This window comes from Mytilus trossulus, chromosome 5, assembly GCF_036588685.1.
Source record: "Mytilus trossulus isolate FHL-02 chromosome 5, PNRI_Mtr1.1.1.hap1, whole genome shotgun sequence".
Lineage (NCBI taxonomy): Eukaryota > Metazoa > Mollusca > Bivalvia > Mytilida > Mytilidae > Mytilus > Mytilus trossulus.
In genome coordinates, this window is record NC_086377.1 from 44589657 (window position 1) to 44661745 (window position 72089).

General features: G+C 31.7%; 1 protein-coding gene and 2 long non-coding RNA genes across 3 annotated transcripts; all 3 read left to right on the plus strand.

The window, feature by feature from the left end:
- Nucleotides 1-11024: 11024 nt before the first annotated feature.
- LOC134719675 (uncharacterized) lies at nucleotides 11025-13716 on the plus strand. The gene is made up of 3 exons (XR_010107653.1): nucleotides 11025-11073; nucleotides 11728-11804; nucleotides 13672-13716. It is a non-coding gene; the product is annotated as an uncharacterized LOC134719675 (long non-coding RNA).
- Nucleotides 13717-13820: 104 nt separating this feature from the next.
- On the plus strand, nucleotides 13821-28033 carry LOC134717984 (uncharacterized). The gene is made up of 8 exons (XM_063580482.1): nucleotides 13821-13988; nucleotides 14395-14518; nucleotides 16175-16257; nucleotides 18114-18182; nucleotides 19994-20108; nucleotides 20757-20897; nucleotides 27044-27064; nucleotides 27921-28033. The coding sequence occupies exons 1-8, from the start codon at nucleotides 13821-13823 to the stop codon at nucleotides 28031-28033; spliced, it is 834 nt and encodes a 277-aa protein (XP_063436552.1).
- Nucleotides 28034-37278: 9245 nt separating this feature from the next.
- Nucleotides 37279-39940, plus strand: LOC134719676 (uncharacterized). The gene is made up of 3 exons (XR_010107654.1): nucleotides 37279-37523; nucleotides 38952-38966; nucleotides 39767-39940. It is a non-coding gene; the product is annotated as an uncharacterized LOC134719676 (long non-coding RNA).
- Nucleotides 39941-72089: the final 32149 nt, after the last annotated feature.

The window sequence follows — 72089 nt, forward strand, 5'->3', positions numbered from 1 at the left end:
CGAGATACATAATCATAGATAATGACTCATTAACGTATTTTGATATGAGGAAAAAGATGTGTGTCACTTCGGAACATAACTGCATTTCTTTCCGGAGCACATGATTTCAACCCTTTCAATTGCACGTCGCTTGATCTTCAATTTTCTCTGTGAAATGTATAGATTGCCTGTTTTCTCATTGGTTGTGTCCTTGTTGATGGTTTTGTTGTTTTCTTTGATTTATAGTTTATGAAGATCAAGTTGATATATTCTTACTTTGAATATAAAAATGTTGTAATGATCATTAAATAAAGATGCTCGTGTGTGAGGAATAATGGCACTTAAACGTAGGAGGCGAGACGTGCTTATCATGCTCTTTATTATTATTTAAAAACCCAAAAATTTTAAATTGATATTGTTAGTTGAAAGACTTTCAGTTAAGGAACATAGTAAGTAAGCTAAATATTGATAGGTTATGGAGCTCCTTTTCGAGATATATGAGTTTAAAACAAAGGAGGGAAAGGATGACTCGAACTGCTACCTTATATTTGCATTATTATTATTTGGGTCTAAAATCGAAACGATCTATTTGGTAACAATTGCAATATTCATGAATTGTTACAGGACTTTTTCGGAAAAGAATGATTAGTTGAACCTGGCATTATGACCAACCAAACCTCCTGCTTATATCAAATGGTTAAAACAAATAGTATATAATGACAACACTACGTGACAGAAACAAGGCACAGACACGCACACAAACACTCATCACAGAGAAACCCACTAACAAATTAAATAAAAGTCGACACACCATAGAAGTTGCAATACAACAATAAACATCTTCCGTCAATGACCAGCTGCACAGGGCATCTCAAACAGTGACGCACTTATGTAACAAAATTTATTCTTGTACTGCTTGTATTTTTACAACACTAGTCCAAACATTTACGACAAGCAAGGTATTAAAAGACTATTTTATAATTATTTGAACTACAAACGATACGACATAACACGTTATCCAACCGAAATAACAACAGAAACATCAACTATAAATTCATGAATGTAGGATGTATAAAATACCGATACATGTCGTATATACTAGTTCAAATTCATACACAGTAAAACCGTCATATTCGGAATTAATGTCACATTCGGCAGACAGACAAAATAGAAGTAAATCGACAATCTAAGACGTGGTAAATATGTCAACGGTAAGTTTAGACACAGACTCATCGTATACATGTAGATCTTACAATTCGTGATGGTGTCCAATTTATGAAGAGTCATTTTGAATTTATTATAATCATGAACTCTGTACGATCAGTTTCTTCGTAAGGAGCACACTCCTGTTCAAGATATCCATATTGTGTGAACATGCATGAGCAAAACGTTTCGATTGAAATATGAAGACACTATACGACGAAGCAGATTGTTTGAAACTGTTAAGAAATGGGGAATTGATTATTGGAAAGTTGAAATCATCCCGTTTCTCGTAGATTTTAGTGAAAGGTCGTCCATCTGTGTCAATATTGAGTTAAAATAAACAAGGTATAAGGGAGTCCTCCTAGTATCAGTAGTATCCTTAATTTCAAGTTCACTGGGGTAAATGAGATGCAAGTACTGACTGAGATGGAAGATTCAGTGGGAGGACATTATCAATAGATCTAAAAGTCTATTTAAGGAATTTTGCTATGACCTTTTTCTTTTGTCTATTAGAAAGCTCTGAATGAATTCTACTTCCTACGAGTACAAAAATAAGTCGTCCATACGTAGTGCACAATTAATACCCATTATAATACCGATTGTTTGTTGAAATATCAATCCTCAAAACTCAACAAATAAAAATTCTAGCATTTTGATAATATCATCTTCACTGTATTTTCTGATAGATTCAGTGTGGTTCTTCAAAATAAGAGTTGTTATACCCATTATATCTACGATTCCCATTTAAATCTATAAAAACTCTGAGAAATAAACTCATCATAAATACCAGGACTAAAACTTTACACTTACGCCAGACGCGCGGTTCGTTTACAAAAGACTCATCCGTGACGCTAAAATAAAAAAATGTTAAAAGACCAATTAAATTACGAAGTTGAAGAGCATTGAGGACCAAACATTCCTAAAAGTTTTGCCAAATACAGCTAAGGTAATCAGAGATGGTGAAGTCGATCTTTCTATATATTGAACACAAGATATAGCAGTGTTAAGCGTAGAAAGATCAAATGCCTCAATGTTGCAGAAAATTACAAGAGATTGATCAAAGATTAAGCAGTTGATTTTGAGAATCCAATCCGCATCTGGGTTAACATTTTTAATTAATTCTCCATAGGCGGTAATGGTAACGTTTTCCTCCATTGCTCAGTCCATATCGTTTACTTGAACATGTATGATGGCTCATATCGAAGCTGATTAATCTATACAAGTCTGGTTTAATTTTCGGGATGGTAAGTGAGATTACTTTTTTCGCAAATTGCTGGACCCCAGAAGATGGTGAAAAATGTCGCTCTCCTCATGAAATAATCCCAAAATTCTGATCATAAAATTCAATAAAAAAATTGTCTAATAATTTATTTCAGGTCAAATCTACATATTTCTTTTCTCATCACATCAGCTCTATAAAACAGTTCTTATTGTTAAATTATGTCCATTTTTAAAATCACAGCATCCACAATTGTATGGCGGACTAATATTGTTTTTAATTACGTCATCTGAGTTCATAATCGCAAGGTCCATTAGGGATATCCTGACCCATATTAGATCAGCAAATGTCAGATTCTACTTGTATTGCAGTATGGATTCCTTCGGTTCACCTTTTCGAACAATTCTGTGAAGTTTTTTTCCGCATCTGAAATAAAATAAGTTAATTTTTAGTATTTTGAAGTAAGCATGCTTATTACTGTTCCTTACATCTTTTAGTAGAAAAAAAAGCACAAAATTCATATGTTATCAATTCACAGTTTAGACATTAATTAAGATTTTTCATACCTTAAAGTGCCTTTCAACAAACCTTCATTACCTTACTGACTTTATAAAAATCATCATGTTTAGATGATAAATCATAAAAATATTGTGTTTTTTACTGTAAATAAGGTAGATTAAAGAATTTTTCAATCAGAAAATAATGTTTTTGTTATTTGTTTCTTTCATTAAAGGAATACAACATTTTTATTTTTATATAACTGTTAAGATTATTCACAGACCATTCTAAAACAGGTTTTTAGTTTTAAAATCCATCAAGTAATAACCATTTTAGAGTTCTTTTTGTGTGAGTGTTCAAATAGGGAAAAATGGTGCGTTTCCTTGGTGAAGATAACATTGTGACGTCATCACTTTTGTGACGTCATGACTTTATGATGTCATTATTTAGAATTGTACAAACCTAACAAAGTGTATACTTATTCAATAATGAAAGGGAAAAGGAAAAGAAACCAATATAAGGTTGGTAACCAAGCCCATCTATTGCGTTTTGTATCCCTAACAACAGATCAAGGTTGTGGTGTTATTAATGTTGTTGCTCCATCTACAGCTCCATCTACACAGGTTTTAAAAAAATTATCTATGCAAGTTTCGCCTGCACCACCTAAACTTAAATTTTCTATTTCCACTATAGATTTGACACATAAAAACACCACAGAATCTGTCTGGTTATCCCGCCTTCCAGAAAATGAGTACAAGCTGTACTCAAAAGAGAGTTCCGATAAAAAATCTTATGTAGCCCCACAAACCGAAAAATGTGCGACTACGGTCAAACTACTAAGACCCCATAAATTGTCAGACGATTATTCAGATGAACATATAGAGGAGAAAAGTACTGAAAATAGAACAGTAGATAGAGATCTTAATATTTTAATGATCAATAGTCTTATAATTTGTCATTTCAATAAAAGTCCAAAGTATGTTGTTCCAGACTCAATGGGGTCTTGGTTGAATTTGGGAAATGAAGTCTACCAAGTTTTTATTTATTTCAGAAAACTATTTAGAGAAATAAACACAGGACGTTCTGGTCGCAAGAGTGCTACAATTAACTATGTGTTTCAGACTGACGTGAAAAACTGTAATATTGGTAATGATAGCGCGCGACTACTTTTGACTAGTTCATGTATTCCTCCTATGTCAAAAGGAACAATGCAGAGAATATCAAATAATGTTTGTGACAAGGTTGTAAAACTTGCTGAAAATGAAACCGAACAACTGGTTGAGCGTTTCAGAAAGAGAAATCAAACCTTAGGGTTAAATAAAAATAGTCCTGTAAAATTACAAATGGATGGCACCTATCAGAGTGTGCATATAAAAAGTAGGCATAAAATGGGACAAAATACATCACAAGTTATTGGTATTGCCTGAAAATGAATCTGACAATCATGATATCATTGGTTTTCACCTTGGTAACAAACTTTGCTGGGTTGGTGCATGGTTACGCGGTAAAGGTTATGACATTGAATGTCCTAATCATGAGTACTGCACATCAAATACAAATAGGTATGATCCTTTGAGTGAGAAGAATCTTAGGTATGAAATAAAAAAATTGCTAAACTTTATTTACTTGTGGACTATTGTACTACTGATGGGGATGAAAAAAGTAAAGAAGCAATGCAAGAAATATTTGACCCTTTATGGTCCGTAAATAAACTGGCAGATACTATACACCGGGGTCAAAGTCAGTTCCGTGAGGTATTGCGAGCACAATTTAGTGTCGGTATGTTCCCTGGAGCTACAAAGACCCAAAGGAATGATATTAAAATAGCTTTTGCCAATGATTTAAAATTACGTTCACATGGTATAATGAAATGTTTATTTGCAAAATATAATGGTGACCGACAACAAATTTCAAAATGTTTGCCCCGCATTGTTAAGTCTGTCGTTAATTGTTATAGTGATAATTGTAGCGATACGTGTAGATGGAGCATAACACTTTGTAATGGTGGTATAAAAACTAGTTGGTGGTACAAATCTATTAACCTTAGCAGTCATGGTTTACAAAATGGGTCTTTGAAATCAAATAAGACTGACAAATTATAAATAGAATTATTGTTAGAAATGAAACTGTCTAAGACCGCATTAAATCAGATGCAATTTTTCAGCAATACTAATAAGTGCGAGTCCGTCAATAGGACAATTTGTACATACCTACCTAAGAATAAGAATTTTTCACGCAATGCCTTAGGCCGTGCATCTGCAGCAGTCTTGAAAGTCAATAATAAAAGGGATGTTGCATTGGCTAAGACCCTAAAAGCTGTAGGTTGTGGTCTAGGTAGAGAGTCTCGTGCTGCAGTGGCTCGGGGAAAATAAGTTAACGTGAAATATATGATTGTGCATATAAAAAAAAGTTGACAAGTCAAATTAAACAGGTTAAAAGCTTGCAAAAAACAGGCTATCGATTTCTTGTTAAACAAGAGAGTGGGAAAAAGGTTGCTTAGTGGATATAAAAAACATCAGTTAGAACCAAAGCTATGTCAGAATTCAAGTCCGAAAGAATTCGTTCCACGGCCAGGTTGTAGTTCTTGGCCAGATTAACAGTTGTATTAAAAGGTTACAAAATATGTTTTTTTTGTCAGCCTTTCTGGAGGCTACTGCAGATTTAGTTATTTATTTATTTATTTATTTTCAGAGAACACTAAATATCTTATCATATATTAAAACAAACACTTTTTTCAGGAATGTATGAGCATGATTTAAGTAAGTTGTGTTTTTTTAAATTAAAAAGTTTGTTTCATTTTAAGTTTGTTATGAAAATGGGATAATGGTCCAAGACACTGAAATAAACTTTGTATCAGACAAAAAGACCACTTCATATCTCCAAATGCATGCATGCATCCAGTACATGCATTTATTTGAAAAGACATGAAATCAAATTATAAACAAAAAAACAACATGTAAAATGAATATTACCACATTAAGTCATTCACAGTTTGTCTTTGTTACTCGATGTCATATTTGGACAAATTTTTCATTCTGTTATTCTTTATTTTGTTTTTTGTTGTCCTATTTAAATAATGACTGTCATACTTTGTTCATTCATTTGTCTCTATGTTTCACTTTCATTTAGTTCTTTAAGCATGTTTACTTCCTTTGATTGAATGACCCAGTTTTCTGACACAGTGAATGAAACCATCAAGAGTTACTCCCCTTGCACTGTAAACATTAGTAAACACTGGTGAAAAAAACACATAAATGTTTGACTGTGAGCTTATAATCTTGCATAAACATGTTTGCCATGTTTGTTTCAGTGTCTTGGAGGTATGAGGGTTGGCTTTTTTCCCATTTTCGTTTTTTACTTGTGTTAAAACTCGTATTTTCAGAAATGATTAATGTAGAGGTAAAATGTGCAAGCTAGGCATGTATACTACAAAATCATAACAAACCACAATTTCAGATTCAGCATGCAGTTAGTATAGTTTGTGCCATGCACAATATGTGTGGTGCATTGGTGTGAAGCTACACATATTTTTCTTTAATTCTTAATCTCCCGAGGTTCTAAAACAATATAGTCTGTATTCACACACAATGCAGTATGACAAAGGTGTGAAGCATCTAAATTTTTGTCTAAATCAGTACATTTCAATTGCAAAATGTTTGCTAAACGTGCAACATTCATTTTATTACGTTTGGCATTTGGGTATGTAACATTGATCATCCCTAGAATATAATTATTTCTCCTCTGAGTGGCCCCAGTCCAAATAATGCATTTCCCATTTTCTGCCCCTTCACTGTTTATAAGTATAAAATTGGTATATTTTTGATAAAAATCAAAATTATTGGAAGCCATTTTGTTTTGTGTTTAATTAAATAGCACTAAAAAAGTGTAACTGTTCTCGATTTCAGCAGCTCCTATCCGAAATTGTGATCATTGAACCATGAAACACTCCGACACCTTTGAAATAATAGTTCACAATTTGGGTCAACATTGATTCTCCATAGGCGGTAATAGTAACGTTTTCCTCCGTTGCTCAGTCCATATCGTTTACTTGAACATATATGATGGCTCATATCAAAGCTGATACATTTATACATGTCTGGTTAAATTTTCGGGGTGGACCCCGGAAGATGGTAAACAAATATCACTCTCCTCATTAAATAATCCCAAAATTCGGATCATAAATTCAATAAAATATTGTCCTTTCTAATAATTTATTTCAGGTCAAATCTACATATTTCTTTTCTCATCACATCAGCTCTATAAAACAGTTCTTATTGTTCATTCATGTCCATTTTTAAAATCACAGCATCCACATTTGTATGGCGGACTAATATTGTTTTTTAATTACGTCATCTGAGGTTCTCGTCGCAAGGTCTATAAGGGATCCTGACCCATCTGATTGACACCACAGGTTGAATATATCTCATCGCAGTAATTATTTAAGACAATATTTTACCATTTATAAAGGCAACAGTAGTATACCGTAGTTCAAAAGTCACAAATCGACTGAGAGAAAACAAATCCGGGCCACAAACCCAAAACCAAGAGAAACACACCAACCATTAGAGGGAACAACCAACCAATAGAAACACTGAAGTGCAACAAAAACAAACACGAACAAACGGCAATAAATCAAACATAGATACGAATTATTAGATAACAACTGCCATACACCCGACCCGGCTAGGTCACCGTAAGAAAATATGGTGGGTAAAAACCGGGCTTGTGGCAAGCCAAACCTCGTGTTAAATAATTCTATTTCTAACTTATTTTGTTCCTTTACTAATGTTATTCTGACTTAAAGTACTTCTAAATATGTTCAATTTCACCTAACTCTATTTTAAAGTACTTGAAGAGGAATAAATGTGACATTCATGAAACATTTGTCAGATTTTGTTTGTATGTATTAGATACAATACAAAGGTAACAAGGACACAGGTCGGTAACAACCGTTGTCAGATAGTTTTTCTGCACGAGTAGTCAGAAGTCAGGTCAAGGTCCGAGGCGATAGCAGGGTGCAGAAAATATATACGGCAGGTTGTTTTCGGTCTGTTTTTTTTTTTGTTACAATTGTTTTGTATCTGACTTGTACAACGTTTCAAGAAAGTAAAAGTACAATTTACAAGACTGAACATTTGAGAAACTTTAATGGTCATAAAGCAGTAACTGTAAGTTGTAGTTTAAACACATTTTTTTTCATTTTCCTTCAGCCGTGAATTTTTTTCTAGAACAAAAATCGAGAAACTCATTATTTGATAAAAAAAACAAAGAACCATTTCAAGTAAAAGATGAATGTTGTACACACTGAAGACTTTTGAAATGCAAAAAAAAGTAATATATCATAGAAGGTTTCAGTGGAAAGTTCAAAGTTTTTGAGGGAAACGGAAAGGTGAGAAAGGGAGGGGGGCTAAATTAATTTTGAATAAACAGGCTTGATCATAATTTTACGTTTGCTGCCAAATACATGAATTCAATATTCAGTGGCGGATCCTGGGAAAGGTGGGGGTTCCGGGGAATTAATACCTTTTTGTCCTAGGTACAAAACCCCCTTTTTTAAATGGCTGGATCAGCCCCTGATATTTATGAATTCAATTTATATAACATAAACAATAACAATATAAATGTATTAAAAAAACGAATTTTCTACTTCATTAGTAAGAAAAGAGATTTTGTCTTGATATTGGATATTGTGATTTTTTTTTAATTCATGTTGGTCTCAACAAGTGTTGATCGGAATTAAACACGTGTTACTATATGATCCAATCGCAGCTTACCGTCCAAAATCGATGACATACGTTGAATGATTTTCTTCTAGATTAGCTGCCCAATTGGACCCAATTATTCCAATGCAAATATAAGGTAAAGGTCCGAGTCATCCTTTTCCCGCCATATTTTAAAAATCAAATATTTCGGAAAGGACCTTCATCGCCTATCAATATTTTTAGCTTATTTTTATCCTTTACTTATAATGTCCCAACCAAAAGTATCAATTTTAAATTCTTGATTTATTTAATTTTACCTTAGATCACCTAAGTACATCATTAATTGTACGACTTTTCCCCAAGCAGAGCTATAGAAAAACAGTACATTAACGGTTGTCACACGGACTCCTTTTAGATGATGCACAAAAACTTTTTATTTTTAGGATCAATCGTGCATTGGTGAGTTGATAGGAATTTTACCTTTTTGATATGAGTTGATTTTCTATTTCATATTTCTTTTTTTTTTAATTGAAATATAAACATCGGTATCATCATTTCTTAACCTCTATAGTGTCCAAAATACTATTCATGTCTTTACATTGAAGTCAAGAAAAAACATTTATTGGCCGATTTTTTTGATTCATAAAGGGGGTAATATATGTTCTTTTCTGAGTATGAAAACTATTTAGCTTTTTAACGCCATCACTGAAATACTTTTTTTTTAACACCATCACTGAAATATTTTTTTTTTTAAATTAACACTATCATATATACGGTATTCGTAAAATCAGGAATCATGCAGAACATTAATTATGTCATTGCTTGACCACAAATTTTGTTTTCTCATAAGATTTTGGATCAAAACATTATCTTTTTAGGAGAAAATCTTTCCCCTTTTTTTTTTTAAGTTAAATGACTAATCCCTTAGTGTACTGAAATGAATAGTATTTTACTGGAATTGTTTTTAAAACAAAATGATGTTAACGTACATATTTAATTTAAAAAAAGACAGAAAATATGTCGGTGAAACAAAAAGCCCAAATCTTATCGAAATTTAAAGTGCCCATGAACTCACTTATCATGCACGAGTGATTCTATTTATAAAAAGTGTCCGTGTATCATCTAAAATGAGTCCGTGTGACAACCGTTAATGTACTGTTTTTTTTATAGCTCTGCTTGGGGCAAAGTCGTACAATTAATGATGTACTCAGGTGATAAATGGTAAAATTAAATAAATCAAGAATTTAAAATTGATACTTTTGGTTGGGACATTATAAGTAAAGGATAAAAATAAGCTAAAAATATTGATAGGTGATGGAGGTCCTTTCCGAAATATTTGATTTTTAAAATATGGCGGGAAAAGGATGACTCGGACCTTTACCTTATATTTTCATTGGAATAATTGGGTCTCAAATCAAAAGAAGGAAAATAAAGAATCTGCTAAAATTTTGTCAAACAACCTTTTATAAGCTATTTAGTCTCATGTTAAAAGATAAATAGGTGTTGGGGCAAAATATTTTACCTTGTATCGTATGGAAAAACACCAAGGAGTCCGAACATTTGATACGTATTCCAAAACCTCACCTGGGTACATTCTTTAGCGTAAAGTATGACATATTAAAACATGCAAAAGAGAAATTTGAGTTACACAGATACAAACACATTCAGCATTATAAAACTAGATGGTTTTTAAGATAATGAATTCATCTCATTATGAAATCGCTCAAAATGATAATTGCATTTCAATTAAACTAACCTATAATGGATAAGGTTTTTTAACAAGATCAATATTGGTGCGTTTATCCATTTTCTTCACTTTGATGTATTATTGCACATTGACATAAAAAGTAATTATCTTCTTATCAAACAAAACGCAGTTTGTCTTTTTCGGTTTATTAGCCTGCTTTTATTAGTAAGCTTCAATTATTTTCAATATGTTTTGGATTTGCAAACATTATTGTTTCGAGCTGCACTAATGAAGCATTCATTGTCAAAATCGAGCATTTGTTAAATTAATATTTATACAAGCGAAAGATATGTTTATATTTTGAATTATGTGTTCTTTAACATAATTATGTAATTCCGAAAACGAGCTGGGCAGTCTATATAGACATATTTTCTAACGTCACATTTTTAAAAATAAGTATTTGGTTTAATCTGCCTATATCGGACCCAGACCTCCTACACCTAGGACATGCACTAATATACATGAAGAAAGAACAAAGATCAAATCTTATCTGTTATTGAGATAAATGGCAGACATTTCACTTACTGTTTTAATATTCGGTAATATAATAATTTTTATACTTTTCCACTTTACTGGTTCAAATGTAAGCTGATTTCAGCCTTATTTTTTAAACGTTTGTATCTAGTTATTTTACAATTAAAGTTCAAACATAACTTTTTAGATTTTTTATTTTCTAGCAGTGGCAGGAATAGTGTCATGTATTTCAAGACTTCACCTTGCTTCAGGTAAGTTTATAATTTGCTGTACTAGTGCAGGTTGTCTTCCTGAAGGTCAGCACTGAGCTTCGTACACTCAAATTTTCACATATAAACTCTGGTCATTACTATAGTGTTATCATTGACAAGTTCAAGTTTTCAAATCAATTCAAAAATAAAAAAGACTTTAAGAGTTTAAAAAAAATGTGATAACTGTACAGGTAAAATATTTATACAAAAAAAATTGGGGGTCAATTGGCAAAATTTTGTAAAGCATTCAAATGGATAACACAAGAAGATTTCGAAAATCGGACAAAAATTCCAAAACATCTGAAGCGAACTTCCTTAAGGCAGAAACATTCTTCCTGTGTTTATAAAACTAAAATACAAAACTTCATCGTCGACGCACATTCGAACATCGAAAAAAATAAAGTTAGTTCAGTCAAAATCACTCAGTTTAATGAGTAAATCCATAATATAATATTAAAATTATGACACTATACTTCAGTGATTTTGCAGTTTAAGTTCATGATAACCTTCGCAAAGTATATTTCAATCTAGATCTTTTATAAAATAAGCAGGATATAAACTATACTTGTACAAAAATCCAAAAACAAATTTTAGTATCTCATGTCTACATATATCTTCCCTACTTTATTCAAAAACTTTTTTTCTTTATGAAAGCCATAATTTGCTATGACTGTGATGCATTGCCCCACCAAAGAGATTGTTCTCGGGTAACTGAGTGTGGTCCTGACGAGGTTAGTATTTAGTTATATATAGTTATCAAAGATACCAGGCATTTAATTTAGTACACCAGACGCGCGTTTCGTCTACACAAGACTCATCAGTGACACTAATATCAAAATATTTATTAAGCCAAACAAGTAAAAAGTTGAAGAGCATTGAGGATAAAAAATTCCAAAAAATACAAAACAAAAAATTTGCAATAAATTTCGTTCTGTGAAGTTGAATAGACAATGCACATTAGAAGCATCTGTTTAACCCGTTCATTAGATGTGCCAAATACGGCTAAGGCAATCTATGCCTGGGATAAGAAAATCCTTAGTTTTTCGAAAAATTCAAAGTTTTGTAAACAGGAAATTTGTATGAAATGACTACATTATTGATATTCATGTCAACACCGAAGTGTTGACTACTAAGCTGGTGATGACCTCTTGGACGAAATGTCCACCAGCAGTGGCATCGACCCAGTGGTGTAAATAGTTATCAAAGGTACCAAGATTATAATTAAGTACGCAAATCGCGAGTTTCGTCTACATAAGACTCATCAGTGACGTTCAGTACATTTAGATGCATTATATCGCAAATATGGATAAAAGATAGGATCATGTAAAATTTTTGATCATTTTTTTAATTTAGCCGAAGCCTAACATATTTCATTACATATATTCTAAAATAATAAGCAGGAGTCTGTTTCACAGGAAAAACTTACGACTAAGATTGGTCTTAAGTCATGAACAAATTAGTATACTTACGATCAATCACAGTTGTTTTTTTGTGAAATCGCCTCCAGTTCTTTAAATGATAACTTGATCTTTATGGCAAACATGCCTTACCAGCATATATTTAAGCAACAGTAGTTCACCTATTTTCAAATCTTATAAATCGATTAAAATGATACAAATCCTGGTGAAAAACAAACATTTAAGGAAATTACATGCTTAAAGAGAGGTGAAAGATACAAAAGAAACAGTAAAACTCATAGATCGAAAATAAACTTACAACGTCATGGCTAAAAAAATAAAAGACAAACACCAATTATATTAAACAAGACACAACATAGGAAACTAAAGACTAAGCAACACGACCCCACCATAGATCAACACACACAATGTGTCAATAACCATTACATTGTTTATAAACAACATCGTATAAATTACTTATGGTATCTCTACCTGTTAAAAGAAATTAACTTATGTTTAATTCCAATGTTTTATCTAAATTTCTAAAGTGTTTAACTGTTCATATTTTTTAATAACGTGTGCCGAACTATATGAGTCAAAGTGAAATTTTAATACAGTCCTAAAATGATATTAAATATTACAGTTAGTAAAATAATATTCCATATTAATAAATAATATTCAATATTAGTAAAATAATATTACATATAAAAAAAATAATATTACATATAAAAAAAAAATCCATATCAGTAAAATAATATTACATATTATTTAAACTGTTCTGATAGTTAATGAATGCTATGAACAACCTGTGCTAACACCTGATTGGTTGATTAAATTTGTGTCAGATTTTTTATATAACTGTATGAACCGATATAAAATCTTTTCTAATTTGAGTATGAATTCACATTATTATAAGACGTGTCACGGTACTTCTTTTCTATCCGAAATTCATGTATTTAGTTTGGATGTTATATTTGTTATTCTCATCGGATTTTGTCTAATGCTTAGTTCGTTTCTGTGTGTGTTACATTTTAATGCTGTGTCTTATATTTAATGCGTTTCCCTAAGTTTTAGTTTTTTAACCCGGGTTTGTTTTTTTCTATCGATTTTAGAGTTTTGAACAGCGGTACTGTTGCCTTCTTAAATTAAAAAAATAATTTTACATATTCATGATATTAATTATGTTATTCTAATAATTAAGGAATGTTATGGTGAACGTGAGCAAACACCTGATGGGTTGATTAAATTCCGGTCAGGATGCATACATTCATCGGTAAGACATATTTTATAGACGATGGTTTGATCAAATTCCGGCCAGTGATGCATACAAACATCGGTAAGGCATATTTAATGGACGATGGGTTGATCAAATATCGGTCAGGATGCATACAGACATTTGACATATTTAATGGACGATGGGTTGATCAAATTCCGGCCATGATGCATAAAGACATCGGAAAGTCATATTTGTTGGACGATGGGTTGATCAAATTCTTGTCAGGAAGCATACATACATCGGTTAGTCATATTTGTTGGACAATGGGTCGTTAAAATTCCAGTCAGGATGCTTATATACATCGGTAAGATATTTTTGTTGGGCAATGGGTTGATCAAATTCCAGTCAGGAAGTTTATAGACATTGGATTGATCGAATTCCGGTCAAGATGCATACAGACATCGGTTGGTCATATTTGTGGGGCAATGGGTTGATAAAATTCCTGTCAGGATGCTTATGTACATCGGTTAGTCATATTTTATGGACGATGGGTTTATAAAATTCCAACTGATAGCCCTACGATGAAACTTAATGATTTCAAATTAATCAAATGTTAAAACATCTTCCTGCTTTACATAAGATTGAACATAATTCATTTAATAGATATTACACACCCAGGACTATACAGGAATAATTGATGTTTTTCAGAAATGTAATATTTCAACAGAAGTGCTTCCTGTGATAGGGAAGCGTTCAAGAGATACCACTGAATGTTCGAAATGTTGTAATTCTTCATACTGCAATTTAGAAACCTGTGATAAGCCGTATGCAAGTATGTATATGTACAATGTCATTAAGATCAAGTGTAGTTTTCGCTACGATACTAGGACTGAGCGTACCACAACATCGGATTTTAATGATGAAAGCGGAGTTTAGCTTTTCACGATTGTGACCTACCGGATAAGACTTTTTACCGGATTTGTAATAACATAAGTAACACGTCGGGTTACACATGTGGAGCAGGATCTGCTAACCCGTCCGGAGCACCTGAGATCACCCCAAGTTTTTGGTAGGGTTCGTGTTGCTAAGTCTTTAGTTTTCTGTTTTGTCTTCTGTGCTATTATTTGTCTGTTGTTCTTTATATTTTAGCCATGGCGTTATCAGTTTATTTTCAATCTATGAGTTTTACTGTCCCTCTGGTATCGTATTACAACATAAAATTTTAGGAAGATTGGTTTATATATACGAGCTTATTTTGAGCAACAACTTCCCAACCTTAATATTCCACTTTTACTTTCTGTATCAATGTATGAATTGTGATAACTTAAATAGTAATGTAATGAATATCTAAGTTACAACTGAAAAAAAACCCGGTAAATTCATAAAATACTGCAATAAAATCTTGAAGTTTAAATAACACGAATCCCAAACAAATATAAGTCTTCGGATTTGTTGTAGTGTGAACACTTCAAAACAGTCAAAGTGCTTGAAAAAAATATTTCTATGGCAAAGGTATTATTAATTTCAAAACTGTTCTGGTGACAATTGTAGCCATTATAAGTTTTGATTCGGTTTTGTTCTAACAAGATGCACAAATTGACCTAGCATACATTTAAGAACGTCATTTTTCTAAAACATTTCATCGAAAGGTACCAATATCTTGTTAATTAATATTCGGTATCAACTTTAAATGTAGTACACGATGGTCTTTATGTTTAGCTTATGGATACTGACGTTGTTTATCATTTCATATAACGTGTTATACTATTCTTTTATTTGTCATTTTGAACATTACTTTTACTGTTAAGTCTGTTGCGTCCATATCAATTTGACGTGGTTCGGTACTTGTACATCCCGTCAATGTTCTAATATAATTCTCGTATTGTTGTATTTTGTGTTTGCTTACGTGCTTTGTATATATGCAGTTCGGTGTAACTTTGATACATATCACGTGGCTCTGTACAAATTTATGTATTCTTGTCTTTAATTTTTTTGCTAATATGCTTGGTCTATATCCCATTTTGTGCTTCTTTGTTTCATAATTGTTTGTTTTATAGTGATTAAGATTATTACAAAATGTTCACTGCTTTATCCCTATTTTTGTCATTTTACCTATTGTGTATGTGTGTTTTGTTTACGTATCTTTGTCAATATAATGGAATTTGACGCAACTGTCATACAAGTAGGAAGTTTAGCTAGCTGTTCAACCAGGCTAAGTTCATCAGGAATATGCCAGTTGTTATCCATTCGTTTGATGTGTTTGAGCTTTTGATGTTGCCATTTGATTAGGAACTTTCCTTTTTGAATTTACCTCGGAGTTCATTATTTTGTGATTTTAATTTGATTCATATGTTGATACTTTTAATAATATACCAATCATCTTGCGCATGAGCCTATTACCTCAAATCCAATTGCAATTCATTATTAAGATAGTATATGTAAAAATGTTAACCAGATGTAAACAAAATCATGTCATGTATTTCAATAGGTCGCATAAAACGATGTTTGTCATGCAAGTATGCTCTTCGACCTGACGAATGTAGTGAGTCTATACAATGCAGTGATGGAGAGGTAAGTGTCTTGTGATTAAACTACATACAAAACAATGTGTTATTTACACATCCAATAATTCGGCGCTGTGTATGAAACAGAAATTGCTCAATGTCTGCATCATCTGAAAATTAGGGCACGAATATTGTCTTTATAGATATAATAAAATGTGATATGAGTGCCAATAAGACAACTCGCCATCGAAGTCATGCACCATTTGTATAAAAAAAAACTTCAGTGTGGTCTTCAACACGGAGCATTGGCTCACATCGAGCAGTCAGTTCACTCAATATGGGGCACAGATTGATCTGTTTAGTACTTGTGAGCTGTAATTGTTGCTACTGTTCTCAATTATCTTACTTTATTTTAACTCGTAACCTTTTTGAATTGAGCATCATTAATGAGTCTTTTATAGACAAATGTTAGTATATGTCGTACATACTTAAAATGTATGTATCTTTGATGTATTTTGTCTTCATAAATCCTGTAAATTTCAATGATTGCATTTCGATAATAATGTTATTCATGTATCTTTTTTCATAAGTGGTTTGATAAGTGGAAGCATGAACGAAAATGAATCACACGTTTTGTTTATACCCATTGAAATAATAAGCTAAATTGGGAAGGTCTTATCACAACTTGATACTACAAGAATGTTTAAGAACACTATGACAATACTTGAATACTATAAACACATGTTTGTTTCTATATTAGTCAAATGTATAATTATTTTCTCCTTTCTTTCTTTCAACATGTGAAAAGTAAAATCACAAAAATACTGAACTCAAGAGGAGAATCCAATCGGAAAGTCCATAATCACATGGCAAAGTCAAATGACAAAACACATAAAAGACGAATGGACAAGAACTGTCATATTCCTGACTTGGTACAGGCATTTTTAAATGTAGAAAATGGTGGATTAAACCTGGTTTTAAAGCGCTAAACCTCTCACTTTGACGACAGTCTCATCAAATTCTGTTATATTTACAATGATGCGTGAACTAAACAGACATAGTAAATAAAATAGTCAAAAAATGGGTACAGCAGTGATCATCGTGTAACAATTTTAAAAGGAACAATTTAACAGAACACAAAAAAAACACCATCTATCTACAAATGCCATGTCATGTATTTCAATAGGTCGTATAAAACGGTGTTTGTCATGCAAGCCCTAAGATATCTTGCTTAGCTTTATTTCTGCATGTGCTTTCTATGCATTAATATGTATAAATATATATGTGCTGTCTGTCTGTATGCTTGTGTTGTGTGTGTATCTGATCGATGTTGTAACATGTCTGTTTTGTTTATTAATATCAGTCGGTTAAAGAGCTCTTAAGAGCTCATGTTCTTTGTTATTATGTATATATATGCAACCCGACTTTAAATCAAAATTACTTTACTACTTTACTTTAAACACATTCATTGATTCGCGTGTCTGACGTCAGAAAATTTATACGTCACACAAATTTGTGGTTCAATGTATATACAAACAATTTAAAAATTTCACATGGGGAATGTTAGCATACAGGGTTAAAAAAATCAAAGTATGTAAGAATTAATTTCAGAAATAGACCGAGATTTAAAATAGTCCAAAAGTTATGTAGAATTTATAAGAATCCATAAATAGTTCATTCCACTACGCGATTGAATAATTTTGACGTTTGTGATTCAACGTAATTTCTAATTCATAATAGAAATATATCATAATTTGACAGATGTTTGAATAAGTGTTCTTAATCATTTGATACTATTAGTCACCTAGTCGCATTATTAACCAACCTGATAAAAAAAAAAAAACTCACTATAATTTCTGAATTTACAGTATTCAACATTGCTTAATGTAAAGTTGTTTGAATAGTATTAATGATTTTTTTAAGGTTTGTTATTCTCAGACTTTAATTCATAACTCGGAAAGACGATTTAGACTTGGATGTATACACAGACAGGTATAGTAAAGTTATTCAGAAGACAACATACGTCTTCATGACCAATGTCCTGTTGATAGTGAGAACTTGTCAAAAGCATTTAAATTGTTCAAATGTTGGCTGAAGATTGAGTATCATTTAAATCACCTTTAAATACTGTAAAACAAGAGATGAACATTTACATATGTTGTATAATGGTTGACAATAAAGTACACTGTTATCGATTTTACAGTGGTCTCATTCTTCTTTCATTGTCGGAAAAATCCCTAGATGCGACTGATCTACGTATTTTGTTCTTTTCATAAAAAAATGACTTATGCAACTCGTCATTGCATCAACACATTTAATTTGTTAACTCTTGATTTTGTTTCACGATACAGTTTACTTTAGTATTTGTTAAGTTTTCGGTTTGGCGAATATAGAAACATTGGTTTTCTATCGACCAGCAGTAAAACCCGTGTTTGGAATTTTTGGTCCTCAATGCGCTTCAACTTTCTACTTGTTTGGCTTCATGACTATTTTGATCTGAGCATCACTGATGAGTCTATGTAGACGAAACGCGCGTCTGGCGTATTTAATTGTAATCCGTGTACCTTGATATCTTTGTATTGTTGTTCAAATCTCTGCACAAACCCTTGAAAGATTTTGATTATGTTTCTTGATGTTTTAACCGTCTTAGATAACTTATAATACAGAATGTGGTTTGCTTATTCATTGCCATTGTTGAAGGATTTGAGGTATTCTACAGTTATTAAAAGTCTACGTCATTTGGTCTCTCATGGAGATTTTTTTTATATGCAATCATACCCCATCTTCTTATGTCTATATCCATGTAACAATATATCTTTTTTGTGCTGATATTATATTTTTAACCGAGCGATCAAAACATGAGGCAATTTTGCAAACACAGGCTGTTTTGTATTTTTTAGCCTTAACGCAAATACAAAAGACAAAAACGATTTTATTTGGTTTATTTTTAAATCTTTTTTCGAATTTGCGTTGATTTAATTTGACTTTGTTCCTTCTTTCAGTATATGCGTCTGGCGTAAATACAAACTTTCAATCACGGAATTTATAATGAGTTAATTGTAAAACACAAAACAAAAAGTAAATTAAATATGTAGATTCGTTAACCATTTCTTAGTTTATGATAATTCATTGTATAAGACATTCTACACATTATACCATCAATTTTTCCATCGCATCATAGACTATTTAAAATACCTTCATTGTAAATTACTATGATATAAAGATTATTAAGAAATGCTGTTAATTATTTGTCATTTAAATGGTCTGGTCATGGCCGTTTTCGTGTCCCTTTCCCCCGAACAGCGCCATGAGTTGACACTTTGACCGTACATTGTGATGCATGTAGACGTCAAAGGGAAACGAATGATACAAACCGAAAAATTCGAACTCGCAAGTCGATAATAAACTGATAACGCCATAGCAAAAAATAATGACAAACAACAGACGACAACACACAACATCGAAAATTTATGTTTATGCAACAAGATCACCACAAGAAACGGTATATTTCTAATGTGCTCCGTAAGCTGACCCATGGCCTGCATGTGCATGTAAAATGATTTACTTAAGTTCTACATTTAAACATCTAAAAGTAATTTTACGATATGCATCCATTGGTGTACTTCGGCGGTTGTCTGCTTTTTTTTCCGGGTTGTTGTCTCTTTGAAACATTCCCCGTTTCCATTCTCAATTTATCCATTATTAATTTAATATTAAAAAAAATTTGGTATATTTTGTTTTTCACTGATTCAAGCCTGATACTTTTGATAACTATTTCATATATTTTTTTTTTTTTAAATTAGCAATGTGGGATTAATGCCATTAATCAGGTTAGTAATGTAGTTCAACAACCAGATGGATACTGCGGACAGTGTTGCGAGGGCAATAATTGTAACAGAGAAATATGTGGACAGAGAAGTAAGTATATTTTACATTTATTTAAGTCTCCCTATAATATTTGAGTACCTTGCTTACTAGTATTTCGAACTAAATGTAGATATATTTTTCTCTCGTTAATATGTGTCTTTATAGCATATCTTTAGAATAAAATTGAGAATGGAAATGGGGAATGTGTCAAAGAGACAGCAACCCGACCAAATAAAAAACAACAGCAGAAGGTCACCAACAGGTCTTCAATGTAGCGAGAAATTCCCGCACCCGGAGGCGTCCTTCAGCTGGCCCCTAAACAAATATATACTAGTTCAGTGATAATGAACGCCATACTAATTTCCAAATTGTACACAAGAAACTTATATAAAAATAATACAAGACTAACAAAGGCCAGAGGCTCCTGACTTGGGACAGGCGCAAAAATGCGGCGGGGTTAAACATGTTTGTGAGATCTCAACCCTCCCCCTATACCTCTAACCAATGTAGAAAAATAAACGCATATAAAATTTCTTTGTTTATACAAACAGTCACCAAATGTGAACCTTTGTGGTTTCTAGCTAAAGACATATTATTTAATATTCAAAACACGCAATTGGTGACGATGGTTATGGTGTTCATTGGTTGTTATTTAAGTTACTTTCATCTCACTTCAATTACAATAACTCTCATTTTCAGAAGTACAACACTATAAGTTAATCAAACCACCGCCATTAAAATTCTGTCGTGACAATTCTACATCGACCTGTGCAGCCAAAACCAGGCAATGTTCTAAGGAATACTACAAGTTTTTCCAGTGTCCTTATTCATGCAACCAATGTAAGTTCAATTTAAGTGTTTGACTAGCAATATTGACTTGTTAAAAAAAAAATATCATTGAAAACAAAACTATTGCATCAAGAATTGTAAATGGAAAAGTTGATAGTTGATTTCTTGTTATTTTCACATTCATTATCATAATGAATGAGGCATTTTGGTTAAAAAAATGACCACGACAATAGTTTTTAGTAACTATACTCGTTTTCAAACATTATATCCTTTCTCGATTTATCTGAACGGATGTTCACGGTTATGCATTCAGCGACTTACTCATTCCACTTGATTAACGTTACTTGAAGATTGGTTATCGTCTTTTACCTCTTATTTGTCAATAAGTCAGCACTTATTTGTTGACAAGTATCGTTATTGATATGGCTATATTTATATCTATGAATCTGTCCTAAGTCAGGCGCCTGTTGTTCAGTGGTTGAGGTTTGTTCATGTGGATTTTAAGAATTTCATGTTTCTCGTTTTTTATACAGATTAAATCTTTTTTTGTGTTTGTTTCGAGTTGCACTAGGACCTTTCTTAACTTACAAATCGAATTTTCACTGATAAATCTTTTAAAGACGGCACGCGGGACGGGCGTAAAAAAATGTAATCCTGGTATATATTTCTTTTTATGATAAAATGCACATGCAAATTATCCTTGGTGTAATCGGACAATTACTTTTCAAAGTAATAATCGTCATATTGATATATAGCATTCGTGTAAAGATATTTAAGTTTATGTACTATTTCAAGCATAAAAACATACCCGTATTTTACACAACCTTTTTCAACTTTTGAGCTTTAGTACTGTACAAATTTGGACTTTTTTTCACTTTTGATATCTTATATCTGGGCGTCCCTGTTGAGTCTTGTGTTGACGAGGCGCGTTTTTGGCGTACTGCATTTTAAACCTGATGCCTTTGTTATCTAATATGTGGAAGGCGCTACCTTAAATGCCAGCTTTATACTAAGACAATGTCCTATGTATTGATGGTTGTTTGTTGTTTAACGTCCAGTGGCAAATATTTGATGCATGTTCAGAACGAATGTCGAAGGCTACATTAACGTATTGTTTATGTCTAAAAGAAAGTTCAGATGAAAAATGTTTAGGGAACAAACATAGAACTTGAAAAGGCATAAGGGGTTATTCTATTTTTCCTGAAAAAATATTCTGATTCCAAAATTGATGAATAAAAAATCTGTTCAAGCATAGGACAAAAAAAATATTTTGAATCTAGATCTTTACCAAAAATCCAGATCTTTACCAAAAATGATTTTATCTATCAGGTATGCAAAATAAATTTAACTTTTATATATCTAAAAACATAAAAACTTCCCAAACCGCACATATGTCAGTTTGTACACAGTATTTTTTTAGGTGATAATTATTATTAAGGTCATATTTGCCAATTTGACTGTTATGATAAACCTCAATACTAGTGTTAAATTTTGACTAAATAATTTTAATTGATATCGCTGAAGGGTTTAGGTAATAAAAATCTGACTCGAATAAAAACCATTTGTATTTCTGATCATCTCAAGTTTGTGAGGTCTACATAAATATCATGTTCTATTAAATTCTGAGTCGGTTTTAGGCCATAGTTATTATATTTTTAGTTTTACGAAATTTTTTGACAAAACCAATGGATAGGAGGACGAAAAAAAAACCCAAAAAAAAATGCTGCTGCTGCTGATTTTTTTTTAATACCAACCGTCAATATCAAAAAAAAAATTTTTTTATTTCACCAGGAGATTTTCTACTAGTGTAACAACTATTTTTTCTTTTCTTGACAAAGTTTGAATTGAAAATCAATGTGCAACAGCTTACTAAATCACCAAGAGCATAAATTTAGATTCTTTCATGCAGTTATGAACTTTTTTTGCATGAAAAACACTGGGTCGGAGGAGAAAAAAAAAATAAAAATCAATATTTTTAATTTTATTTTTGTTCCTATTTGGCAAAAACTAGGGTAGGAGGGTTCGTAAAACTAAAAATAAAAAAACTACGGCCCAAAATGGTTTTAATATATTTCTTGCATATATTTGTTTTTGTTTATACATGTACATGATGTAGCTTACTTTTCAAGTTCTTATATGACAGCAAAATAAAATTGAGAATGGAAATGGGAAATACAAGCATGTCAAAAATTTGCTTTCCAGTAATGCTTAATCATGTCATAGTTGTTTTCAAGAAGACACATTTGGTTTTAGACAATAACTTGAGTATAAGATAATGGATCTCCATGAAATTTCACTAGGAGGTTCAATACACAAAAGGAAGATTAGAATTGATTTTGGGGTTATGGTACATTATTATTGGGGGTATTTATTTTTTTATTTTGGGATTTTCTTCCAAAAATTACCTTATTTACATTGATTATACTTATCTAGTATATATATAGATACAACAAATACTGATTTGGCAGGAGATGCACTTAAAATAGGGTGTTTTTAATATTTTATCTGTAATTTGTGTATTTTTCCTATGATATGTACTTCTTGATAATGTCTCAGTGAGTATCAAGATAAAGAAAATATATTTGGTAAGTATATATTCACAATTGACATGTGCCAGTGCGAGGCAAAAAGGATCTTCTTTCCCTTTAATTCCAAATATTGCACAAGATTTTTTTCTCTCACAAAAACACATGAGTGGTAAATAAAACACTTGTCATTGTTTGACACTTTCAGCAATAAAAATTAAGTTTAGCCTGTTTAAATGTTTCACTGATTGTATGAAAATTATAACAGAAAATGTACAAAACTCTTGATAAAATTGCATTATCTGCAGATTTATTGATAACTTTCCTCAAGATATATTCACAAGGACATAGAACTAACATATTGTATTGAAATTGAAAGGGGGGGTTCCAGGGGTCAGAACCCCCTTTTTTTGGCCAATCAATGCATTTGAATGGGCCCCCCTCCCCCCGTTGTCCTGTGTTGGAAACCCCCCTTTTTAAAAATTGCTGGATCCGCCCCTGTATTGTCCATGCTATTCTGATCTGAGTTTTTATTCATACATACATGTATACTGGCATGGCTGGTGCTGTTTCAAGTTGTCTTCTTTTTCGGTTTCTTCAGAAGTATTTGTTTAACCTGTTCGGTCACTATGAAGTGTTACAATTCCAATTTAGACGCAACACATAAATAGTGACCAAAAAGATACTGCTTTCACATGAGAGAAGCTACAAAAAAAAAATTAAATGTACACATTTTCAATATTTTTGTAGGACTTATTATCATATGAAATTAAGGAGATATGTAGTTAGAGACTTCTGCTGAATAGAAATATTTGGGTCTACCTGCTACCTGTTTTCAAATTAGTCCATATTGAAGTTTAAAGGATCCAAAATTAAAATATGTTTGATTTCAACTGACAAAAAAAATTGTGTTATTTAGGGACAACATCAAAAGTTTAATGTAGGATAAAAAACTTAATTCAGATAGTTTTATTTACTGACCCCCCATCCCCCCTCTTAACTTAATTTGGTAAAAATTGATTGACCCATATTGATATATGTAAAATCAATGTAGGTTAAACAAAACTTGCAGCAAATTTAACCCCCCACCCCCAAACTATTTGAATTCAGTTTTTTATCCTTCGTTGATCTTTTGATGTCGACTCCCTTATATGCTCAATATACATCTGCGGTCGTATCAGGCTGTGCATGGCAAAGCATTTTATTGCCTTTAAGTTTGTACTTTTTTGTTTGTTTTGGTCATGAAAATAAATTTGCAGTTCTGTTGTGAAGTTGCTAACATGAAAGTACACAAATTGCATCTATATTGTGAGTTTTTTTCACCAACTTTTTCTATGAACCAGACACAAGTTTATTTTGTGCTTATTTTTTAGAATATCCTTGTTTACAATATAGTTACACGGTCACCAATTTAATTTTGAGTTCATCCAGAGTCATAGAAAAATGGGTTTCAACTGACCTCCAAACATTCCATGATTCTGTAATGAGGTCAGTACCCAAATTTCATACATCATTACATTTTATTTCAAATCCTTAAAACTGGAATTAAACAAATATTTTGTTTTATTAATTTATTTCTTCAAATATTTCAATAAATTTGACATTATACCATGCTTAAACTTTATGTTTTGAAGAAAAGGATGCTGGTAACAAATTTAATTTACTCATTTTAAGAAGATGATAATTAGATAACTTCACATGGTGAAAGAAAACTTGTAAGATTTCCAGGTTTTTTTTTTGAATAGGTGCAATTTTAGTTACTGAGACAGAGTATAGTTTTGGTACTGTAATGTTATATAACCATAAGTGTGTATTGCTAAATAGGTTCAAATGTGAACCTGATAGTGATATAGTGATAAAGTACTTGGTAGTGTGAAAATGTTTTTTGATCAGGTTTAAACTGATGCATAAAATATACAGGTGACTGTTGCAGCTTGAATGTTTAAGGATGTAGCCCACAAATATGATAACCTCCAAAGTAATGTATGCCCTGTACATGTATATACCTATCACAGTCATGGTATTATCATGGGTTATATTATGAAATTAACTCCCATCTTCCCATAAATCCAATTTTGGACAATATGAGAGCATACAATATATAGTTTGTACTTAAATGTACTACTCAGACTCAAGTCTCCAAGTCTCCTTTTATGATTGAACTTAGAAAGAGAAAACAAAACAGTTTCCATCTCCTGGGACTGTATCTATTAAATATTAAAAGGATCTATGTGACATAATCAGTGAAAAGATTTGTTGAGAGTTTGCCAAAGGAAGTTATGAAAATAAATTTGTAGCTGTGAAGTTGCTAACATGAGAGTACCCAAATTGCACATTTATTGTTATTTTTTTAACCAACTTAAAAAAAAACAGACAGATTGTGAATTATGGGGGGAATGGGGGGGGGGGGGGGAATTATTAGTTTTGAATTAGTCTGTGGGTTTCATGACTTACCGTGATCAACAGTATAACCAACGTCATTATCACTGTTCTTTGGTATGGGGAATTATGTGGCAGGTGAACATAAGTAGTCATGGTCAACCACAACCGGTGCACTGGAGTCTACCCCGCATGCCGCATGGCCATTATAAAAAAAAAATCCGAAATGTATTACTTGCAGAGTTTTTTACTGTGTTCCCATGACTGGACGGAACTTTTACACTAAATATGTTATCGTTTACTATGATTTTGTGACTTTTAAATGAAGTACCTGTTATTATTTAGGTGATTTGTTTTGACCTCACTGATAATGGAATGTTGTAGCAGACGAAACATATGGCGTCAGATGTTTTTGTCCTAACTTCGGTAATTTCCGTGGTACGATAAAATTTAAATAAACTACAAAAGTTACCAAAATTTCTGAATTCTTGTTTTTGCAAACAAATAAAAATTCGTGACGTAATTAACATCGAAATTATTCCGATCTGTCCCGTTTTTTTCAAGATCGCGTTGAAACGAGAATTTTAGGAGCCATTAAAAAAAAATAATCGTACGAGATTTAACGAGAGTGACGAAACTTTTCAGATGAGTCGTCTAGCAAGAGTTATCGTTCTTTGTCCCAAAACGATGCTTCTACCATAAGTGCCAGCATAGCTGGAATATTAATCATGTGTTTATTTGTCTAATACGTTCTCCCATTTATTTGCATTGTAGTCCTGTAGTGTTATGTTGTCATTTCAGTGTTATATTTAACATTGCCATTCCAGTGCGAGGTTTGGCATGCCACAAAACCAGGTTCAACCCACCATTTTTATATTTAAAAATGTCCTGTACCAAGTCACGAAAATGTCCATTGTTATATCATAGTTCGTTTCTGTGTGTGTAACATTTTCACGTTGTGTTTCCGTTGTGTCGTTTTTTTTCTCTTATCTTGAGTGTGAATTCACATTACTATAAGACGTGTCACAGTACTTTTTTTTTTATCCCAAATTAATGTATTTGGTTTTGATGTTATGTTTGTTATTCTCGTCGGATTTTGTTTTATGCTTTGTCCGTTTTTGTGTGTGTTACATTTTAATGTTGTGTCGTTGTTCTCCTCTTATATTTAATGCGTTTCCCTCAGTTTTAGTTTGTTACCCCGGTTTGGTTTTTTGTCCTTAGATTTACGAGTTTTGAACAGCGGTATACTACTGTTGCCTTTATTTAAGCAATGTATGCTTAATTACTTTTCAGGTGGAGTATTTCACTATACGGGTAGGTACTTAACTATTGAGACAAGTTTTTCATAAGCCCATGCAAGTCCAGTAATTAGAAATTAAACTTAGTTCATACATTTTCATTATTTTTGTATATACTAGTATAATTTTTTTTTCTAACTTTCTTTGTATTTATCATTCACTTGTTCTATGTTTATTATTACTTTTAAAATTTTATGGTTTTAACTTCAATCACTAATTGGCTCATCTGTTTCATTGTTACATTGTAATCTAAAGATTATTTAATCATAGATTTGCAAACATTAAAACAAACCAATAAACTCTCAGTTCTCAATCGATTTTGTTTTTGTTTTATGATATCAGTCAAAAAATTACTTAGGTTAAGATATATTAGCTTTATGATCTCCTTCTTCTTGAAACTATAAAAAATACGAGGTAATTTTGACTGTGTTGAATGTATAAGTTGTAAAAACACAACCAATATTTTTCTTTAATCTGCATCGTATTACACAATGATTTACAACTTAAGATCTAAACTTATTGTATTCTGATACATTGTAGTTGTCATTTTAGTGTTAAATTATATATTGACATAAAAGCGCGAGGTTTGACTCGCCACAAAACCAGGTTAAATCGACCATTTTGTAAATGTTCTGTACCAAGTCAGGAAAATGACAGTTGTTATCTTATAGTGGTCTTTGTGTGTTGCAATGCCGTTTGTTTTTGTTGCACTTTAGTGTGTCTGTTGTTTCGTAGTTTTCCTCCAATAGTTAATGTGTTTCCCTCGGTTTAAGTTAGTAACCCGAATTTGTTTTCTCTCAATAGGTTTATGACTCTCCAAGAGCGGCATACTACTGTTGCCTTTGTTTAGTGATTTAAAATTTTATTTGCAGAATCTGTAACATCAACTACAGCCATGCCCATTTCCTCAGAGAAATCAGGTATTTATACAGGGACAAATCAGCATGTCAATCATTATATTCATATAAACATGCAACTGAATTGATCTCAAAAGCAGCATTTTCAATAAGATATTTCTTTAACCATTGTGTGCTAGACATTTATTTTAGTAAATGCATGGAATATGTATACATTTAGTTATTGAAGAAGAAAAAAGGATAATTGAAATACTTATGTTTAAGATATACTTAAACGTGTTAACGCTATGGTGACCATCTACAGTTGTAGAATTTTCACGAAGTGATAATGTCCAAATGGTAGCCTCCGGCTGTTTTTTTATTTCGAATTAAACATTATAATTTTTTACGTTGATCGATTTTATTTGTCAATCATTTGCTAAGGGAATAAAAAAAAAATATGTTCGGTAATACACTTTTTGAATAAAAATAAAGTGTGTCCACTTTTTTAAGACTAAATTTTTGATTTGAATGTTGACGCATGAAAACAAGTTGAAAGCAGTAAAATTTACAGCGAAGGATTCTTCAAACTAATCATTTAGGTCAGATAGTTCATGTTTTATAAGAAAGATGAAATAAAACATTCACACTTCCATTTTGTTTCGGATCATAAATTATTTTGAAATTCGCATGTTTAATATACTGTGACGGGAGATCAAAATATTGGTCATCAGGATGTCATAAAAAAAAGCTTCTAAATGAATTTGTCCTACAAGTATTTTTTTTAAATCCTCATTCAAAACAGGTATGTAAGAAAGTAAGGCAAAAGCTGGGTCTCATTTGAGGTAGTATGTAAGTGTGAAATAAAAAAGATAGAATTGTTTATACTTTGCCAAAATGTAATATATATTATGATTTATTCAAAATTGTAATAAAAGTTTTAAAATGCTGTAACTTTCTTTATACATGTTATAATGCTTGAAAATTTAAAAAATATGTATTTATGGATAGGTAACAGATTACTGTTTCAAATTAATGAAATGTTAGTGTTATACAACAATTATGTAATCAATTGTAATGTTAACTGTGTCTACAAAAATTTACAAGACATTTTCAATTCAATTGAAATAAGGTTCTTCTTGGATACCTTGATAGGGTTGATTTTATTATATGTTGTTCCTAGAGCCCTTGTCTACAAAATGGTGTCTCAGATTTTGTATGAAATGTAAAGCTCTGTTTTGATTAAGATTTCGTTAAAATTTCCTTTTTAGTTATATAGATGACAGAGCTAAATTCAATCAAGTAATCTGACCAAGATTTTGCAATTAATTGCATAATAATTGATAACATAATGATTGCTTAACACACACAATACATTCATTTAAAAGGGTTCATATCTTCTCTATCTATATATACCTCGTTTATTAATTTATATGCAGTCATAAGAAAGTAACAGCAATTTAAAGGTTAGAGATGATATTGTAGTGTGCTACATGTGTACATTCAATAAAAATTCAGATTAGTTATCTACATTCCTTGTTGTTATAATCGAAATAACTTCAACTTATATATTTTATATGAATTCAACAGGATGTTTCGAAACATCGAAAAAAAATCTCATTTCAGTCTTTTATTTAAAAATTGCAATGATAAATGCACGCAAGAATGATATGAAAAACAAAGAAATTTAGGAGTAATCATTCTCACTTTATACATACAGTTACATTTTTGTAAAATAATAATCATTCTCAATAATTTAATCTTTTTAGCAACAACAGTGGATGCAAGTAGTAGGTATTTAGAAAAAGTCAGCGGTTAAACTGCTTAAAATGAATTTTCCTGCAATACATTGTTTTACATAAAATTCAAACATGAGACAGTTGCCTATCTAAAATTGCTTACCATTTTAATATGTTTTAAATCTAACTTTTGAGAAGAAAGGAAAACGATTTAAAAGGAGTTGGGGTTCTGGTCTTGATTTCTGTATTTTTGTTAGTCCGTTTTTATCTACTGGTATCTTTAAATTGCGTTAAAGATTTCGCTTCTCTGTTCTCAAAATAACAAGCTTTTTATATTAAATATTATCTCTAGATTTTTCATACATATAATAATGACACCCTTTTCTTTCAAACACATTGAAATATTAAAAGGGATTCATAAGATTTTCAATTATAAAATTGAGAATGGAAATGGGGAAGGTGTTAAAGAGACAACAACCCGACCATAGAAAAAAACATCAGCAGAAGGTCACCAACAGGTCTTAAACGAAGCGAGAAATTCCCGCACCCGGAGGCGTCCTTCAGCTGGCCCCTAAACAAATATATACTAGTACACTGATAATGAACGCCATACTAATTTCCAAATTGTACACAAGAAACTAAAATTAAAATAATACAAGACTAACAAAGGCCAGAGACTCCTGACTTGAGACAGGCGCAAAAATGCGGCAGGGTTAAACATGTTTGTGAGATCTCAACCCTTCCCCTATACCTCTAGCCAATGTAGAAAAGTAAACGCATAACAATAACAATATGGCTTTAAAGGATATGTATTAAAATTATAAAAAGAAAAGTAGGGGTTATCGGCAAAAGTGTGTAATGGCTTGATATGGATAAAACCAGAGGATTCTAAATATATAAATCCAAAATAAAATAAGTCGGGTTTTTTTGTTGATTTCCTTCCGCAACTCCCAATGGACTGCCATGGTAACTTGAAAATGGTTAGGTATAAAAAAGGCCCGCACATAAATTCAGTTTCACACTCTTTCCTTAACAATTCATTTACTACGTTTGGTTTCGATCGTGCATACAAATTATTACATCATTTAAGGGTTGGTACACCCAGAAACTTTAGTGTCACAAAAAGTAAAATCACAAAAACATCATGCACCATATTTTAAACCATTGCATAAGTTACATACAAAAGATTTGCCACTGTGATTTTTAAGTTTATTTTGTAATACTTCTACCTTAATCGGAGTAGTAGCATATAGATGGGAGATAATATTTGATAGTCATTTTTCGGAGCCGACGCTCTGCTTTAGTGCAAGAGTACCAGTCTTAGTAAAAGTGTTTTTAAAAGCGTGTTTTGTTTCTATTTTTCTTGCTATAGTTATGCATAGATTGACGATGACAGGCGATTATGATATGATCATAGTTACGAACATTGGAACACATGTGTACGAAAAGGCATCGACCGTCTTTATAACAGCAATACATGCTAATGAAATTATAGTAAATTTCGTTTCTGTTGTGATAAAAACACTTCATACAACGAATACCAGAACTACCGGTTTTTTTTCCATTAAATGTGGGATAGATACGCTTTTTTTTTTTATATTTGTAATGTACAGAATTTTGTGTCTTAGTCAACCATGTGACAAAGCTTGCAAATATCAATTTCAACGCCGATTCTAAGAGTTTCATGAGAAACAAATTGAAGTTGATTGACGCACTATAAATCGTGACCCGTGACTATCAAGATCATCGTCAACCAACTTCAATTTGTTTCTTTTGAAAAATGGTCGAGGCTTTTGCTTCAAACAGTAATAATTACTGATCGCAATGATATCCTCCTCGTAGGCGTGTTATTCAGATCTCCTTCCTTGAAATGCAGATGTCATTGCACACTTTAATTTTCTGAAAGCCATAATGAATTCCTGGATTGTTAGTTTTAAACGCGGGTTTGGCATATGCCCTACAGTAATCTCCATACCGTCTGCCAAAATGGTATGTGACTTGGGGCTCTCGGAACTAGGAATAAGGAGAGAAGCTAATGTATCACCTTTACCAGGTTTTACTTGTTTCTGTATAGCTGTAGAAACTATGTCGAGATCGGGAAAAATCATTGGAGCGAACTCCTGTCCTATTAAATCCACGAGGTGACGCATCCGGTGTGTTTTGTATCGACGGTGCTCTTTTTTTTAAATTGTACATTTGTACCATTGATGTAGATTATACGGTTTGAAATTATCATAAAGCTTCCCTGTCATCACGGTATCGACGGATTTTTTAAGGCCATTTACTCATTGTGACATAGTGTTATAAGTAGCCACCAATACATTTGTGTTGACATTTTTCGTAGCAGAAGTATTATCAATGCTTGTCCGATTTTGCAGATTGTGTATCATATATAAATCTGCCTGTTGCACTTTGTATTATCGATGGCTTCTACGCGAGCATCACTGTTTTTGTTACCGATGTTTTCTGTATACAGAGTTTTAACAACTTTTAAAGTGAGATTTGTAGGCACTTTGAAACCAATTTTAGACAGTTTGTGTCAGTAGTATATGGCTTAAGACAGGATTTCCGTTTCGTCGGATTCCGTTTTTTACTTCGAGGCGTAACGTATATCTTTGTAAACAATGTTTTGAGAATAAGTTTTATAAGCTGTTATCAAAAGGAGCAGTTACTTAGGCTTTGATTAAACTTGTGTTTCATGTGACACATTTATTATTAAATAGCAAGCACACAACTTTATCTTACATATATGTGTTGAGACCTCTTAACCAATATTTAATGTCGAGTAACGGGTAAAAAAAAATCATAAGCAGCATTTAACAGTTGGATATTATAAACTCGTCTATAACCCATGATTTAACAATAATTATAATCTTAATCTCCCATAAATGCTTATATAAGTGCAGTTCTAGTATATAATTTGGTAGATTTGAAATTTGGAATTCTGACATCATTTACAAGCAAATTTAACATACACTTGAGTAGGAAAAGCAAAACATACGTACTCTTTGTGTGTACATGTAAAATAACTATGTAAATAGCGTGTATTATTTTTATTCTTACATGAAAGATCTATGCATTGACATTCTTGGCATCAACTGCGCACCAATTACTTGTACTGTACCATCAATAGCCAAGTTGTGTAAGAGAACATGTGGATTATGTTCAGGTATGTATAAAATAGTTATAGATACTGTATTATGAATGGAAATATATACAAATTCTGTAAACTTTCTTATATTCATTAATATTTATTTCATGTTTTGCCAAGCACTTGCCCTTTTTGCGACAGTTTGATTTCGCGATTTTCAAATTTGTTTTATGAAGCTACATGAGGAAAGTTTTAACTATTCACGACGATTCATATTTGTATTATTTGTCTACAAGCGAACGATTCAAAAATGAATTGCGACAATTAGATGGTTTGCAGCTGTTGAACATATTAAATAAAGTTTCATCTTATTGACCGAAGCACCCGAGAACCCCTCGTAGTATATGGTGGGTTTCGTGTTGCTTATTCTTCAGTTTTCTATTTTGTTTTTTTGGTACATTATTGTTTGTCTGTTTGTCTCATTCTTTTTTCATTCATGGGGTTGTCAAATTATTATTTTTTTCTATTTATTAGTATGAATGTTCCTCTGGTATCTTTCGCTCCTTTTTTGTTGTTGACACATAGCACATCTCCTTTCAATGTCTTTATTTATCGCTTCTATATCAATAAATATACTAGAATTATTATGTTGAACGTCAGACGCGTGTCTGAACTGTTTGTGACGCTTAAATAAAAATAAAGGCAAACAAATCACGGATTTTGTAACCATTGAGATTTTTTTAAAACACAGCCATGGTTATCTATTTCTACTTTGAAAAAAATCATAAATATGATGATAGGAGTTTTCAACTACATTGACTTGCTATAGAGCCTTCGCATAGTTTTATTTCAATCTATAAAATTATATTTCGTATCACAACGATCGATTTCCATTGCTAAAATTTGTTCAATTCGATCTATTTTGTATGTTCATGTTCCCATTTCGAGTTGGTTATCGTGTTTTTTTTGGGTATTTTTAAAAGATTTTCATTTCCGTATGTTTTTTCTCTCAGAACCAAATCTGAATCTGTACATAATATACGTGTAGTTATCTGTAAACTGTTTGAATTAAAAAGTCCTTTATGATTAAGTCCGTGTAGTTCTAAAAGGCCAAACGTGTTTAAATTTTGAAAAATGTATCATTTGCCAGAGAAAAAGTAATGAATCAGACTCTTTCTTTACTGCTAAGAGTAAACGTTGTTTCTTTAGTTCAGTTAAAAGACGTGATGATGGAATATGCCAGCCATTTGTTGAAGAGATTTGATCGTTTGTTGAAAATCCAGATTTGGTGAAGCAATTCGAAGTGAAGACTCTTGTGCACTTTCCCTACCTTCCTTTGGCCCATCACTCACACTTTACCTTAGTTTGAGAGAAGGTATGGCAATGGTTCAATGTATTGCTGATAGGAAAGTAAAACATTCCATGACCTTGCAGCTACTTTTATATAAATATATAAATATGACCCAATGCTTTTCTTTAGCACAGAAAGTATAGTAGACATTTTTTACCGCTACGACATGAAAAAAATAAAGGAGTCTGCTGAAAGGGAACGCCACACTAAGACTATGCTTCAACCAAAGTGTGTCAGATTATTGATTAATTTTCCCTATCTTAGTAGTAATATACCCACTTCACCTGCATATGAATTATATACATTTCCCAACTTATTAGGTATTCAAGAGCTTGCAGCTCCTATTCAGACTTTGTAAAACGTCACCAGTGTCTGTTCAGAAAGATGATGAACCAGGTGTATGTCAAAGAACGTCTCATCCTTTTTCTAAAAAAGTTCATTGTAAGATACCCAGAACTTGTTGATAAATATTCCGTATCAACTTCACAAATAATACAAGATGGTCTTGAAGTATAAATTTTGCGTACTGACATTTGGGTTATCATCTAAATAACGTGTTATAGTATTCTTTTATTTGTCTTTATTAATATTACTTGTACTGTTAAGTCAGTTTTTTAGATATTCTTTTGAAGTGACTCTGTGGTTTCGTAAAACATCATACTTTGAACGACAAAATTATTTCATTTCCTAATGTTACTTTTACGTATGGATCTTGAATACTATGAATGACAAAACTATTTTATTCAATAATACTACTGAAATTATTTTTATGTCTACCTGTGCGAATTTTAAACGCGCAATTTTACACCAGTACTTGAAAGCTTCTATCCTTTACGGGTAGACTTTACATACATAAATTAAGTCGTATACGAATAACAAAATTAGTATGTTAAATTTGATGTATGCCTTTTTGTGCTTCTTCGTTACATTTGTTGTTTTTACATTGATATTAAGATAACACATTATTGACTGCTGTATCCCTATTTTTGACATTTTTACTCTTTGAGTATGTTTGTTTTGCTCATTCATCGTTGACAATGTCATGGAATTTGTTGCGACTGTCATAAAAGTGAGAGGTTTAGCTAGCTATAAAACCAGGTTCAATCTTCCAATTTCTACATTAGAAAATGCCTGTACCAAGTCAGGAATATGACAGTTGTTATCCATTCGTTTGATGTGTTTGGACTTTTGATTTTCCTTTTTAAATTTTCCTCGGAGTTTAGTATTTTTGTGTTTTTACTTTTATGTAAGGAGCATGTCTGTGGGAGTATTGACAAAGATGAAGTCCTTGTGTTTGCGAGAAAGTTAGTTACATACATATTTGATCGGTAGAGTGTCTTTAAATCATCCATCATGATATGAATAAAATGCGTGCCAGAATTGCTACCAGTAAAGATGAAGATTTAGTCAGGTTACCTCATTGTGCAGCTACAATTTGGACCGAATAACACATTGCTAAACCCCCTATTCCGTCACCTTTAGAATACGGTTGGCAAAATTTAAAACAATCATTACACCCCGTGTATTTTGAAGGGCATTTGTCAGGAGAACCAGAAGATACTCCTAGATGAAATCTGTTTTGTGGTTCATTTTGAATGGATATTTAAATTGTAACTGTTTTCGGGGTAAAAAAGGGGTTGAAAGATACCAGAGGGACAGTCAAACTCATAAATCTAAAATAAACTGACAATGCCATGGCTAAAAATGAAAAAGACAAACAGACAAACAATAGTTTACATAACACAACATAGAAAACTAAAGAATAAACAACAAGAACCCCACCAAAAACAAGTGGTGATCTCAGATGCTCCCCTATTAAGTGGTTTTTGGTTGAAATGAATTTCATGCATGAGCTTTTGCAAAATAAACTCTCGGGATAGAAGCCTTCAATTGAAAACAACATTTATCATTTATTGTTGAGGTTGAATGCCACCCGGCAAGGGTACTTCTGTAACTTTAACCGAATTTGCATTGATGTTTATATTAGACCAAATGTTTGAAAAACGTAAATTTTTAGAATCAATCGAGTAATACATTTTACATTTTCGAGGTAATTCATTGTTAATTGATTTAAAAAAAAATGTCTGTATCTGAAACTTAACACTAGACGCTGCTTATATATTTCAATTTTGTAAATATAGAAGGAAAAAAAGAAAACAGTATGTTAATCTTTTACCTTAATTTATGCAAAACTGTTCCCACATTTCTCTTTGACGACATTGATATTCCAAAAGTACTTTTTTTTTCACCGAATCCAATGGTATATAATATAGCCATATAGTATGTTTGACGATTAAATTAAAAAAAATTGGGTCTGGTCACCGTTCTATATTAGCAAATCACCATAAGGACTTCTGCAATGAGCTCAGTCCATACCATAAAGTATAGAAAAAAGAATATGTAGTACAATTGCAAATATAACAATTCTCTAAAAAAGTCAAAATGGCATAGATATAAACAACTATACGACCTTTCACAATGAAAACTGTTAAGTCAGATATATTAAAGGCTCCGAAACGACAAATATAAAATAATTCGAACGAGAAAAACTAACTGCATGATGATTGTACAAAATAATGAACGAAAAACATAATCTGATATACAGCAACACACTAAAACAACTTCTGGCTCCTGATGTACAAAAAACTGTTTGAGGAACAGACATAAAGAAATGTCAAACGTTCAACCAAAGGTTTAATACAATGTATATAATAAAGCAAACACGAAAAATAATATGTCAGACATCAATAATCGAAAAGCATTGCATTACAGGCTCAATTTTGTTTCATTGTTAGGTTAACCTGGACTCTTTTTCAGCTGTACAGCAGGTATAATCATTTTTTTTTTTATAAACAAGGACAAAAACGAAATAATAACTATATGATGAGAGAGAGAGAGAGATTTTATTTCAAAATGAAAAAAGTACTCACATATATGTGATATTGTTCTTTAGTTTGTTTATGCACACGCTTTATCTATTATTCATATTATTATTTCTGTATATTACCGCTTATTTTTATTTTACATTTAATTGATTTGTTTGTCCATGGTTTTTTGTTATGTCTTTTGCTTCTAACGGTATTACATTTGTTTGTTTTTTTAATTATTGTCTATTTTCAAATTGTGATTTAGATTTTAGCACAAAACTATATATGCTTGATCTTTAACAAGTTTAAATATTTTCTGTTTTCTTTTCAGCCATTACAACATTAGGTATGCACTTTTACTGTATATATGTTTTAAGAGATATATTCGCTGAATCAAACCATATTTTTGTACTTAAACGATTTATTGATTTGTGTTGAAAGTCGTCATGATAGTCACCTAAGATTATAGAGTCGAGTGCAATTAGCACGTGCAGGATTGAACAGTTTCGTCATGCTGGTGATACAGTAGTTCGACAACTTACAACACTCGCCACCGAGGCCCTTGAGATCCTGAAATGAAAACTGCAAAAGGTTGATGGTCTTTCTATTTACGGAATGTGTAGATTTATTAGGACATGCCTTGGATTTCAATTTTCATAACTAGTTCAAAAGGAAATGTACTCAGTATGGATAAAGAGTATCATAAATAAATTAAAACTTTTTATAGCGTGTAAACCATAAATAATTTAATATTCACCTTTCAAAAGTTCACGGTAAAAAGTCTAAGTTGGTAGGTCACATTCATGAATAGGGAAAAGAATTGTAGTTACGACGTAAAAAACATACCCGATATCATCTATGAAACGGTTATTCCATAACGGTCAAACAACTCGTGACGGAGTGCATAGATCGGTAGCACTTTATATCTAAATAAAATGTAACTTCTGGAATGACTCAAGCAATCAAAACTACAGATTGTATATACATTCAATGTCGGGAAATTTTATGACATATACACAGATAAAATCACATAATTCAGTGCGTTTAAAGGTTATATATTAAAAAAGAATGTGATTTCAATGTCATCAATGTTGGTTTTGTTCTGTTGAGTATATAACATTTCTGATTATTTCTACCGATGTATTTTATACAATTAAATATTTGTTGTCTTATTAATTTTTTTTATGTTTTTTACTATAAACGTTGGGTTTCCTGTATTTTTTTTTTCAACTTAGTATGACTTTTAATTTCATTAGGGCACACACCTTTCTTTGCCTAAACAAGTTGACATATTTTCTGTTTTGTTTTTCAGCTACCACTACACTAGGTAAACATATATAATGTATATAGGTATATTCGGATAATATATGATATGGAAAATTAATAACACCAATTTATGTTCAGTGTGTGGGGTACCAGTTACTTATCAACACGATTGCATGGAATGTAGTTATTTTAAAGTTAAAGCTGTTACAAACTAGGTAAAAAATCTAAGTCGGTAGGTCACATTCATGAAAAGGGAAAGGGATTGTAGTTACGACGTAAAAAACATACCCAATATCATCTATGAAACGGTTATTCCATAACGGTCAAACAACTCGTGACGGAGTGCATAGATCGGTAGCACTTTATATCGAAATAAAATGTAACTTCTGGAATGACTCAAGCAATCAAAACTACAGATTGTATATACTTTCAATGTGTGGAAATTTTATGACATATACACAGATAATATCACATAATTCAGTGCGTTTAAAGGTTATATATTAAAAAAGAATGTGATTTCAATGTCATCAATGTTGGTTTTGTTCTGTTGAGTATATAACATTTCTGATTATTTCTACCGATGTATTTTATACAATTAAATATTTTTTGTCTTATTAATTTTTTTTATGTTTTTTACTGTAAACGCTGGGTTTTCTGTATTTTTTTTTTAACTTAGTATGACTTTTAATTTCATTAGGGCACACACCTTTCTATGCCTAAACAAGTTGACATATTTTCTGTTTTGTTTTTCAGCTACCACTACACTAGGTAAACATATATAATGTATATAGATATATTCGGATAATATATGATATGGAAAATAAGAACACCAATTTATGTTCAGTGTGTGGGGTACCAGTTACTTATCAACACAATTGCATGGAATGTAGTTATTTTAAAGTTAACGCTGTTACAAACACGGTAAAAAATCTAAGTCGGTAGGTCACATTCATGAAAAGGGAAAGGGATTGTAGTTACGACGCAAAAAAACATACCCGATATCATCTGTGATACGGTTATTCCATAACGGTCAATCAACTCGTGATGAAGTGCATTAAATTTACGAAGCGATGATAATAAATTACATTATAGAAATAAATTACATTATAGAAATAAATAACATGCCTGACTAAATTGTAGTGACAGAGGATTTACATGATTGAAACCGTGAATAGAAGTGACTACTTCAATCAGCTTTTTCATGTTGTTGTCCGTGGATAGTTCAAATTGCGTTTAGGTCTTTCCAGGCGATATAAGGACTATTTAAATTTTCTATTTGAAGGTGTTATGACATAACTTTTCCTCCTCGATAACATTTATTAACATTTCGCTAAAGATGTTTATTGATAGTTGTAGGTATTGCTCTGGGTCCCAAGTGGGTCCCCTAAATACAAGACTTGTTCCTATATGTTATGAATTACAGTTTATGAACAAACTCAGTAAAGACCCGTCTTAAATTGTATGAGTGTTTTTTTGCTTTGAACTAGCGGCCAGTAAGTGTTGAAACACTAGCACTTTACTTAGCGGATATTTTTGTCAGATTAAACTACTTTGTGTACATTTTTTAGGATTTACTGATCAAGATCCATTACCAGATTGTCAGTGTGCATATCTAGATCGAGAAGCTAATTTATGCACAGAGTCAGAGGGATTTGAAGATTTGAAAAGATTTTGCTGTTACTATTGCAATAAAAAGAAGGGCATATTCACTTATCCTGATATCACATGTCTTCGTATAGAGAAACCTGAACATGCAGAGTAAGTTATTTTAGTATCCTCAATTCTGGCCGTTTTATAATGGAAAAACTGTGGATTCATTATTATTTGCTGGATTTTGTGGATACAGGTAAACCACGAATTTAAAACTACAACGAATATCAAATTTTTTATAGGTTTGTGTGCCGACTACGGCAAAACCACAAAACTAAATATCCGCGAACATGTACGTTTTTTTTTAATCCACGAAAATTGGTACCCACAAAAGATAAATGAATCAACAGTATCTTGATTAACAAGATGTTTTAAAATGTTTTAATGATGTAAGTATGTGTTCAGTTGTGAGATTGTTTAGTTAGTTGTAAAACCATGTTAAAAACATCATTTTCCACAAAAGAAAATGACTGTACCAAATCGGGACAGTTGTTAATCATTTGATGTGTTTAAACTTTTAGTTTTGCCATTTGTTATAGACTTTAGGTTGAGAATTTTCCTCCGAGTTTGGCATTTTTTCCTCTTTTTTTTAAATTCAATTATCTAAAACATCACGTATATATTGCACCATTTGGTAATAGACTTTAGGTTGATAATTTTCCAAAGAGTTTGGCATTCTTTCCTTTTTCTTATTTAAATTTAATTATCTAAAACATCACGTATATATTGCAATCTACAAATGATGACAAAACACATTAAAATAAAAAAAACTGATTTGTTTTATTTTTCAGGGTAGATAGATTGCCAAAACCGATTGACTGTATTTCCAATTAACTAGATGTTTGCAGTACATATATGGCGTTGAACATTTTCAGAAATAAATCAGCTTCTTTTGTAGCTATATATTAAATAGGCTTATTTGGAAAAGAAATGTGGAAAATCAGCGTTTGCTTGATTACACGTATTAAGTCTTAAAATAAACAACGTACGGACTCAAATAGTTGCTGCATGAAGTACGTCAATGTGCCGAGAGAGTTCCAACCTTTCCACGCGAGGTATCGGGCTTCCACTTCACAATTTGTTGAAACAGGACAAATGTATGGGACGACATAATCAGATATCATAGGTTTTGAAACAAATTCAACAAATATGATATCAATTTATAACTTCAGCAAACTCGTCATTTGTTCCACGATGTAGCATGTTTTATCCTTTTGTTCACTATTTAAAAAAGTATGCCGTTTGATATCCCAGAGCAATAAATGTTGATTACTTATTTTGGACGCATTTTTAATTTAACATGATACAAAGGATGTAAAAAGAAAAGGTTTTCATTTAAATTATTTCTGAGAAATGAACCCTTCTTATGGTAACAAATGTCTCGATGCAATCAAATTAAGAAATATTAATCATCGTAAATTAGTTCAATCCAAAATTAAAGATGACTTCTAAACCTATCACCATCATAATCTATTTGTTTGATTCATTTTGTTGAATGTGTCACTTCATGTTTTTATTATATTGGTCAACTGCAGAGGAAGTCGTTTTTCAAAGGAATACATTTTGGCATGTAGAGTTTTGCTTTGTCACATCTTTATCTTGAAACAGAACAAAAATAAGGTTGAATTGGATAATTGGTAAACAGGTGACAAACTAATTTTTATCAACAATATAAAGAAGAAGATGTGGTATGATTGACGATGAGAAAACCATCCACAAAAGACCAAAATGACACAGACATTAACAACTATAGGTCACCGTACGGCCTTCAACAATGAGCAATGCCCATACCTCATAGTCAGCTATAAAAGGCCCCGATAAGACAATGTTAAATAATTCAAACGAGAAAACTAACGGCCTTATTTATGTAAAAAAATTAACGAAAAACAAATATGTAACGCTTAAACAAACGACAACCACTGAATTACAGGCTTCTGATGTTTGTTATTATGTTTTAAACGGGTACAGTCCTTATTTTTCCTGAAAAAAATTATTATCGACTAAATATCTACTCAGCAATAAACATATCTTAAAGGGCAGGTATTGTTTTACCCAATATTGAACTTGATACACATAATATCAGACGCATAATTTTCAAAAGAATTATTTAAATTTGTCATGTTGAAGTAGATATTATTAAATATCTGGTATATATATATAATTTTATTTAATCTTGATAAAACAGATTCAAAGTTACAAAGATAAGCATAACAAATTAAATATAAATTGTAAACACCACATTACAATAAAGAAATTTAGTACGAAAATTCAAGTATCAAAAACATTAGATAAAATTAAGAGTGGAAATAGGGAATGTGTCAAAGAGACAACAACCCGACTATATGATAGACAACAGCAGAAGGTCAGAGCAGGTTGACCCAGCGATAATATTGTAAGGACAAACTGCGCTTCGTATGAAAAAAAAAGAAATACAGGTGAACAAACAATATAAAACCAGAACAGATATACAATGAGTAAAACTTGCTTTTAACAATCGACTATTGGTTTTAATCGTTCCTGCGTTTAAACAATCTGTAAAAAAAATACTTTTTACCAGACTTCATAACTCAGTAAAACTTGTTTCCGATTAAATTTGTCTCTTGGAAAAATAAGAATATTTATAAACTGAAGAAAAGAAAAACAATCTATTAATAATGTCATTGCTTTTAAAGGGACATATATTTAAAAGAATGTCTTTCTTTTTTAAAAAATATAACATTACTGTTTCATTATGGTAAAAGGTTTAATCGTTTAAACCCACTGCATTTGTTTACACCTGTCTTAAGTCAGGAGGCTCTTGTTAAGTGGTTTTCATTTGTAAATGTGTTAATAAGTGTCTCTCGTTTCTCGTTTTGTTTCTATATGGACAACACTGTTTGTTTTACTGTTTAAATTGTTGTACACTGTTGGTGTTCTTTGTAGATTCCTGTTCAGTTTTGTCATCAATAAACAAAGCCTTCAAGGAAAATATAGTTAAGAAACATACAAATTCAAAAGTGACCTTGGGATAAGAGCAACGAATGAAGGTGTTAGTTGTTGACCAATCATATCCCTTTTTCATTGTAATACCGTTATCTTTAAAAAAAAATAATGTAATGATCTTTAGTTAGTTACTGCTTTAAATAAATGTTCGTGTCTTGATTTGTTTGAGTAGTAACCAAACATTCATTTTGCATTTATATTTAATATATATTAGAAGAAACGTAAGTAACACAAACTTTACACTCACAAATCCATCCTCAAAGCCTTATATAATTCATATATAAAAAAAGAAGATGTGGTATGATTGCCAATGAGACAACTATCCACAAAAGACCAAAATGACACAAACATTGACAACTTTAGGTCATCGTATGGCTTTCAACCATAGCAAAGCCCATACTGCATAGTCATAAAAGTCCCCGATAAGACAATGTAAAACAGTTCAAACTATGTTTTATAAGATGGAAGTATACAATGTATGTGTTATTTTTATTCATAAATAGCTTCTTTGCTATAGTATAAATGTCATAGTACTCAAAACAATTTTTGATCGTCTGATCGTTTATCAGTAATGAACGATTAATTAGTAATTTCCCCTTTATTATATTTCTGTTTTTGCACCATCAAACATATACCGCATTATTCTGCAAATGCTATTTACAAAGCATGTGGTCGGGTTTTTTTTTTTACTGCTTCCATTTTAGAATATTTAGAAATTTAGAATTCTGCCTTCAAATGCATTTTGATGGTGTTCTATTGAAGACATATTGAATTTAAAAAAAAGTCATTTTGGGGTTATTGGTTCTTATGTGAAATAGTTTTAAAATATAATCTTGATATAGCTGGTAAGTGATCAATATTGTTGGATTTCAGTTTTGTTATAATATACTCCTGATCAATTAGCTACACATAAATTTGAAATGAGATAAACAACTTTTTTGCTTAGGCTTAGGACAAAAGATATTCTTGATTTGTTATAGCGTTTGAAAGTATAAACTGCGGATTCTGTGATGATATTTTTTTTACAATTTCATTAAAATTCTATAGGATTTGCAACCTTTATATACTTATAGATAAATCCTTGAATTGGAATTGGAATAGAAAATTGCCTGAAGATTTTAATTCACATAACACATTAATTTAACAATTTTATTTGAGTGTTTAAGAAAAATTAAGAAAAACTTCCATAACCTTATAAAAGTACGATTCCCTTTTCTACAATAGATTTCAACATGTTAAAAAGCAGAGTCCTTCGGTTCTCGTCAAGTCATCTTGAAAGAATTCATTAAGAGTTGTAAAGTTGGCGTGCCATGATATAGATAATCATCCAAACACCTCATATAGTTTTTTATCCCGTAATCCCATTTATCCCAATGTCAATACATAATCAGTGCACTACTATTGATGTATTTTGAAGGTAGACGTATAATGATGGAGAGGAGGTAGAAACTTTATCGGGACTCCGGGATCGGGTGTTTTTAGCTCGGGATTTCGGGATTAACCCTTTCGGGATCCGGGAATTCATTTTTTTTAAATTTTTGATAAAGGGATTATTTTTTTTTAAATTCGGTACCACGAAATTTTGGGTTTTTAAGCACGGGACTTCGGAGTCAGGATCCCTTCTACCTCCTCTCTATAATTGAAGGCATGTTTTTTTTAATATAACCTGCTATGTCTAAAGCTTTGGTGCATGAACTAGGGTAATTTGAGCCTAGGGTATTTCTTTCGGAGCACCTGGTATCCCCCCCCCCCCCGGTTTTTGATCGGGTTCGTGTTGCTCAGTCTTACGTTTTCTATATTGTGTTTTGTGTACATATATTTGTCTGTTAGACTTTTCTATTTTAATCCGAGACGTGGTTTTATGAGTTTGAATACTCCTTTGGCTTCTTTCGCCTCTCATTAGATATCAGCTGAGTTTGATATTTATCCTATCACGAGTAAATGAACATAAATAATAGACATATAGTGTAACCTGTGTTATTGAACAAAATGTCGTATAAGGCAGGTTACACTGTACTATTATGGTAATGTGTCGGGTGATGGAGGTTACACTGTACTGTTATGGTAATGTGTCGGATGATGGAGGTTACACTGTACTATCATAGTCGATAACGTTTTATGACATTCTTCACGACAAGTGTTTCATCATGTCTTTCAACATAAAACGTTTGCCCTTCCAGAGCACCTGCGATCATCCCTAGTTTTTAATTGGTTTCGTGTTGCTTATTCTTTAGATTTCTATGTTGTGTCATGTGTACTATTGTTTGTCTGTGTGTCTTTTTCAGTTTTAGTCATGATTAGATGTTGTCAGTCTATTTTCGATTTATCAGTTTGGCTGTCCTCTGGTATGTTTCGTCCCTCTTTTACACTTTCAGGAGGATTTTTTTACTATAAGTGACAGAAACTCAACAACCTTCAATTTTTATCGCAAAAAAAACTTTTTCCAAGAAAATAGTCCATTACGCTGTAAAGCATCAAACTGTTGGACATGTGTATCTTATAAGTTGTATATTGCATTCAAACACAGGTCCTAACGCGATGAGGCCCATCTCTTCTTTATTCTTTAATCTTTTATGCCATTTTCTCTATGTTTTTTTTTTATTTAGGCTCCTTCTTTCCTACTCCTTACATGTGTGAACCCCGTTATTCAGTATTCCTTACTTTGTGGCCAATTTATTTCTATTATTTTTTTGTTTGAATTGTTTTCTATTTTCTGTAAACCCTGTAACACAATTTGTGTTTTATTGGCGGATTGGCTAACTTTGCCCCTCCTACTTGTTATAATATGTATAAACTAGCATGTTAGATAAATTAACACGTGTTTCATATTGTATACTGTAAACTATGAACGTATTTGTTGTCAGTTTAGAGTGGATTCAGGACATTTAGACAATATGTTATGGAAAAACTATAAGACACTACTGCATGAATATATTTCAATTCATAATATTTTTCGTAAAAATATTCGAATTCTAAGGAATATGTTTGGATAAAGTAATTCTTCTATTATTTCTGGTAAACCAGTTATAATTGTGGATCGTTTATCAAAAGTAACTCATCGCTAAATAATATGTCTTAGTATGACGACGCACATGTTAAGCACACTATATTGGTCTTTGATAAGACTTATGATTTGCGGCAAGATTTATTTGATATATGCTGAAATTCAAAAGGGAAAGTTACTGGCGTACAACAAAATCAATATTTCATCGTCTGGAAGTCCTACAAAAGTATATACAGAAGACAGGTCTCTCGTGGAATGTAGCCGACGGTTTCTTAATGATGATAGCATTTGTGTCGCAAGTTATGATACAGTAACGCACACGTGCATGATGTTTTCTTTGTGTTTCTCTCCATTAATTGATGTTTCAAATACAGAAACCTTTCTTGTACACAGAGACTATTCAGGTTTGTTTGAAAATTAACATTTTGTTTTATTATTTAGAATTATAGATTATGGCTGATTATCTCAACGAATTTGGTTTTCTCGCTTGAGCTGGTACAGCGAAAGTGAGAAAAGCAATCGAGTTGAGATGACCAATGAGAATCTGTTTATTGCTATTTTACCTATGACGACGTTGTCAATTTCAATGTCAATTTCGTTAGCAACGCCACGTGGCGTCCTTAGTTTCTAGCGATAATTTTTCCATTTCAGGCGAAAAGCACAAATCACAAAAAAGATCAAAGGAAAAGCGCACAAAATAGCGATAATTATAGTTATCCCTGTCTCATGTTTTATATCCCAAATTTCGTGTTTTCAAATATGTATAACATTAATATCTCTGTATGTGATATTTAGTAACGATGAATTGCAACATGATCGTGTTAAGTTCTGTAAATGTTCTTCTATACAATCATTTTAAGGAAAATTAGCAATCTGCCCACATAACTTGACTTTAATCATTCAGTATGGATGTTTAACATAATTTTCTGTTAATCTGTTGGTTTTTGTTGTCTCATATACAAGGTGTTGCCAGTCTTTCTAATTAGCCAACAATTGAAATCATTCAAAATATTTAAATGATCTTATTCAAATTTCATTCATGGTTATGTTTCCCTCCGCACATGAGGGGGAATTTAGTGTTACTTTTGTTTATCCGTATGTCCGAACGTCCCAAAATCAATGTCTGTTCCCTAACTTTTTTCCACAAACAATACAATAGCTATGGAACCTATACACAATGTTAATTAACACAAAGCAAATATGAAGTCGTTCTTCAGTCATTTCCCTTATTGACGTTACATGCTAACAGGGGCATCATCTGTTTTGAATGGACACATTCTCTATTATTTTTTATTATGACTTCTATTACTATAAATTATGCTGTAGGATATACTTAGAGCCTTGATGTTCCTAGGTATAATAATTAAATGAAAACAAGTGAAAACTTCGTACAGCCGAACAATTCACCTACCATTATTCGAAGTATTTAGGCTTTTTATATTCACTTCCTTTTGTCTTGCCGATAATGATTGCATATTTCGGTTATTAAATATTGTACATTAAATGATTTTAGGAACATTCTCCTATTCTCGTCAAAACTCAAATTGAGGAATTTTTGATATATTTTACCAGCAAAAATTAAAAAAATCATTACATTGAAAAGAACGATGTACAGTGGCGGAAATAATAATTAGCGACCTGAAAATGTTTTCTGTTCTTAATCAATGTAAACATAAGTACACAAATGAAATGATTCTCCGTATAAGATGTTGAAATGTGAATGTTTATTGCAAATGCAGAGTAAATACAATTTATTCAAATGTATGCAAATACATCCAAAAAAGAGCCCATGAAAAGTAACGACTCGGCAACATTTGATTCTAAACAATAAAATCTTCATGTTGTTAAAAATATTAACATATGGTTTTCTTTATACGAAAATATAAAACTTACATATAATAAGATCATTAATATTATGAGATATTGTTCAATAGTTCTACGCCCACGTGACTGCGGTGACATTCACCCAGGAAGTTTATCAGGGGTATATACTATTTACCCAGCATATCAACAGTTTAATGTCTTCTGTGACATGGATACAGCTGGACCAGGATGGACTGTAATTATAACTAATATTTATTCTTAAGTAATTTAATTTACGATTTAACGCATCTTCTTGTTGGCTGATGTCGTTTTGTTCATCATATGATGGACTGTTATTATAACTATTAAAATTGAGAATGGAAATTGGGAATTTGACAACAACCCGACCTACAACAAACAACAACAGATGGTCACTAATAGGTCTTCAATGCAGCGAGAAATTCCTGCACTCGAAGGCCCTTCAGCTGGCACCTAAAAAAATATATATACTAGTTCAATGATAAATAAACTCCAAATTATACACAAGTAATTTTAATTAAAAATAATACTAGACTAATAAAGGCCAGAGGCTTCTGCATCATTCTTTTATGACATTTATTCTTAAGTAAACAAAGATTGAAGATACATTACGGACATTCAAAACTCAAATATCAACAGAAAACTGGTAACGCTATGATAAAAACGAAAAGATGAAAAAGGTGCAACAAAATCACATAGAAAACTGCATTTATCGACACGAAACCCTCCAAATTCGGCCAGACGGGAACTCAAGTTCTCTGGTGGGGATATGGCCGGAGGGGTAAAACATAAGATATTAACTCTGTGCAGAAACACAATAATCGATAATATGTGCGCCCGAGACATAACGTTTAGTGTGCCAAAAAATAACACGTATTAATTAGTTTCTCACTTTATTCGTACATACTTCAATATCTCGATAAGGCATTAAATGCTTGTTCTTTGAAGTTCAACAACAACCATTCCGTTCATATACAATATTTGATACATCCTACAACTTTTAAAGACAGGAAAATACTTATATTTTCTTAAGGTGGTACCCAACACTTTAACTAAAATTTATTTGGCTCGTTTAATTTTATTAAAATTTTGACAAAGTATTTACTTTCACCCTTTGACAAAAATATCAAAATTTCTAAAAATTTGAACCAACCGTTTTATCAGAAAAATTACACTGGTTATATAGCAGTTTGACAAAAACTTATTTTGATCTTTGAAAAGCTTAATTTTCGCTTAACAACACAACGTAATTAAAACATTTAGCTGATTTTACAGAGTTATCTCCCTGTAGTGTTAGGTACCACCTTAAACTAACTTCCTTACACCAAAACTGTTCCAACTGATTTATGTTGAATAACTACTCAAATTTTTATTTGATACTGTAAATTTACCATCTTTGCCCTACTCCTGATAGTGACACTTTTGCCGAGTGTGGTTTCATACTATAGGCGCTATGCGGATATCAGGCATTTCTCCTTCGGCACGCCCAGCCTAGGGCCTTTTAGGAGTTCCGGTGATTCCCAAAGATTTTGTTTGTTACTATAACTTGTCTCCTAAATCGTTTTATTCTTTTTATTTGTAAATACTGTTGCTTGAATTTATTTACTATTTATGCATATTAACAGGTTTTCCAAAAGAGAACGGATGGAACTATGGACTTTTACCAGGGATGGTATGAGTTTGAAATTGGATTCGGAAATTGGAAATCAGAATTTTGGTTAGGTAATTTTCTTTTTAATATCTGCTTAAAGTTATTATTTTAACCTTTCATTTATTTTTGTTTGCAAGAAAAAAAATTAATTTCGGCAGAGTCTTAAAAACAACATTAACCTTTTATTTCATTCCAATATTTATTAACTTTCAAAAGTCCAATATTCTTAGAATTAAGATACTTGATTTTCAAATATGTCTGCCTCGAGCATCACCAAGAGACATTGATTGACATATGCATCCTGTCGCAGAACAACTGGTAGCGTTGATGTAATTATATAGCTAGATGTTTAACCCAAAACAACATATCTTACAAATGTTTCAAAAGTTGGATCCATTAGATGAAAATTTCAAAAAGCTTTCAGCATGTTCAGTTAAGCTGATACTCTTATAATAATATTACGGTTCCGGTACTTATACATCTTCGGATCTCAAATGTGTGACTTTGGGCGTTCAAGTGAAGGTAAATCCAGAAAGGCACTTAGGACGCAAGAAATTGTTTAACGTGTTGTTTTCAATTTTTTTACATTTTTAAAAATAAACGTCGTGTTGTACGTGGTTTTATTTATTCAAGTTGTCGAAGGAATACGAGAAAACCCCTATAAATTGCACGACGACGTCATTTCTTTCAATATGACTTTATACAATTGTTTGATGAAAAGTATCTTACAAAAGAAGTTTTGAGTACTATTTAAAAAAAAAAAATAGGTGTATTATTCTTTATTTTGTTTTAAAAAATTTCTGTTAACTTATTCTAACGGATGATAGAAATTATCCTAACGCGGTCCTAACAAGGAACATATACACCGATAACGCGGCAGAACGGTTACCCAGAATGGGTTGAATCAAATAAACTTAATTTAATAATTCATTTGTTGAAATATGTTATTCGTTTACTTTTCTACATTGGCTAAAGGTATAGGGGGAGGTTGAGATCTCACAAACATGTTTAATCCCGCCGCATTTATGCGCCTGTCCCAAGTCAGAAGCCTCTGGTCTTTGTAAGTCTTGTATCATTTCAATTTTAGTTTCTTGTGTACAATTTGGATATTAGTTTGGCGTTCATTTTCACTGAACTAGTATATATTTTTTAGGGGCCAGTTGAAGGATGCCCCCGGGTGAGGGAATTTCTCGCTTCATTGAAGACCTGTTGGTGACCTTCTGCTGTTGTTTCTATCTATGGTCGGGTTGTTGTCTCTTGGACACATTCCCCATTTCCATTCTCAATTTTATGTAGTTCATTTGCGTTACTGATTGTTACACACTACAAAATACATACGGTTTCGTCTCACTTGTCAACATTTGTATAAGGTATTAGATTTTCACAGGCCCCACGAATCACTCTAAAAATATTAATTGTCTACATGATGAAATGGTGCATTGAAATTAATACCATTTTAAAGTAAATATGAGGATTTGAAAGGAGTTGACGGAATAGAGAATAATGACAAAAAAGGTGCAAAATAACCGGCATGATAACAGGAAAAAAAGAAAATCACCCCAAAAAATAAAGCATAGAGAACAAGGGGGTACTAATATACAAAGAATGGAAATAATAGGCAAACTAAGTAATGAATAGAGAACAATAACCTATAAGGATTCAAGAACAATGAAATTAGGGACTCCCCATTCAGATACTCTATTGTGTGTTAATGGATTCACAGTTCACAAACTACAACATGTACAAATCAACATATTTCTATACCCGACAAATTAAGTGTCAAAATTTATTTTAAATTAAATCCTTCACTTAAAGAGCTATTGTATACTGAATGTACTTTAATCTTTTCAAATGATTGTTATTCTACACTTTCGATTGGTTATGAACATCGGGGAGCTCGTTTTGCTTTGCTTCACGCCGATCTCATTACATAACCCCTATATATAGCTAATGTTTACATCTTGTTCTTCAGTTATGTTACAACACCACTGTCCGAAGTCAGAGCAGGGATCAGTGCTCACACATATGATAAGCTTCGTCACATTTGTAAGGGCCTATCCCAAATTATGAGCTCTTATAATTTTATAGTTATCGTGATTTCTTGTTTCCAAATTTGCTGTTCGTTGATTTTGTTATGCATAAATCAGTCCGTTAGTTTAAACTTTTAACTTTTTCTGCATAAAACAACCCAATGTGTTTCTGGGAACATATTTTCACAGAACAGTCCAGAATTCATATGACTTGGTAGGAATATGTCAAGATGCGTAATCACTTTTTTGTTAATTGTATTGTAATTTATTGTTGAACAGGAAATAAATACATTCACCTTCTTACATCTACTGGAAAGAAAAAACTTTACATCTATCTTGAGGATTTTGAAGGAAATTCGAGATATGCAGAGTACAGTGACTTCAGTATAGGAGATGCCACAACGAATTATACTTTGAATGTTGACGGATACAGTGGAACTGCAGGTGAGAATAAAGTTACAAGTGTTTAAAGTCCGAAATTATAAGTATTTATTTGCAGGGGGTGATGCATGTATAGTAGTATATTGAAATGCCTTCCTTGTCGCTTCTTTTGGAGTTGATTGGATAATCTTAGCTTTTGTTTTGGATTTATTAGGATAATCTCAGCTTTTGTTTTTTATTTGATTGGATAATCTCAGCTTTTGTTTTTTATTTGATTGGATAATCTCAGTTTTTGTTTCGGATTTGATTGGATAATCTCAGCTTTTGTTTTGGATTTGATTGGATAATCTCAGCGTTTGTTTAGGATTTGATTGGATAATCCCAGCATTTGTTTTCTTTATTATTTTGTCACTTCCTGGTCGATTTGTGAGATTTGAATATTGATAACCTCCGACTATTTAATGATACTTGCTACGTTTTGTACTCTGTTTTAATGAACTGGTTGGGTAAAGCATGTTTTTTAAAAACGAAATATATTTATATACAGGTATTACTTTGAAGTGAAATAAAACGTTCGGTCGAAATGTCTTAAATGCGATATATTATTTAAACCTGTATGCATAGATTTAACGTTTTTCTTTCTCCTAGAAAAAAATTAAGATAAATTGACGTGTTTTGTAAATATTAAACTTCAACGGTGATACTGAAACCCTTTATTACACAAGACGACATTCAAATGAACAAAATATCACTTTATCAGAGACCGGTTCTACAACAAGCTATATTTTATTGCCGGAAACCATGTACGATGATTTTTTTTATATTCTCGAAGAAATTTATAAGTGCTGTCTTCTGATATAGTGTTTAAAACTATATCTATAATATAACAAGAAAGACGTGGTATATTTGATAAAGTGACATTTAAATTTGTTTACCTGCACATAATAATGTTTTCCTTGTATGATCAATATAAAAATGAGCTCGGTGAAATATCATTATATTATATTATTTTAACATACATTTTTGCAAAGTAAGAAGAAATCATTTTTCGTTTGTACTCCGATATCAAAACTTAATTCAACATTTGATTCAGGTATTGTTATTGTCGATTCACAAACACTTTATCAACAATAACAAAATATTTCCTATTTGCAATCCAAAATGATTATGATAACAAATTTCTGTTATCTGATAGTGTTTTTGCATATTTATATTTAAAATTGTACAACAAAAACTGCATGATAATTGCTCGCAGTAATATGAGATAAGTACATTCGAATTGCCTTTATTTGTCAAATTGATTAGTATTTATAATCGCCTGTACCAAGTCAGGAATATGACAGTTCTTGTCCATTCGTTTTTGATGTGTTTTGTCGTTTGATTTGCAATGTGTTTATGGACTTTCCGATTAGATTTTCATATGAGTTCAGTATTTTTGTGATTTTACTTTTTTATATTTTTCTTGTCTTTTACATGTACAGGAGATAGTCTCACAATATGGCCGACTGATGATTTGTGGGTACATGCGTGACGCCATTGGAAAACTATGAATATGTCAAATTAATTAGTATTTATATTCATTTGTGTATTATTCTTGTCTTTTACATGTACAGGAGATAGTCTCACAATATGGCCGACTGATGATTTGTGGGTACATGCGTGACGCCATTGGAAAACTATGTATATGTCAAATTAATTAGTATTTATATTCATTTGTGTATTTTTCTTGTCTTTTACATGTACAGGAGATAGTCTAATGAAACCTGGTGAAAGAAACCAAAACGGCATGATGTTTTCTACTAAAGATAGAGATAACGATAGATATCATGACTACAACTGCGCACAAAAGTATAAGGGGGCGTGGTGGCACAATGAGTGTCATTGGGCAAATTTAAATGGAGCATATTTAGGTGGACCGCATTCGTCGTTTGCAGATGGTATCGAATGGTTTACATGGAAAGGATATCGATATTCGCTGAAGTCTACCAAAATGATGTTTAAAGGACACTAATATTGATGGTGTTTTACTTTCCTTTTTAAGTCTACAAGGACATTTAACATAACATGTTTAAGGGAGATAATCTGACAACAGTGTAGAAATAATAACAATGAATTTAGTGGTATTTACAAAATAGATATATTATCATATATTTATTTATTTAACATGTTTAATTCGAAAAACGGTACTCAGCTTTCAACATTAACCGACGTTTTCTATTTTAGATCTGACATTCGATTACATTGTTCACGACTTTCTTTTGGATACAAATAAAAAAGCACAGTAATATACCTCCTGAAAAAAGAATTTAAGCTTTAGAATTCGAAATACGTTACCCAGCTTTCAACATCGAATGACCGTTTTCTATTTTAAACCTGACATTCGAATACATTGTTCACGACTTTCTTTTTAATAAAAATAAAAAACACAGTAATATACCTCCTTATAAAAGAATTTAAGCTTAAGCAAATGTATAAAAGTAGAGACGACATTAAAAGACCTCCAAGAAAACGCGGATGGTCAAGAAATATTTCTCAGTCTAAAGTTTTGTTTGTTTTTCTTGTTATGTGATTTATTACTATTTTTCTACCTTTTAATAAAAAAGAAGTCACTTCATATTAGTTTGTTGGTTTTTATATATATAATTAACTTTGTTATTTTACTTAAAAAATAATGTAATATACATTAACAAACTTTAATATTAGTTACAACGTTTCATTAAACTTTTACTAAATAACAAAACAATACATGAAAGATATCCGAAACTATGGCAGTAATTATAACACCACACAAAGAGCACGATATTGAGCAAGATTTGATGCTGAGATCAACCAATGTTTCTGGTGGGGTTCGTATTTCTCAGTCTTCAGCTTTGTTTTTTTTTTTATTATGCGATTAAAAACTTTTTTTTGTATCTTTTAATAAAAAAAGAAGGCACTTCATATTATTTTTTTGCTGTTTATATATATATAATAAATTTTGTATTTTTACCTTAAAACAAATTATTGTACATTGTTGGTTTACCAGTTCTAAGTATTCGTTCTGCCAAAAAATGCTGTCTTTGAATTGTTTTACATTGTCTTATCGGGGCCTTTTATAGCTGACTATGCAGTATGGATTTTTCTCATTGTTGAAGACCGTATGGTGATTAATAGTTGTTAATATCTGTGTCATTTTGGTCTCTTGTGGGCAGTTGTCTCATTGGCTATCATACAACATCTTCTTTCTTATATGTAATATAGTTCTGCGTTCAAATATTGAAACATAGGAATTAAGAAACTAAAACTAAACTAATTCAAACGAACCTATACTAGATGCATAAGGCCCTTATGAACAACATAATTTAATACAGCCCATATGTGTAACAGTTTTATGGATTTTAATGGGTCTCTTGACAACGTTGTATTATGGCAACATTAATCATTCTTAAGTAAGTATGCAGTGCATTGCATTGCACGTAAACAATAAAATTCATATAGATCAGCAGTTGTTTACCTAACATTCCTAAGTCCAGCACATCATTATTACCTCTTACTTTTCATAGTTTCATATGGTAAAACAATGAAAAGAATACTGGTTCTGACGTCGCTAAGAATAAAAAGCTCTGAAACAAAATGCTGTCGTCTGACGTATTATCTGTTCTTTTATCGTCAGATATTAAGAACACCATCTCAGATACACAGTCAGATAATCGCACAAATGGTAATAGCAATTATAATATCTGACTCCTATACATTTCTAAGAATATGATTGGTTGAGAGCAACCTCGTAAAGACTGTGTATCATCCTTATTAGGTTAGTAATGTTTGATATTAGGCACGGATAATAATAGCAATTATAATATATTACCTCCTATACATTTCTAGGAATATAATTGGTTGAGAGCAACCTCGTAGAGACCGTGTATAATCCATTTTAGGTTAGTAAGTTTCCTTCGATATGAGGCAAAAATGATATAAGCAATTATGATATTCGCATTAGTCGACGTATAATTCAATTACTAGACTTTTTGGACCTTGATATTGTTTGATAACTCTGAATAAAAACGGTTTCCTTTCTAAATGTAAAATTGAAAACTGGAAAAACTATCACTATTTGATATTTTATCTTCACCAGCATCAACTATTATTTTAGTTGTCAGGTATTTTATGTACGGATTGAATGTAACCTTTACGGAGTGAAAATATGTCGGTGAAGGGAAAAGGAGGACATACAAATGTATGTTTTATTGGAGTGAGTATCATCGAAAAATGATACTACACAGGCTTACAAATCCTCATCTTGTATCGCCCCTAAATGACGAAAGGAAGACGACTAGACTAGAGAACTTAGATGTTCGACATCATCTTAGTGAAATGACAAAATTGTACCGGTATTTTATCTAGTCCATTCTAGAGTTTGGAGAATGTGAAATTTATGATCCTCACGCTACCACAGCTCTGACGGAGCGTCGTTTTACCACAGAACACCACAGAATACAACAGAATACCACAGAACACCACAGAATACCACATAATACCCCAAAACACCAAAGAACACCACAGAATACCACAAAATACCACGAATTACCACAGAACACAACAGAATACCACTAAATACAACAGAACACCAAAAAAAATACCACAGATATATACAAAAAACAATACAACTAATAAAATGAACCACAGAACCTTAAAATTACTTTGCCTCCCTTGTATAGTTTAAAGATATCTCCCTTATATAATATTTAGTTATCTCCCTTATATAATAATTAGTTATCTCCCTTATATAATATTTAGTTATCTCCCTTGTATATTAGAAGGCTATCCCACCTGAATAATAACGTATAGAACTTAATTAGAATATTTCTTGTGATATCATAGCTATTATAATATTCTACAATTATTTGTATCTGGCACTTTGGTCGGTATTTATAAGACAAAAGTAAGATTGTTAAAATGTTTATTTTATATTTGTTTATTTTACGCTTGTAGCCTTCAGCTTTGTTTCAATTTTTTTATCAGCCAATAGAAAAGAGCGTGAATCAACTTCAACAAAAATTAACTATTGTCATTTAAAAGGTAATTAGAATATGTTATCCCTGTTGTAAATCCTTTTTTAACTGATGAAAACAGATGAGGATAATATATATGTACGGCAAGTGTCTTGATTTTCGTTCTTTCTATAGTATGCATTTCTTGTACTTAATATGAGATCTTATGATAGGTATGAATTACAGGTATTTAGTAGCAATTTAAAACTTTAAGCAATTTCGACACATTTTAACATACCGCTATTCTTCGTGACGCCTCTTTAAATGGCATTATTTTATTCGACATTAAAAGACCTCCGAGTAAAAACGTCATGTCAGTATCCGCCATTATCTTATGTATGTATTCCATTCATTTTTGCACACACATATGTATATGTAAACAGTTGTCTTTTCCGGAAAATTACTTTTCTCTTGTATATCATGTAAAGGAATCTGATATGAGAATTTCCTTGTTTTGGTTTTTATATGTTGATTTTCCTAAGAAAGATAAGCACAGTCATTGTGTCGTATTCATTTTATGTAATGTGCCATTGTATTTGAAGTAGCCGTTGTTTAATGATCTTCAACTTTGTATTTGTTTGGCTTTTAAGCTATTTTGATCTGAGCGTCACTGATGGGTCTTATGTAGACGAAACGCGCGTCTGTCGTTTAAAATTATAATCCTGGTACTTTTGGTGACTATTCTCATTCATCTTATAATTCTGCAAAAATAATAATATAATTTTGTACATTAAAATCATAGGCTCCATTGCTATATATGCAAAATATCTATTACTTCGATCATTGTACTTGATTTATATGCTCTTTATGGTCCTTGTTATTAATATTTGAAAAATAAACATTCTCACTCTGATTCTACTACGAAAAGAAAACTTCAATCTAATCAAATGTGAGTAAGCCAAATAGCCTAGAAGCAGTTGCTAGTAAAACCAATAGTAAACTTACATGTTTGGTAGAAAATATATAACTGCCATATTTGTTTACTTTCTTGACAAATAATTTAATCTAAACTCATTAGCAATTAACCTTTAACTAGCTTTAATATCACTACATGTGACTATAAAGTAAGTGGTCACTAATATTATAATATTTGAATGCTTACATTATGCAGACTTCCTTCATGTCAAGTCACTGAGAAGAAGTAGAAAAATCTAGTGAATAAACATCTGCAATAGACAAATAAAAGTGCATAATCAAAACTTTTAAAGCAATACACACGTCAATAGTTTAAACCATGTAAGACATAGGCAATGAAGGAGATATTGTCTTAAAAATCAAATACTATTAGGAATTTTATATGTATGAAACTATATATGTATATTTACATCAATGTAGAATGACAACTGTGTATGTACATTTTATCTATAGTCTATTATATAGTATATTTAATTTGTTTGTCCATGCATTTATAAATTCTTTGTCTTTGTGTGACTGGTATCTTCTCATAAACTTAGAAAATAATTATGAAAATATAAACAATTTGTGTAACAAGTCCAAGTTTTATATTCATAAAATTCATGCTCAAATTAATGAGAAAAAAAATTATTCTGAATTGAAACAGTGTCTTTCTCTGTTTATAAAACACCAACACTGTTCATGTGTGTGGGTGGTGTATGAAAAATGACTACGACTAAGGAGAAGCAGACTGGGGTTGATATATAGGGTGTGTACCCCTTACTTCCTTAGATATGGAGCTATAATGGATAATGTGAGTGTATTGCATACACTACACCCAGTGGAAATTAAGGGGAGGAGGAATTTTATTATTATTTAACAGTTAGCTTGGATAAAATAAAGTCTTTTATGATAACAATCTTTTTCCTAGCATTGTTTGCATTTAGCTATATTTATTGATTTATTAATAAGATCAACGGTTTCCGTCGTCGTTTATCGAAAAAAAAAATTAAGAATTATGAATGTTTCAACATATTCAATGAGACGAAATGGGTATAACTGATAAGGAGTTACAATTTGCATCGTATTAACCTCACAAAGTCCATCTTTCCATTGTGATTTCCATTCCCGATTTATGTGACAAGGTGCTCTACAGCTGATGATAATGAGTGTGACGTGACAAGCTAACAATTGACGTTGATGAATCTTAGTTTTTTATGATTTTCTTACTTCAGAAAATCACCACTCCATAACAAATTCTCCCAACGTCCGAGTTAGACAATCAGAATTCGCATAGTTTCGAAAATGACGAAAAGATAAGATTCCGATGCAATTGCCAAATATCGATTTCAAACCGCATAAACCTAGCTGCGTGAGAGTTGTCTAGTAAATAAATCTATGTCTGAAACATTACTAATTTCATATCAACTAAACATTCTGTTTGCAAAGTTCAGGCTATTTTTAAATAGTTTAAAGTTATTTTTCATTTATTTTTCTTCTGTAAATTCACATGAAATCAAATAGTTTCCCTGTTACCAGTCGATTTTTAAAAGTGTCATATCGCATTTGAAAGTGTTCAATATCTGGCATTAAAATAAATATTGTATTTAAACTTGTTAACACAAGATCACAGATACAAAGACACGCATTACAAATTAATAAAAATAATGCATGATAACACACCAATACAGAAATTGAATGCGACAATGCAAGTTAAAAATAGTATTGACTTCTTTTGGGGAAAGTTAAATATAAAATTGTTTCTTCTGCATTTCCTTATTCACGTTTATCGCAAACAGCTAGATGTCGCTTTCAATTAACTTACAGACGCAAATAATTACAGAATAAATACTGGTTCAAAAAAGATTGTTGTAAACATGGAAAGACGGTTATGAAGTCCTTATTAGGAAAACATATTAAAATGCGAGGCGAAAATTAAGTACTCACATTTTCATGATAAATTTTTACAAAACATAGCTCATTAACACATACTTGTATGTGTTTTTTTTTATAATGAACAAGCCAACTTATTTCAAAACATTATAACAAAAATCTGCCAAAACGGATATTTTAGTTACATAGTGTGCTAGTAACCCAATACCATATATATGAGGTCAGTAAATTCCACATTGGGTGAGAGCGAAGACCCGGCTTTTTATAATTTATCCTCACTCTTTAATTGATAGCTTCTGACTGGATTAAATTTAGAAACTTGATTCTCTTTCTGAAATGAAATTTTATTTGAATCATAATATTACCTTGACACTAAATTCTAATTGGCTTATTTTTGTTTCTTTCTTATGGACTTTAACAGATAGACTGCAGATAAAGAACTATTTCATAAACATTAATTAATTGTTTGCAAGATAATATTTATATGGCAAATAAGTAGTTCGAATATTCCCTAGTTTCTCGTTAGAACGTTGAATTGAAATATTTTTAAATTATAACGAAAATCAACTTGAACAAATGTTGCTTTTTCATAAATTTTTCAGTGTTACTGTGATGATGATTCTTTGAAATTTGGAACGTTTTATTTTTTTATTACTACGTTAAATTGATTGTCATTATCTTTATCAATTTTATAAATCATTATTTCATAAATTTGCATTATTTCCCGACCTGATATTTATCATTACTCTGCCAACAGAATAAATAGAGACTTTTACTTGTCGATATTGTTAGTGCATTTGCACTTAATTAAACTAACATAAAGTATTTCGGAAAACAGTGGGGAATACAACTTTTCTTTGAAATTCAATGTGCTTAATATGAACTGTATGCCATTTTTGTTAGCTTTCTTATTTACATGGACATTATGTGAAATAGTTGTTATCACAAAACAAACAGATACATTATATAGTGGTCAAGTGCTGTTAATGGTTCCTATGCCGATGTGGTCATTGTGCGCCCAGTTTTGCTCGAGAGTACAAGTATGCAAATCTATAAATCTATATGTATCATCCATTTTAGGTTGATAAGGTTTTATATTAGGCACAAATTGTAATAGAAATTATAATACCTTACCTCCTATACATTTCTAGGAATATGATTGGTTGAGAGCAACCTCGTGGAGACCGTGTATAATCCATTTTAGGTTAGTAAGGTTCTATATTAGCAACAAATCTATACACAAAACAATTAAACTAATAAGATATACTACAGTACAACCCAACAATACCACAGATCTAAAGAAAAAAACAACAAAACTAATGGAATAATCCACAGAATCTTAAAGGTACTTTGCCTCCCTTGTAAGATATAACGATATCTTCCTTGTATAATACAAAGGTATCTCCCTTGTATAATATTAAGTTTTCTCCCTTGTATAATATTAATTTATCTCCCTTGTATAACATAAAGTTATCTCCCTTGTATAATATTAAGTTATCTCCCTTGTATAATACTAAGTTATCTCCCTTGTATAATATAAAGTTATCTCCCTTGAATACTATAAAGTTACTTCCCTTGAATAATATAAAGTTACCTCCCTTGTATATTATAAAGTTATCTCCCTTGTATAATATAAAGTTATCTTCCTTGAAAAATATAAAGTTATCTCCCTTGTATAATATAAAGTTATCTCCCTTCTTGTATAATATTAAGTTATCTTTAAGTAAAAGTGAGAATGGAAATGGGGAATGTATCAAAGAGACAACAACCCGACCATAAAAAAACAACAGCAGAAGGTCACCAACGTAGCTATTTTTTGTACTTTATGAATATAAAAGTTTATAGAACCAGATATTTTTGGTATCAGTGTCAAGTAAATATTCAAATATTACAATGTATCGGAAGTAACATTTTTCAAACAGGAAGTAACAAGTTATCGCCCTTATTTAAAATCTATTGTGTTTAAACCATACATTTTTGGAATCGGCGTACAATTAGCTATCATTTGACGACTGAAATGACATTTTATACTTAATTCTACAACTTGAATTTAAAATACATTGTTTTGGGTGGAAAATTATTTTGTTTTTATTTTTAGAATTTATTTATTTTACGCATGTAGCCTTGAGCAAGTCGAGAACTCTAGATTTCTTGACGTCAAAATAAATTTGCATAGTAATTTTAAAAACACATGGTCAAAACTGTCCTTGAAAAACTAACCAATCGACTCAATGAGCTATAATGCATTGTGGGCTACTACGAGTTTACTACACCTGGAAGACACGTGGAATTAGTGAAAAGACTGTCAACTAATAAAGTGTCTAGGACTCACAAATTAAATGGTTTTTTTTTCTGCGAACATGTTCATTGTAAAATATAGAACATAATTTTCAATTTGCATGCTCAGATTGAAAAAGTATTGCGCTAACGAGCGCCACTGTTCGACTTGAAAAAGTAGTTAAACAGGTTTTTTCCCCCATTGTTATGCATTGTATATGTGCAATAATTTCATTAATTTTTGCATGAAACCGTGAAATTTCGGATGAAGTGATCACTGTCAAGTATAAAAATTTTGTGATCTTTATAACACATATATAATGTCATTCCAAAATAATTTCTGTCTCGAAAACACGACAACTGGCACAGAAACACGCCTATATGTACTGGATGTTTAAACATTTATCAGGATCTGAAAATCATAATACTCAGTATGCTAAAAGTAAGTGTAATAAAAGCTCGAACGGCAAATAGTTTATCATATGTTGTATAGTTTCATCACCTCATAAATGAGAATGGAAATCGAGAACGTGTCAAAGAGACAAGAACCGACCTTAGAACAGAGAACAGCATAGTCCGTCGGAAGTATTTTTATCGTTCGGCTGATGTCCTATTGACACATGTGCAATATCTCCGATTAAATAAATCCTCTGGTTCAAGTATATGCAATATTACTTATTTACTTAGAAATTCAACGAAGAGGTATTAGTGCCAAATAAGACATCTTTCCATTCAAGACACAATCTTGTAAAGTAAGCAATCATAAAAGGCTGAAATGTTAACTGTAAAGGGACCAAGCGTTATTATTTTTAAGCAACATAAAAAAAAACAATAAAAAACAGCCTTATTTCATATACAAAAATAGAATTTTTATATCCAATTATAAAAAAAATAAAGTAGGTTTAGGTCCAACGCTGCGAGTTTAACCAAACATATCAAAGTTCCCACGTTTTCGAACATAAACATGGATAACATCATCTTATTAAGATTGGCAAATGTTCGAGTCCGAGAATTCTAATATATCAAAGACGAAAACAATATGAAACTACAGTTGTTTGCCACTACCGTCAGAGCAAAGGAGAATATTTGAAAGTCCCAAATACTTAAAAATGTCAAAAACCAATACTTATAGATTTTGTAAACACTGTGATGAATGTAAATATGTCATAATGGAAACCCGAATTTCTGAGGGATGTCTATATACAAAAATAAGGAGATGAGGTATGATTGCCAAATGGGACAACTACCCACTTAAGTACTAATGAAGTGGATTTAAGTAATGATAGGCAACTGTAATGCCTACAACCATGAGAAAATACCATACCGTATAGTCGGCTATTAACGGCCCTGATTGATGATTATACGCTGTTGTTTCTTAAAGGTAAATATATAAACACATGTTTTTCTCGATTTAAATTAATTTTTAAACATAAAAGTAGGTACAATATAAAACACAAAAAAATGAGAAAGCTTAAAACGTTTAGTCACCACATCAGATACTAAGTCTTCATCTTTTGTATGAACACAAAATTCATGGATCACACATTTCTCTTTAACTATCTATACGAACGTTGCTGCACTCAAAAGACATGAATATTAGCATCAGCTAGCTTTACACTTGTATGTTTGTCTAATGGGTAATTGTGTTTTTCACAGTTTTTTCGTTGCTGTCTGGTGGAGGATACATGATATCTGCATGTCATCATCAAACATGTAAAAAACTATATATCTGGTAATTCAAACACCTGTTTCTTCGCAAAGAATCAACTCTTCATTAATCTGAGCATGGAACGAATACTTTATATCACGAAATATAAATGTGGATACAACAAAAATAAAAACGAAGCAAAATTGTTAATCCCGCAATGCACGAAAAAATGTGTTGTATTTCAGTAAGAAGCTCGTGTTCTTGGTTGATTGTATTCACGTAGTAGTCCATAATGCATTGTTACTCATTTAGTGGATTGGTCAAAAACCCAGGTAACAACAAATTGCGTCACACGTAAATAAACAATTACACGTGCGAGACCATAAGTATGCCAATTTATGCATTTCCATATGAGGTAGTGTTAAAATACTATTTAAATCAGCCAAAAGAAAAGAACGTAAATCAACTTTAACAAAAAGGTATTGTCGTTAAACATGTTAAAAGGTATTTAAAATAATTTATCCCTGTTGTAAATCATTATTCAACTTATGAAAACAGATCAGGATAATATATACATAAAGCAATTTTCTTTCTTTCTATATTAATCAATTCTTGTATTCAATATGAGAGTATGAAAGGTATGAATAACAGATGTTTAGATGTCAATTTACTACTTTAAACAATTTAGACCAAATTTAATTCTTCGTGATGCCTCTGTAAATGACTTTCTTTTATTCGACATTAAAAGACTTCGAGTAAAAGACGTCATGTCAAGATCCGCCATTTTGTGCCATTTACATTAACATCTATGTGCTATTTTCGTTTTTCTTTGTTGAAATAGTTATTTGTTTTTATAGTGATTAAGATTATTTTACACTGATGACTCATGTTCCTCTATTTTTTATATTTTTACGTATTGTGTCCCTCTGTTTTGCTCACACAATGTTGTCAATATAATAGAATTATATGCGACTGTCATAAAAGTACGAGGCTTAGCTAGCTATAAAACCAGCTATAATCCATCATTTGCTACATAGGAAATGCCTGTACCAAGTCAGGAATATGACAGTTATTTTCGATCCTATTATATGTGTTTGAGTTTTTGATTTTGCCATTTGGTAAACGACTTTCCGTTTTGAATTTCCCTTGGAGTTCAGTATTTTTGTAATTTTTAATTTTTGTCCATTTATGTCAATTACAATTCTTTTACTTAATTATTTGTATGTATGTTGGCATTCGTTTTTGTAGCAGTTAAGTGTTTGTGTTATTCCGTTTTGTTTCCTCTTACAGTTAATATGTTTCCCTCAGTTTTTTCTGTGTGACCCGGATTTGTTTCAGTTAAATTGATTGATGACTATTGAATAGCGGTATACTATTATTGGCCCGAGAACACAGTTATTTCGTAGTGCATTTCTTTTAGACAATAAATTTAAATTAAAAAAATCGCACCTGCTCTTTCTCAAAAAGATTATTACAGTGTAATGTATTACCAGTGAGACAAACAATATTAAAAGTATAGAAACATCTACCAGCTCCTACTCATAATATTGACAATTCTGTGTTAAGGGTGTGTAAAATTCAGTTTGACAGCGTGATAAAATTTGACCTTCTTGAACTGGACCAAATCACTACTTAACATAAAGATTCAGCACCAAAATTTGTTTAACATGTAATTACATTCCCCGACTTAATATTTCATGCATTAATATCAAGAAATAAATTAGGAAAGTGTATCAAATAAAACAGGCAAGGTATACACTGTTTGCACTTTTATATTCGTAGACAACGAAAACCACAGGACGATAACTGTGTCTTTGGACCTATTGCCTTTATTTGGAGATTTTGTATAAACACTGTCCTAGTGTAGCAATGTCTGTTTGAATTAAAAGAAACAGTAAACGTGCGTGCATTTCCCTAGCAATAAGTTATATACTTTAATCAAGGGGTACAATCAAAATCACGTGATGGATATACACACACCGGAAGTTACAGTCGAACTCGCCGCTTGAAAGGTTAGTAGCTGCATGTTCTTGTTTATATCAATTAAATTTTGATTAATAAGTTGGCACACCGAATGTCGGATAGTATGTAGTTTTAAAATACACAATTGTTTTTGCTAGAAAGCGTGTAGTTATTGTAAACACTTCGACACAGTTCTAAATTTTCGACGGATAACACACACACTCAATATTTTTTCAACGGATAACCACACACTTTGAATATTTTTAATCAAAATTTCATAAAATTGTTTTCTTAATGATTTGTTAGGCAAAATAAATGCGTGTCTCAATTCAACACCGCTACTATTGATTTATACAATACATTTTTTACGATAAACGCTTGGTCTATTGTCGAAAATCCAATTTTCAAAAATGATACCACACACACCGAAAAAAACAACGGATAACACACACACATTATTTTAGCTATTAATCGCAAAGAACGTAAAAACAACAATCATCATGACATGCAGTTCGTACTAAGTGGTTGTCTTCATGAGTTTATGAGTCTATGACTGGCTATAAAGCCCTTTTACGGTAGGAAAACTGAAATTTATGTTTTTATATTGATATGCAAATGAGATGATTTCGGTTCTGTATGTTAATCAAACCTGTTCGCCCTTCGTTATACAAATGCGTTAAGTCCCTTCGATTAACATTCGATAAACAATCAAGTTCGTGAAAGCTTCAAAATAATTTGTCGAACAGAACACCATTCCGAGTTTTCTTGTATAAATTTTTAAGACCTCTAACCAGGTTTTATAAGATACACCGCGCGACATATAAGAAAATTAAAGCGATGAGAGATCTTTTCAATTAAAATGTTATATAGGTTAAGGCTTATATTAAATTGTTCTTATGTTTTTAGTATAATGTAGTAAAATACTTAATTTTTGACTTTGCTTGAAACTTTGTACATACCTTCAGTTTCGGTTTGTGTGTGTGTGTGTTATCCGTTAAATAAATGGTGTGTGTGTGGTATCATTTGTGAACATCGGCTGTTCTCCTGTCAAACGACCATTTGTCGTAATTATTTGATTGATTAAATCAAAATTAAAGATGATGAATTAAAAAATGCATTCTTTTTCCACTAAAAACTCCCATAACATTCACTTTTCAGAAATTTTGTTATAAAAACATATGAGGTGTGTGTGTTATCTGGTGAAATTTTGGAACTGTGTCGAAGTGTTAGCATTAACTGCACGCTTTCCAGCAAGGATAATTGTGTATTTTAAAACTAGATAGTATCCGACATTCGGTGCACTACCTTATTTATTAAATTTTATTGATATAAACAAGTAAATACGGCTACTTACCTTTCAAGCGGTCTGCTCGACTGTTACTTCCGGTGTGTGTATATCCATCACGTGATTTTGATTGTACCCCTTGTTAATGTATTTAAATCAAAAGTCCGTAGGTCTTTACGCCTTACGATTAATTAATAACACTGACATACCGATACAATAATTAGTCATCGCCGGATCACTTCCATTAAAAATCAGCCAAAAGTTCCCGATGATGTAACGAACAATTTAGTTAAAGAATTTTGTTGGCATCTTTTCTTTTAACGAAGAAGATGCACACACAAGATAAACATGGGGAGATAACTCTTTCAAAGAAAATTGTTCGGCTTCGCAGGGTGAAGTTTAAACGCGCATAAACTGTACGATACAATATAAGAAATGTCTAAGCGACTTATTGCATGTAATAACAACTATTTCATTTTTTTTCGCCAAATTTTGATCTCGCGATAAATTGTTAAGTGAACAATTGAAGGTCTTTAGTGTAAACAATATTTTTATTATGATAAAAACAAGTATAAATTATAAACACATATTCACAATAAGGATCCAGAAACAAGCTGTAATTGCTTATATTAATCTGTCTCCTTGGTAAATTAAATACATTATACACAATAAATCAAAACTACATGCTCTGTTACATAATAAAAATATTGATATTGTCAGTGAGTTACATAGTGAACTGAAAAGTAAAGAAAAATGCAACTGATAAGACGAAATGCTTACAGGTTAATTGTGTGAGTCATTAGTTTGTAAACCTTTTAGTTTTGATAATGAACCTTTGTACCATGAGAAATAAACTTATATTTTCTTCATTCGAAATTGTATCTGAACCATTTAATAGAAGTTCGGTGTCCATAAGTGCCGTTAATTTTAGGCTTCCAAATGACATTATCAGTTCTTGTCTTATGTCCGAGTATAGTGGGCAAAAAAGTGAAAAATGTGAGCTAGTTTCTAAGTCATCACAGTGACATTTAGGGGAGGAAACTAAGTTACTTGGAAACAAGTGACAGTTTAAAGAACTACTATTCATTCTAAGTCGCGCGTGAAGAATTTGGCCTTTTCTACATCCAGCATAAAAGTATAAAGGGACGCGATCGTTCTGATTACAAATTTGTTTCTTAAATAGAGAGATAGATTCACAATTTCTAACACTTAACGGTAAATGATTCCATAATTTGATGGATGATGGAAGATAATAATCAGAATAAAGTTTTGTACGTGATTTAACATGTAAAAGATTATTACTTTGTCTTGTACTGTGGTCGTGTCGACCACAGACAAAGCCAGGCAATAGCTCTTGCAAATAATTTGGGGTTTTATTATTTACAATTTTATGAAGCAATATTAATTTGTGGTTACTTCTTCGATCTGAAAGTTTCTCCCATTGCGTTTCTTTATATAACATCGACGTACTTGTGAGCTTAGTCCCCCCTGTAACTATACGAGCAGCATCCAACTGGATATTTTCAAATTTATTCATTAAAGATTGATTTCCTGAATCCCAGATAACATCAGCATATTCAATAATAGGTCTTATAAACGATACATATATTTTTTCCAGGGTCATTCTATCTAAAGTGTGTTTTATTTTCCTTAATATATTAAGTCTTTTGTATGATTTCTGTATAATATAATCAATATGGACATTCCATGAACCATTATTAGAAAAATAGACTCCTAAGTGCTTGTGCTTTTCAACTACATGTAGTTCTTCGTTGTTCATGTTTAAAGGTGGGTGGTAAGGTTTTGAAATTTTACGGGAAATAGTCATGGTTTCAGTTTTCTTGGGGTTAAATTTTACAAGCCATTTCTGGGACCATTCGTGAATTTTATTCAAATCGCTATTTAAAATTTCAGCGCCCTCTATTGGGTTATCAACAGTTAAATAAAGACTTGTATCGTCAGCAAAAAGCTTAATTTGGGCTTCAATATCAGAGACTATATCATTAATAAATACCAAGAACATAAGGGGACCTAATATAGAACCTTGTGGGACGCCAGCGTTAGTAGATAACCAGTCAGAATTTGAACCATTTATAACTGCTCTTTGAGACCTCCCATTCAAATAATTTTCTATCCATTTAAGTAAGTTTCCAGATATACCATATCTTTGTAATTTAATGAGAAGACCTTTATGCCAAACTCTATCAAACGCCTTACTTATGTCACAGAACACAACCCGTATTTCTTTGCCACTATCCAAAGCTTTACCAAAATCATTCGCAATGTCTACCAACTGATTTACAGCAGAGTCCCCTTTGGTGAAGCCAGACTGGTTTTGCGTTAGAATATTATTCTGTCTTAGGTAATTATAAATATGTTTATAAATACAGCGTTCCATACATTTTGATAAGACGCTTAAAAGAGATATAGGTCTGTAATTTTTAACTTCGTTTGGTGAACTTTTTTTAAAGACAGGTATGACATTAGCTTTTTTTCCATTGGCTAGGAAATTCAGCTTTCCTTAACGAAAGATTAAATAATTTGCAAAGAGGATATTTTATGATCGATGAAGCTTCTTTTAATAACCTTGGACTTAACGTGTCAAATCCAGATGCTTTAGACGGATTAAGAACATTTAAGGCATCCTCAATTTCTGTTTCATTTAATTCAATTTCGTTTAAGTTGTTAACAGCATCGTTAAGGTTACTTAAGTTATCGGTCTCTATATCGTCTAGTTTAGATTGTGAAGCAAAGTAAGAGTTAAATTCGTTTGCTTTTTCAATATCATCAAAGATTAATGTCCCGTTTCGTTCGATAGGTGGTATACCTTTATCGCTTGGTTTAATACCAGAAAATTGTTTAACTGTTTTCCACCAGTTAGTGCTAGACGGGCTACCATTCATAATTTTATTTATAAGGTTATTATTGTAATCTTCTTTAGATTTTCTAACAAGTCCACTGACTTTGTTTCTTATTTTTTTAAACTTATTCCAGTCAGATTGTTTATTAAATTTTTTAGCCTTTCTATGAATTCTATTTTTTTTCCTAATCATTTTTTTAATATCATTTTTTAGCCATACAGGGCTGTTTTTTCGAACTGTAATAATTTTATTGGGGATACTTATAGCAGCTGCTTGAAGTATCGTATTTGTTATATTCTCAGTTACTTCGTCTACAATGTCGGATGCTATTATCGTGTTCCAGTCCGCTTCATTTAGAGTATTTCTAAATAATTCGTAATCGCCTTTGTCATATAACCATAATTTACGTTTAAAAGTTTTAAGTGGAGTTTTTAAGAAGTTCAAAAAGCCAATAACAGGACAGTGATACCGAATTTGATCTGTCAGCGGTGAGCCAACGCAACAGTACGAAATATCATTTACGTTACTTGCCATTATTAGGTCTATCAGTGAAGTTGAATTTTCTGTAAAATGTGTTGGTTCATCTATCATTTGGGTTAGGCTGAACTGGTTTAGTAGTGCTTTTACTTTAGAGTTAGAGGTATTCAGTTGGTTCTCGTTGAAGTCCCCTGAGACTATAATATTATCTTTGTTGTCGTTTAATGCCATATCTAAGCTTGTTTCAACTTTATCCCATGTTTCGTGTCCACTATTTGGGGGAATGTAAAAAGTACCAAACAAAATATTTTTGTTTTGAATTTTAAGCTCCAACCAGATAGCTTCAGGCTCATCAATTTCTAAGTCAGGGCGACGTCGTACATTCAAATTATTTTTAACATACACTACCACTCCCCCTCCCAGTTTTTGAGGGCCCCTGTCGCGACGGAAAGGACTATGGAAGTTTAATAAGTTTATTGAATCGTCAGTATGACTACTATTTAGCCAAGACTCAGTAAATGCTAATATATCGAATTCTTCATATTCAGCTTCAATTAGATCTATCTTAGGAGCTAAACTCTGGATGTTTAGATGTAGGAAAGATAAAGATTTCGAGAACAAATCGTAAAAATTTGACAAATCGTTAGAGTTTATAGAACTTTCTGGCGATGCTTCATAATCAGATGGACCTGGATTTGTTTCAATGCCACTAAGAATCAGTAATATTTGTAACACAATTAATATAAAAGAAATACCAATTATTTCTACACTTTGTTGGCGGGTTTCCACAATAAATTTTGTATTGTTAGATTTGGGTTGTTTCCCTTGCGGTACTTCAAAAACCAGACGAATCAATAAAACGAGTGCTAACGCTTGGGGTTTGTTCTTACTGGTAGCTATCAGCATGATACAAAATATGTCAAATAAAGAGAGTTTTCCTTTAAGGCCTACACTGTTATTGAAATTGCCGATTCTCATGCGATATTGCTCATTGCTTACTCCCATTGAACTATGTTACTCCTGTATCAGAAATTGTGTCGCACTGAGAACGGCAAAGTCGTATGAATATACCTATCTGCATTTTGTCTTTCAAAAAAATATATGTACAAAGTTGAGGAAAATATTTAACAAAATTATAAGAACTGAAGAATGCAATAAAGAACGGTAATGCTATATACAGGTACATGATATGTATGGAGAAGTGGATGATATTGGAGGAGGTTTAATTATTATACAGCGGTAATCAATTAGTTAATACCATTGTACGGTTAGTCAATACTATTTACTATTTCACCTTGACACTGTTGATAAATGTTACGCATGGTTGGTGTATTTTACTACGTTGAATTGTGGTTCATAACATATCGTATACTAGTATATATAACGTAGGATCAATATCAAAACATACATGTACATTTGATCAGTAAATTGAAAACAAAGATACATGGGTTTAAATAAAGAGATCAATTAGTACAAATACACGCTGTGTTCTGGGTATTTATACATGCTATGTCTATAAAAAGGCTTGAAAATTACCACTAGTAATTCTTACCCTACGCAACGCAAGGTCAACAAAAAATGAAATAAGTCTGAACCAAAAACGAAAAAAAATAAAAAAATAATCAGGTTGTATACACTTCTTAATCATGCATGTTGTATAAATGTGCCAAATAAAACTGCTGTTGTAGTCTTACGGTTCAACGTAGTTACAGATAGCAGTATGAAGGTGCTATTTTACTTATATATCACCTGCAATAACGTGGCAAGATGGTGTATAAAAAAGATATCTATCATGATGACATTGACAATTTTGAGATAGACATATTAAATAATTGCTTTTCAAGAGATGGAACTTTGTATAATTAATTACTGATGACATAAGAGACCGTACTAGTAGTGATTAGGAAGTAATTATACTGAGACTATGATTTCAAAAAGTGAAACATGTTAAAGTTAGCTATATAAGATACAAATATAAATCATAAGAACACATGAATTGTTAGGAGTGGCCATTGGCGCCGGAT

Coding starts and splice junctions, on each gene's coding strand:
- LOC134717984 (XM_063580482.1), top strand. CDS start 13,821: ATGGACGATGGGTTGATCAAATATCGGTCAGGATGCATACAGACATTT. Junction 16,258..18,113: donor TACAATGCAGTGATGGAGAG/GTAAGTGTCTTG, acceptor GATTTTTTTAAG/GTTTGTTATTCTCAGACTTT. Junction 18,183..19,993: donor TTGGATGTATACACAGACAG/GTATAGTAAAGT, acceptor TTTTTAAATTAG/CAATGTGGGATTAATGCCAT.